This window comes from Myxocyprinus asiaticus, chromosome 3 (assembly GCF_019703515.2).
Source record: "Myxocyprinus asiaticus isolate MX2 ecotype Aquarium Trade chromosome 3, UBuf_Myxa_2, whole genome shotgun sequence".
NCBI lineage: Eukaryota > Metazoa > Chordata > Actinopteri > Cypriniformes > Catostomidae > Myxocyprinus > Myxocyprinus asiaticus.
In genome coordinates, this window is record NC_059346.1 from 54,238,529 (window position 1) to 54,310,617 (window position 72,089).

General features: G+C 38.7%; 3 protein-coding genes across 8 annotated transcripts in view; 2 read left to right on the forward strand and 1 right to left on the reverse strand.

Moving 5' to 3' along the window:
* Positions 1 to 11,924, forward strand: part of LOC127428711 (splicing regulatory glutamine/lysine-rich protein 1-like) — a 36,097-nt gene extending 24,173 nt beyond the window's left edge. For both annotated transcript variants that reach the window (XM_051677265.1, XM_051677266.1), the window contains 6 exons: positions 336 to 450; positions 568 to 678; positions 764 to 895; positions 3,524 to 3,595; positions 3,682 to 3,796; positions 10,268 to 11,924. In XM_051677265.1, coding sequence (XP_051533225.1) covers positions 336 to 450; positions 568 to 678; positions 764 to 895; positions 3,524 to 3,595; positions 3,682 to 3,796; positions 10,268 to 10,402 — 680 coding nt within the window. In that variant the 3' untranslated portion in view covers positions 10,403 to 11,924. The remainder of the gene's footprint in view (positions 1 to 335; positions 451 to 567; positions 679 to 763; positions 896 to 3,523; positions 3,596 to 3,681; positions 3,797 to 10,267) is intronic.
* Positions 11,925 to 19,879: 7,955 nt separating this feature from the next.
* LOC127428674 (interleukin-31 receptor subunit alpha-like) lies at positions 19,880 to 44,589 on the reverse strand. Of its 5 annotated transcripts, XM_051677186.1 has the most exons (16): positions 42,570 to 43,396; positions 42,407 to 42,448; positions 39,339 to 39,395; positions 37,772 to 37,883; positions 37,431 to 37,606; positions 36,957 to 37,099; positions 35,541 to 35,676; positions 33,852 to 33,949; positions 33,205 to 33,415; positions 32,470 to 32,649; positions 32,101 to 32,229; positions 26,005 to 26,151; positions 25,045 to 25,188; positions 24,751 to 24,844; positions 24,568 to 24,649; positions 19,880 to 21,875 (listed from the first exon to the last, which is right to left on the reverse strand). In XM_051677186.1, the coding sequence occupies exons 1-16, from the start codon at positions 42,604 to 42,606 to the stop codon at positions 21,408 to 21,410; spliced, it is 2,256 nt and encodes a 751-aa protein (XP_051533146.1). In that variant the 5' UTR covers positions 42,607 to 43,396; the 3' UTR covers positions 19,880 to 21,407. The 5 variants fall into 5 exon arrangements, with proteins under 5 accessions (XP_051533146.1, XP_051533165.1, XP_051533174.1 ...); XM_051677205.1 differs by lacking the exons at positions 42,407 to 42,448; positions 42,570 to 43,396 and adding an exon at positions 44,479 to 44,573; XM_051677214.1 differs by lacking the exons at positions 42,407 to 42,448; positions 42,570 to 43,396 and adding an exon at positions 44,479 to 44,559 and having other exon boundaries at positions 37,772 to 37,849.
* Positions 44,590 to 63,776: 19,187 nt separating this feature from the next.
* Positions 63,777 to 72,089, forward strand: part of LOC127428713 (B box and SPRY domain-containing protein-like) — a 13,513-nt gene continuing 5,200 nt past the window's right edge. The window contains exons 1-5 of the mRNA XM_051677269.1: positions 63,777 to 64,499; positions 66,499 to 66,597; positions 67,116 to 67,346; positions 71,081 to 71,106; positions 71,217 to 71,341. Coding sequence (XP_051533229.1) covers positions 64,104 to 64,499; positions 66,499 to 66,597; positions 67,116 to 67,346; positions 71,081 to 71,106; positions 71,217 to 71,341 — 877 coding nt within the window. The 5' untranslated portion in view covers positions 63,777 to 64,103. The remainder of the gene's footprint in view (positions 64,500 to 66,498; positions 66,598 to 67,115; positions 67,347 to 71,080; positions 71,107 to 71,216; positions 71,342 to 72,089) is intronic.

The following is a 72,089-nucleotide window of genomic DNA, read 5'->3' on the forward strand; positions in this document are numbered from 1 at the left end:
AGGCCCTGCAGAGTTTATACTCCTTCACCAGCTGAGGAAGTTCAACCATTGTGCAATATCGAATTTATTCATATTTATATTTATTTAACATATCCTACCTCTTCTACCATTACATTCCCTTGCACATAACTGTATATCTGTATGTAGCATATTTGTACATAAATTATTCTGTCCTGTTCATTATTTCTCTATATATTTTTATTTAGTGTATTATATTTTATTTTTATTATCTATGTCTCGTTTTTGTATCCTCTTTTCACTGGAAGCTTCCTTGTGTGTTAGCAAACTTGGCAGTAAAGCTCATTCTGATTCTGAAAATTTTGGGTTGTTTCTAGTTGATGTTAAGCAACGCTCATCCAGCAGATCCAGGCATTCAAGAAGATCCCGATCTCACTCTCGCTCTCGCTCCCGGTCTCACTCACGAAGAAAGCGTCCCAGATCCAGACACAGGTAGATCTTACACATCCTTAAACCTTCTTATGTTTGTATGTTTAGAAATAATCTCCAGTTTGTTTCAGTTTGATAATTTATGTAAAACATTACCGATTTCGTCCAATACTATTGAAGGGGCCGGCCATCCCAAAGATCACGGCAGAGGACGAGCGACTCTCTTGGGTCACACGGGAGACGCTCACGCTCCAGAGACAGGAAACACAGCCGCAGTCGATCTCACTCCAGGTGAACCTGCGCAACCACACTGGCCTCTTTACACTCAGTATGTTGTGTGCTGATACAGGACATTTCAGCTCTCTTCTCTACACAGGGACAAGAGGAATGAGAAGGAGGGCAAGGTAAGGAAGGACAATGACTGGGATGAAAAGAGGCCGAGGGACAAAAAAGGAAGGACGCCTCTAAAAGGCTACAGCAACTCCAGACACTCCCGCAGTATAAGCAGGTCAGAAGAGAGTGTTCTCATTAAACCTGCAGTACACTTTTAAATGTAACTTTTCTAAATATAACCTAAACTGAAAAAAGGGATTGTCTCTTTCTTAAATAATCAATAACCATTAATTTAACCAGCAAACCCTGATTTTCTACTATTGCTACTTAGTGGTCTGTGGTATTAGGGGGAGGGGCATTCTCATTCTAGTGAGCATTTGATTGGACAAAAAATAGTATGCACCCCTGAGCTGAAGATGTGAAACATGTGAAAAACATTGACCAATGGAACTACACAAAATTCACACTTTAAAAAATATATTCAAGATGTTTTATCTGAAAACCAGTCTTAATACTCTTAGGTAAATGTATCTTATTTTAAGTATATTTTTACTGGAAAACAAGAGAAAGATACTGATTAAGAATATTATTTTTTACACTGTAGTCTTGTAACACTCATACAGTGTTAAAAAAAACCTTTTTGTTTGTGAGTGCGTTTAGATTAAAACTTGAGACTTTGGAAAAAATATGACTTTCTATTAACTTTACTGAAATGTAGAAATATAAAAGTAGTGGAAATATAACTTATTACTAGGGCTAGGAGAATTAACGTGTTAATTTCTGTGATTAATAGTCTACTGTTTAATGCTAAATACTTAAAAAAAAAAAAAAATAACAATGCAGTATCAGTTTTTTGCACTTCCTGAAACTAAATTTTTGCCCCCACTTCTTGTGGTGAAAATTGGCATATATATATATTCTGATGAGCCAAAACATTATGACCACTTACAGGTGAAGTGTATAACATTAATTATCTCCTAACAAGGCCACATGTCAAGGTCTGGGTAGATTAGATGGTAAGCGAACAATCAGTTCTTGTCACAACACACAGTGCATCGCACCCTGCTGAGAATGGGGCTGCACAGCCGCAGGCCAGTCAGAGTGCCCATGATGACCCCTGTCCACTGTCGAAAGCACCTACAATGGGCACGCAAGCATTAGAACTGGACCTTGAAGCAGTGGAAAAGGTCACCTGGTCCGATGAGTCCCGTTTTCTTTTACATCACATGGACGGCCGTGTACGTGTGCACCATTTACCTGGGGAAATGATGGCACCAGAATGCACTATGGAAAGATGACAAGCCGGAGGAGGGGGTGTGATGCTCTGGGCAATGTTCTGCTAGGAAACCCTGGGTCCGGCCATTCATTTGGACGTCAATTTGACACGTTCCACCTACCTAAACATCGTTGCAGACCAGGTACACCCCTTCATGGCAATGGTATTCTTTAATGTGCCATGCACACATTGTTCAGAAATGGTTTGAGGAACACGATGATCAGGGTGTTGCCCTGACCTCCAAATTCCCCAGATCTCAATCCGATTGAGCATTTGTGGGGTGTGCTGGACCAGCAAGTCCGATCCATGTCAGCTCCCTCTCGCAACTCTTAGGACTTGAAGGATCTGCTGCTAATGTCTTGGTGCCAGATACCACAGGACACCTTCAGGGGTCTTGTAGAGTCCATTCCTCGGCGGGTTGGTGCTGTTTTGGTGGCACGCGGAGGACCAACAGCGTATTAGGCAGGTGGTCGTAATGTTTTGGCTCATCGGTGTACATTTCCAGGAGGTACACACTCGACTCGACTGCACATACTTGAAAAGAAACTGATTGTGTAGAGCAGTGCACGCTTATTCATTATGCGTGACACATGTCCCGGGTATAATAAAAACAGGAGTGGATTTATTGTACAGAGAATGGAGAATTCACCTGCAAGTGGTGAGCCAGGTGTGGGAGAGATACGGGCAAGCTGCCGTGTTCCTTTGCATTGGCCGAAAATGCTCGCTCACTGTCATATGAACCATTATCAAAAGCGAAACCGCACGAGAGAGACTCAGCATGTGCCCAATAGAAACTGAACGTTAGACAGTGAAAATAATCTTTTAAAGATTTTAAATTTCAGCAAATTAAACTTAAGCTTTCAATTTGTTTTATATCTGTATGTGTAGTGTCTTATAATGCATTGCCAATGTGCATTTAAGATTGTCTTGCCAATAAAGCTTGATATAAATTGAATCTGCACATTTGATCCTATTATTTAAAAAAATGTCCACTGGAAAACAGCAGAAGATTTTTCCCAACTTTTAATTACAGCATTTCCACTGATTTTATGGCATTTAAATATATACTTTTGTCAAATATTCATACCTGTAGAAATGTCTCTAATTGAATGAATATTTGAAATAATTCAAATTAATGATGACTAACGAATTTCTTGCAAGTTCTTTGAGACAAAGTATAAAATAAATATATTTATGATAATATTTGAATGTTTGTTTTATTGTACAATGTACCATTATTAAATGTGATTAATCACAGAAATCTGTGCGATTTAATTAGTTTTTTTTTTTTTTTTAAAGTATTCGATTCACAGCCCTACTGTTTACATTTATATTTATGAATTTGGCAGACTTTTTTTCCAAAGCGACTTACAGTGCATTCAAGGTATACTTTTGATCAGTTTGTGTATTCTGGGAATCAAACCCATGATCTTGGCATGCTCTATCATTTGAACTACAGGAAAGTTACTAACTATAACTTTTTTGAATTTATAAATAAATTAATAATACATTTTCTTTCTCTCTTAGAGGACATAAAAGAAGAAGCAAATCTCGATCCAGGTCGCCAAGGCGGCGAGCCAGGTCACCATCACCAAAAAGGTTCACTTATTGTGACTATGTTTGTGTCTTTGTCATGATTGCATTTACAGGCTTATTCGAATCTCTTAACTTTGTATATTTTACAGAGGGAAGAAGGAAAGAAAGAGGGATAAAGAGAGGAACAGTAGCAGGGAAAGGAGGGAGAGTCCAGCATCCAGGAGAAAAAGCAGGGATTCTGATCACAAAGCAAAACACTTTCAGGTAAATGCAACATCCAAAAACAAACCATTTACTTGCAAACATTGTCTTGGGGGTTCATTACCCAGCGCAAAGTAAAATCCTAAAAAACTGATTCAAGATTGGATGAGAAAGCCAAAAATGAATAAATAAATACATTATCTCTATATTTTTCAGCCTTTTTAATTATATTCTGTATCTTTATTTATTTTTGCTGTGAAATGGTGTAAAAGAACAGTGATGTCAACCAAACGGCAATTGTTGCCAAGCACATAAAAAAATGTAAGAACTAAATCATTGTAAAAATAATGAAGGCATGTTTTCTACAATGTTTTTCACTAAATGAACAATAGGAAGAATGATATTTAATCGTTTTTATTTATACACACCAGTATAACAATGCATAGTTATAAACAGCAATATTTGCCTACATATAAACCAATGAGCCAAAACATTATGACCACTAACAGGTGAAGTGAATAATGTTGATCATCTCCTAACAAGGCCACAAGTCAAGGTTTGGGTAGATTAGATGGTTGGCGAACAATCAGTTCTTGTAGTCAACGTGTTGAATGCAGGAGAAATGGGCAGGAGTGAAGACCTGAGCGACAGTGACAAGGACCAAATTGTAATGACCAGATGACTGGTTCAAGGCTTGTGGGTTGCTCCTGGTCAGCAGTGGTGAGTAACCACTGACAGTGGTCCGAGGAGGGACAAACCACAAACCAGCAACAGGGTCCAAACCGACAGAAGGTCTACTGTGGCACAAGTCACAGAAACTTTTAATGATGGTTACAGGAGGAATGTGTCACACACAACACACAGTGCATCGCACCCTGCTGCTTATAGGGCTGCGTACCCCTTATGACCCCTGTCCATCCTTGAAACCACCTACAAATGGCACACAAGCATCGGAACGGGACCTTGGAGCAGTGGAAGAAGTTCACCTGGTCTGATGAGTCCCATTTTCTTTAACATCATGTGGACGACCGTGTATGTGTGCCCCGTTTACTTGGGGAATTGAGGGCACCTGGATGCACTGTGGGAAGATGACAAGCCAGTGGAGGGAGTGTGATGCTCTGGGAAATGTTCTGCTAGGAAACCCTGGGTCCAGCCATTCATGTGGACGTCAATTTGACACGTGCCACCTACCTAAACATCGTTGCAGGCCAGGTACACCCCTTCTTAGCAATGGTATTCCCTGATGGCAGTGGCCTCTTTCAACAGGATAATGCGCAATGCCACACTGCACACATTGTTGGGGAATGGTTTGAGGAACATAATAAAGAGTTCAAAGTGTTGCCCTGACCTAAATTCCCCAGATCTCAATCCGATTGAGGATCTGTGGGATGTGCTGGACCAACAAGTATGATTCACAATGGCTCCACCACGTAACTTACAGGAATTGAAGGATCTGCTGCTAATTTCTTAGTGCCAGATACCACAGGACACATTCAGGGGTCTTGTAGAGTCCATGCCTCGGCGGGTCGGCTCTGTTTTGGCGGCACGCGGACGACCAACAGCATATTATGCAGGTGGTCATAATGTTTTGGTTCATCAGTGTATTGTTACTAAAACATTTTAAGAAATGTAAAATGCCACATAGGACATTTTTGAGTGATTTCAGCAATTCACTGAAATTGACAGTTTGAACTTAAGTTAATCGAACCTTCCAACTCTCATTTTTGTTTTTGCTACCAAATGTTTTGAAGTACTGAAGAAATCAGAGATGCTGTTGCAATATCTTTGTCTCAAAACACTCATACTCATGAGCTGTGTGACAAGGAATGATCACAAAACTAGTCTGATAACTTTGGGAAACTTAATGACCAACTAAAAAGCACATTACACAATGTTTATAATGTCTCTTAAATTTTTATTGCTGAAAAATCATCGCAAATATATTATGAATATTTACTATATTGCCTTGTTCTAGACTGACATTTGTCTTGAAAGCCAGGTAAAAGAGTTGCAGTAGTAAAGCTGATTTGAAGTGTCCCCAATACAAGTTTACTTGCGTTTATATAACACCAACTACAAGTGTATATGTTGCTTTCACTTTGAAATTGCAACGCATCAAAATTGTCAGGGTTACAAGAAACAACCAAATGAAAGTCATTTTATTCATATTGTGGTTTTCATGAACCTACGCAATTACTTGGTACAGCTAATCTCTGGAGGCATAAAGCCTTGACGGTTAAAGCAGCAGATTGGTTAACAGATAGTTGTAGGTTTGTTTACGGGACAAACGTCAGCGTAAATAAGTCTTCTTCAAGCTACTAATGTTAATTCCTTATGGATTCATGTTTGCATTGATGATTCTGTAGAGCATCAACAATTTTATTAAAATGGTATATGAAAATAAATGTTAAATGTTGTTTGAAGATCGTATTGTTCCCCATGCACCTCAAAGAGCACACCATAAATGGTCAAATAAGTTGAAATAATTTGCACATGCACCTGAGTCATATATTTGTGCTGCTCTAGTTTTTCTAGATGAGAAACGGATGATAACAGCTGATCCTTGTAAAGATTGACATTTTACGATCTTGCTGATGTCTGATTTGATTACCGTCAACATATTTCAACCGTAAGGCTGATGTATTTCCCCAAAATATGACATATTTTAAGCAAAGTGTGAAAACATTTTGCAGGGTTTTTCTAGGATGTTTTGTTCACCATCTTCAGTTAACACACTGCTGAGATGGTTACTAAGCAGGGATGTAAAAATGCATCGATAATTTCTTATCCAGTATACAGTTCTTGACATCTTGAATACTTCAAAAACTACCAAAACCAGATCTCTAATCTGCTTCTGGTGTGGATGTGTTTGATGAAGCAGAGAGAGCAGATGCAAAAATTGCAAATTTAATCAACTTTACGGTTAAAATAATACAAGTTTTAACAGATGGAATAATGTAAATATAATATTTATAATATAATAAATATGAAGCTTATAATTAGAAGCTTTACCCCGTTCACTTCCATTGAACAGTGCATCCGGAAAGTATTCACAGCGCTTCACTTTTTCCACATTTTGTTATGTTACAGCCTTATTCCAAAATGGATTAAATTAATTATTTTCCTCAAAATTCTACAAACAATACCCCATAATGACAACGTGAAAGAAGTTTGTTTGAAATCTTTACAAATTTATTAAAAATAAAAAATGAAAAAAATCACATGTACATAAGTATTCACAGCCTTAGCCATGACACTCAAAATTGAGCTCAGGTGCAACCTGTTTCCACTGATCAACCTTGAGCTGTTTCTACAACTTGATTGGAGTCCACCTGTGGTACATTCAGTTGATTGGACATGATTAGGGAAGGCATACACCTGTCTATATAAGGTCCCACAGTTAACAGTGCATGTCAGAGCACAAACCAAGCCATAAAGTCCAAGGAATTGTCTGTAGACCTCCGAGACAGGATTGTATCGAGGCACAGATCTGGGGAAGGGTACAGAAAAATTTCTGCAGCACTGAAGGTCCCAATGAGCACAGTGGCCTCCATCATCCGTAAATGGAAGAAGTTTGGAACCACCATGACTCTTCCTAGAGCTGGCCGCCTGGCCAAACTGAGTGATCGGGGGAGAAGGGCCTTAGTCAGGGAGGTGACCAAGAACCCAATGGTCACTCTGACAGAGATCCAGCATTTCTCTGTGGAGAGAGGAGAACCTTCCAGAAGAACAACCATCTCTGCAGCACTCCACCAATCAGGCCTGTATGGTAGAGTGGCCAGACAGAAGCCACTCCTCAGTAAAAGGCACATGACAGCCCACCTGGAGTTTGCCAGAAGGCACCTGAAGGACTCTCAGACCATGAGAAACAAAGATTGAACTCTATGGCCTGAATGGCAAGTGTCATGTCTGGAGGAAACCAGGCACCGCTCATCACCTGGCCAATACCATCCCTACAGTGAAGCATGGTGGTGGCAGCATCATGCTGTGGGGATGTTTTTCAGCGGCAGGAACTGGAAGACTAGTCAGGATTGAGGGAAAGATGAATGCAGCAATATACAGAGACATCCTTGATGAAAACCTGCTCCAGAGCGCTCTGGACCTCAGACTGGGGTGAAGGTTCATCTTCCAACAGGACAACGACCCTAAGCACACAGCCAAGATAACAAAGGAGTGGCTACGGGACAACTCTGTGAATGTCCTTGAGTGGCCCAGCCAGAGCCCAGACTTGAACCCGATTGAACATCTCTGGAGAGATCTGAAAATGGCTGTGCACCGACGCTCCCCAACCAACCTGATGGAGCTTGAGAGGTCCTGCAAAGAAGAATGGGAGAAACTTCCCAAAAATAGGTGTGCCAAGCTTGTAGCATCATACTCAAAAAGACTTGAGGCTGTAATTGGTGCCAAAGGTGCTTCAACAAAGTATTGAGCAAAGGCTGTGAATACTTATGTACATGATTTTTTTTTTTTTTTTTCATTTTTTATTTTTAATAAATTTGCAAAGATTTCAAACAAACTTCTTTCACATTGTCATTATGGGGTATTGTTTGTAGAATTTTGAGGAAAATAATGAATTTAATCCATTTTGGAATAAGGCTGTAACATAACAAAATGTTGAAAAAGTGAAGTGCTGTGAATACTTTCCGGATGCACTGTAAATGCCTCACTGTAACCTCGATTTTTGCTTTTTTTTTAAAGAAAAAGAGGGACAAGTCTAAATTATTTTTTTCTGGTAATCAGTATTATGCCACAAATGCTGTCGTTGAGCTTAACTTATAATGAACCCAGAATATTTATTGCGTTCAGTGTCGACAGACAGATTGCATGTCACTGGAATCTTATCACATGACATTTAGTCAGGACACTAGATACAATTTTGATAAAAGACACAGTAATTGAGGCAAAATCATGAGCTGCAAATTTGGACCTTTCTTTGCAAAGACAGACATTACGTACTTCATGTGAATGGTCCGGTCAGCTGCAAACAGGGAATTCATTCCATTCAGAAGGGATCGTCCCTGTGCCCTATTCTAGAGGTCTGCAACCCGACCCAGGCCCGACAGGACCCGAGAATCCATCGGGTTCGGTTTTTCAAGTAGGGGGTCGGGTTTGGGATTGTAATTAAGGAAAAAATAAACAGGCCTAGCGCTCTTCTGCACTCACTCATAGTCGCACAAACGGATGAGTTAAGTCATTGACTGTTGCATCGTGTCTCACTTTTTCGTCAGCGTTTCGTGCAGTACGGGCACATTTTTAGACACCGTGTCAAGTTAAAAAGAACTTCAAGTTTCAAAAACACATGTTGAGGGGGCCTGGGTAGCTCAGTGGTAAAAGACGCTGGCTACCACCCCTGTAGTTCGCTAGTTCGAATCCCAGGGCATGCTGAGTGACTCCAGCCAGGTCTCCTAAGCAGCCAAATTGGCCCGGTTGCTAGGGAGGGTAGAGTCACAAGGGGTAACCTCCTCATGGTCACCATAATGTGGTTCGTTCTCGGTGGGGCGCGTGGTGAGTTGAGCGCGGATGCCGCGGTGGATGGCGTGAAGCCTCCACATGCGCTATATCTCCGTGGCAACTCACTCAACAAGCCATGTGATAAGATGCGCGGGTTGATGGTCTCAGACACGGAGGCAACTGGGATTCATCCTCCGCCACCCGGATTGAGGCGAATCACTACGCCACCACGAGGACTTAAAAGCGCACTGGGAATTGGGCATTCCAAATTGGGGTGAAAAAGGGGGAAAAAATCCAAAAACAAACAAAAAAAACGCATGTTAAGACACCTGCATTGTTTCATTCTTTGCGCTGCTTCTAGATTGTTTTTAGAGCAGATGTCACAAAGATTCAACGTTCTGAACAAGTTCAGGCTGCGAAGAGGTGACTGTTACACTGTTTAACATTATTCCAGATTGTTCTGCACCAAGCAAAGGTTTAGCGCTGATAAACGGTAAGGCAATGTGTTTCAACACTGTTACGAATGTTGCCTACAATGCTTACATTAAATACAGCCTATTGCAACAGTACTTGCTAGGAGAAACAATTATAAAGACAGTGTGCGATTTCGGGTTCGGGTTGGGTTGGGGCTTAAAATCTAAAGGTATTGTTCAGGCCGGGTAGGGTCAGGCCACATGGTCTCGGGCTGGGTCGGGTTCTGGTTTCATTTTAAGACCCTTGCAGACCTCTACCCTATTCTCTGTGAGAGCTTTGGAGGGCTGAAAGATGTGGGGCTCAAAAATATAATTTATTCAGAACTCACTTTTTCAGTCATTTTTATTGGAAATTCTGCTTGAAGCAATCTTACAGCATGGCTATCATGACTGTTCTCCCTTCTAAGTGCACTTCGGAGGCTGATTTATCCCGTTTGGAACATAGGGAGGGTCAACCTGAAATTGGTTTAACTTTGTACGCTGCATTACAACTTCTGGCCGGGGGGTAATGCTGTAATTGATGCTTCACTCTATTCAGTTCAGTGCATTGAGGAACGTTGATGTGGGTCATGTGAAAGGGCATTTACTTATTTGTGTTTTGAACTTGCAGGTGGACTATGAGCATGACCGTTATTTGGAGGGGTCTGGTTCTGATGCTAGTGATGACAAATCTCCCCAAGTATATCACAACGGAAGTTACAGGAGTGCGTACGCTGAAGAGGATGAACTCTCGGCTGCTGAGTGATCAACATGCATATGCCAAGCCATGAAGAGTGATTTGTAACGGTTGTGTCTGGAGAGCACATCCTGTGTCATACTGTAAAAGCTGACACTCCAAGAAGTGCTTTCGCTTGCGTCCATCGGTGTGTGATTATATGCTTCTGAGAACTTAGAAAACATTTTCTACCGCTGTGAATATTCTGCCTGTCATATGATATTCATATGGATGAAAATGTAAAGTTTGGGATAGATTCTATATTGTGGTGAAAGCTGCGGTATATTGAATGGTTGAGATTCTTGTATTGAGGCCGCTTTTTTTAATTGTTTTCTTTTGCATGTAACTGTGTTAACACGTGTGTGGAAAGATGTGCTATTTTTGTGTGCTCTGTCTTTTTTTTTTATTATTCATCTTACTTAAACAGCCATTATTACTTGGACAAATCTCTTGAAGAAATGTCTGGTTCATATTTTACCTTTGAAGTAAAAGAAAAAATAAGAAATTTTTTGCCTAAAGAAAATTAAGCCCATTTAAAATTAAGCCTCAGGAAAGAAAATTGTTATTGTTACATTATTTTTATGATAATTAAACATTTATCCTCCAAATTCTCATTATTGAAATGTGAAAAAATCTCATTCTCATCACTATAATACAGTAATGAAAATCATCCTGTGCTGATTTTTTTAGCATTATAAAAATCAGCAATTTCCGTATCAAAAATACTACTCTTTTTACTTTACAAATTTGCTTTACAATTTAAATATAACTATTTGTATTTATTTTATCTTTTATCATTATTGGTCCAAAAAATGTTTTCATTTCTTAATGCAATTATTTTTTTATTTTTTTATTTTTTGTGACATATTTCTTGATAGTTTTTTTGAGATCCACCCGTTCTATCTGGTCAGGTAACTTCTCTGCAATTTCTGTTTACTAAAGAAAAAAAGGTGATTATTAGTAGGATGTGTGTAGAACACTCCTGGTGAGCTGAACTGTGCATGTTTAAAGTGCCTCGACATATTGTGTGGCAACTGAATATTTAAAAACAGTTTAAATCAAGTCAAAAAGGGATATTTATCTAGTGCATAATCTAAACAACATTATAGCAAAGTTGTGTAAAATGCATTGTTTTATCTTTATTTTTTAAACAGTATTTTGCTAGAACCAGTGAAAACAGAGACCTGCAGTAAAATCTTCATACAAGTATTGTTAGGTGGCATATATTCAAATGTGTTAATGGATTTTCTAAGAAGCCTTGGTGAGCACAGTAAAGTTATTAATGGTTACTGCTGTCCCATTTACAATAATGACAATTAAAAGCTTTACGCTTCTGAATATTATTTATTTTTTATATCAAGTCCTTTTATGTTATTCTTTTGTGAGTGGGTTTATGTAAGTATATATACTTGTTAGTGGCAGGAACTAATATGAATAAGATGGAAGTAACTGTTGATTTGTAAGCATTGTGGTTGTGCATCTGTTTAGATAAATGTGTATAAAACAGATTTTCCCTAACATAAATTTACATTAAAGAGGATATACTTCTGAATTTTTCAGTACTGTGGCATACGTTTTTTTCTAAATGTTAAAAAAATGTGCATCAACAAGACAGTGATTGTCCCTCTATTAAAAGGTCTCCTCAAGTCAATATTAGGGTGAATGATCTTTAACTAAACTAAAAATAAGATTCAATAAATACAGTGGCTCCAAAAAGTATTTAAACACCTTAGGCAAACTTAAATGTACTAAAATGATTGCATTACTGTAGATAAATCAAACCAAGTGGCTCCTGCAAACAAATGATGCTTGGCGTTTTCACTTTTCATAGCTGTTTGTGCAATTACTTAACTAACTGGTACCAAGATAACTTGTGGTTTTATGCAGGTATCCTAACAGAGTAACCACAGGTGTAGTTCATTACATTAACTATTGACATGTTCCAATAACGTTTGACAACCAGAAAGTGTCCAAATACTTCAGTTTGAACAGTATATCTCTTGTTTAATCATTTATGACCTAAAAAAAAACCCAACAAAAAAAAAAAAAAACTTTTAAAACCTAACAAACTTTATTTATTTGTTTTTCTTTAAAAACATGTTTTATCTAATGCAATGACATTCATCAATTTTAAAAGTATTCGCACTCTTGGGGTTGACACAATGCAATTTTGCACATTGAAAATGTTATATTGTAAAAATATATTTATTATAACACCTTACAGGACAAAAAAAAAATAGAAGTATAAAAATGTAGAATGGTTGAGGAACAGCAGGGTCTTTGTAATTAATGTTGGGGTTTGTGTCTGTCATGAGCATTAGTGGTTCAGTGTTAAAGTTCTCGACTGCCATGTGAGAAACCCAGGTCCTATTCTCAGCCAGTGTAAGTGGCTTGTTCCATTGTTTATGGATGGTGTGGTGTAGTGGCTACAGCTCACGGCAAGTAAGCAGTTAAGCCATCAACACTGTGCCCTTGAGCAAGGAACCTATGGTAGCTCTAGTCCAGAAGGATTGTCCCTGTAATAGATGTTCTGTAACTACCTTTGAATATTCTAGATCAGGGGTCGGCAACCTTTTTGACATGGAGTGCCATTTTTTATTTTCCTGGTCAGTGGCTATTCAGCCCTTTTCAGTGAATCGCATCTGCAAAATCCTAAAACATTATTTCCAGGTTTAATTTATATTTTGAATCATTTATATTTTGCCATGTGTGTTTTTTGAATCCCACGATGTGGGTTTATGTTTTCTCTTTTAATCGTTTAATGTAGTTTTGAGAGTGACTGAGAGTGTACCTGTTACGCCAACTCTCTGTTCCCATGTCTATCTGTCAGTGGATCACCAGCTTTCTGACGGACAGGCAGCAGCTAGTGAGACAGGGGAAATTCACTTCCAGCACCTGTACAATCAGCATTGGTGCCCCCCAGGGATGTGTGCTCTCCCCACTACTCTTCTCCCTGTATACAAATGACTGCACCGCCAAGGACCCTTCTTTCAAGCTCCTGAAGTTTGCAGATGACACCACTGTCATCGGCCTCATCCAAGATGCCGATGAGTCTGCATACAGAAGGGAGGTTAAACAGCTGGCTGTCTGGTGCAGTTAAAACAACTTCGAGCTGAACACGCTCAAAACAGTGGAGATGATTGTGGACTTTAGGAGGAACACCCTGACATTGACCCCCCTCACCATTCTAAACAGCACTGTGGCAGCAGTGGAGTCATTCAGGTTCCTGGGTACCAGCAGAGGTTGTACTTCCTTTGCCAGTTGAGGAAGTTTAACCTGCCACAAGTGCTGCTGATACAGTTCTACTCAGCAGTCATTGAGTCTGTCCTCTGCACTTCTATAACTGTCTGGTTTGGTGCAGCTACGAAATCGGATATCAGAAGACTACAAAGGACAGTTCAGAATGCTGAGAGGATTATTGGTTGCCCCCTGCCCCCCCCTTCAAGAACTGTACACTTCCAGAGTGAGGAAAAAGGCTGGAAAAATCACTCTGGACCCCACTCACCCTGCCCATTACCTTTTTGAACTGTTGCCTTCTGGTCGGTGCTACAGAGCTCTGAGCACCAGAACAGTCAGGCAGAGGAACAGTTTTTTCCCTCAGGCTATCCATCTCATGAACAGTTAAAACTGCCCCATTGAGCAGTAATTATATTTATCCAACATACCACACCTATTCTGCCATTACATTCCCTTGCTTCTGTATATAACAGATTTGTATTTGTATATTGTACATATGTATATATATATATATATATATATATATATATATATATTATCCTATTGTGTATTTCCATATATACTTTATTTTCTATTCACTTTTATTTTTAATCTATATTTTTATTATCTCTGTCTTGTTGTTGTATTGTTTGTGCACTGGAAACTTCAGTCACCAAGACAAATTCCTTGTATGTGTTAGCATACTTGGCAATAAAGCTCATTCTGGTGTTTTCCTTATTACATGATGTGTTGTTCTGAAAGCAAAAAGAAACAAATGAAACACGGACTGTAGGCTGTCATCTGCGCAGACTGACTGGAGCAAAGCAGGTGTGTTTACTCGTGCGATTAACTGAACGTGAAGCGCTGCCGGCTCATGATGCGCGAATGGCTTGCATGCGCAGCATGAGTCTCGTCACATTTTACCTTTTTGTTTAGCCTCCCACGCTGCATGATCATGAGAAGGATTACATCAAAATGTAGATTGGAATGCAGGTAAGGAATTTATATAAATAAAATAGTCTACTTCTCTCTCACTATTACTGGCATGCCAGTGCTGGCACGCATGCCATAAGTTGCCGTCCCCTGTTCTAGATGATTACTTTCTACCTTCATGTATTTTAAGGTTCAAAACAAGTTAAACTTCATTGACAGCATCTCAGGCATGCCTTTGATTACCACAGAAAATAATTTAGACTCATTCCTCAGTTTGTAAAAACATGCACAAAAGTTTGAGCCTGTACACAAGCATCTCCCATCAAGTTTTGGATCTTTACTCACCCAGACACTTTTAGGGCAGAAAAAGAATACTAAGAAAATCAGTACAAATACGGTTTGGTTCCAACCTCTTCTGGACTAAACCTAACCCTAATGATGCATTCCAGAGCTTTTGAAGATTTTCCACTTGTGTCTGAAGTGAACAACTGTCAAAATTCCATTCCAGGAGCCAGTTTATGGCAGGGCCCTCTCTAACTGTCAAGGCAAAGAAAGTGGCTCCATTTTGATTGGATCGTAGTGTACCAACACAAACAAATGCCAAGTGATAAAGCTGTTCAGATAATGACCAGACACCTCTTACAAGGCAGGAAGAAAGTGCCCAGATTGGTCCATGAGGAGTTTCTTATCGCCAAAATCCTTTGAGTCCAGAGAGAAACTAACAGAATATGCAACATCAAAGACAATAACAGTAACACCACAGTTCTGACTCTCTGGCCACAAGCCAGGAGACTCTAACAGATAAAACAAAGTTCTGTGTCTCCGACCTGAAAGAGAGAGAGACATTAACAGAAACAACCAAAGTTTCTGGGTCTTCAGTCTAGAGAGACAGCAACAGATAAAACAAGTATCAAGTCTCACTCCAGGAGAAAACAGCAATGGCAATACCATACCAGGGAGATAACTACACAGTGATGGGCAGTAGCAACAAATAGCGAAGCTGTTAGCTCAACTACATTTCAGAATAGCGAGGTGGTAGCTTATCTAATTTTTAAATCAAGTAGCTTTTCATTACGAAGCTATATTTTTGACTAGGTAGCTGCATAGCATTCACAAAATCTACACCGCTACATCATGCCTTATACCCGGTGTTTACTATCACTAGTTTTGAACCGGCTTGTTTGTGTCGGTTCTTTACAATGAATTGGTCACACATGATAGGAAAGCAGTCTGAATCAGTTCACTATCCAGTTTGAATGACTCAGAAAGCTTGCGCGCTGCTGAATCATTTGTCTGGCTCTCACTTGCCAACATGCTCACAGAATATTTTAAAACATGGAAAATAAAGATAACGTTGGTTGCAGTGGATCTACAGTCAATGGAAACCAAATCTGCAAATGTGCCCTACCATTTTAAGTTCTTTTTACTGTCTCTGACTACTGTCATATTTCTCCCCCAGTGGCATTCGCAACCTGGTCATAGAATTATATTACAATAACTATATTTCTGCAAAATATAATTATATAAAATATAATACAACATTTTTATGTGTGTCTGTTGTACTTAACACAGCAGTTTCCTGGTGGAATGAACACTAGAGGCACTAAAACAATGACTTTTATCCCCTTTCACTGAAATCACGAGTAAAACGGCAGATTATCAGTTCATAAACACTTTTCGCTCTGTTCCTCACATGATGCTATCTTATGACATATAAACACTTTTACTATAGCGCATTTTAACATTTGCATTACATAACTAACTACATTTATAAGCTTGTTTAAGTGTGATCAAATTGCACAGTAGCTCAATTGATAGAGTGTTGCACATCTGAAACAAGGACCGGGGTACGAGTCCTGAAGAGAACGCAAGTCGACACATGCCAAAAGTGTCATAGAAGCACCACAAAATGAAGTGGTTGCTTCAGAAATTGTTTTTCATGCCACATTTGCTTTTTATGATACTATCGGTTACGTTTAGGGTCAAGGGTAGGGAGGTAGGTTTTGTTGATTTCAATCTCAATAGAACATTAACCGTAAAAATATGTTCAGGAGAACATTTCTCTCACTTTTAGTGCCACACAGTGGGCGTTTCACTTCTGAACTGCCCTGGAACGTGCAATGAACCACAATATTTTATTTCGCAAAAATGTTGCCACAGTCACACAATGTTCGTTGCATGGGAGAAGGCCCTCACAAATTGCGCTGTCAGAGCACCCAGCCCCTTGAGACATAGAGAAAGATTAAAAAAAATAAAGTAATAAGCTATGTTAGTAATGTTGTTGGTTTTGTGAATTTTTTTCTGAGGTTTGCTACTAAACCTTGCTGTTGAGCAGATGGATAAATGGATAAATGGATGGATAAATAAAATTCATAATTAATATTTACTCAATCCTTTATTTTTATAATCAGTATTATTATCATTATCATTATCATTATCCAGCAGCCATATCACCCTGTAGCTCAAGACTGGTTGCCTACTGAAACTAAGCAGGGCTGAGCCTGGTCAGTACCTGGATGGGAGTCCTCCTGGGAAAACTAAGGTTGCTGCTGGAAGAGGTATTAGGGAGTCCAGCAGGGGGTGCTCACATTGTGGACTGTGTAGGTCCTAATGATCTGTGGTCATTAAAAATCCCAGGACACTTCTCAGAAAGAGTAGGGGTGTAACCCTGGTGTCCTGGCCAAATTCCCCCCATTGGCCCATCAGTCATGGCTTCCTGATAATCCCCATACATTAATTGGCTGTATCACTCTACTCTCTCCTCTCCACCAATAGCTGGTGTGTGGTGGGTGTTCTGGTGCACTATGGCTGCCGTCGCATCATCCAGGTGGATGCTGCACACTGGTGGTGGTTGAGGAGAGTACCCTGTTCACTGTGTAAAGTGCTTTGAGTGTAGTGTTAGAAAAGTGCAATATTCATTCATATTATAATTAATAACTGCCAAACAACAATAATAATAATTTATATCATAATAATATCAACAATAATTTAGCAAATAGGGAGTAGAAATTCACAGATATGATTTAAATATGAAGGCAAGTGTAGAAGTAAATGACATTTCATTACAAAATCCCTTTGTTTATATTTATATATCTGCAAGGTGAATTATCATTTTTGACTTCCTAACTGTCCGATCTGTAGCAGGCGTTTAAAATAAAGTTTAGGACAAAAACCGTCAGTGTTTCTCGCTTCGTGCTCATAGTTTTGAATGAATACATCACATTCAGTTGGGTGGTCACATACGGTCTAGTCGCACAAATATTTTAACTATATTTATAACTATATCCTAAGCTCAAATCAGATATGAAATTCGGCCTCTGCAGATGGTTAGAACTCCACACAGCCACCGTGTAATTAAGTAATGTTTAAATTAATTGCGTATATGTAATTAAGTAAAAGTACAAGTATTCTGTTTAAATTGCACACTAGTAAAGTACAAATCATACTTAAGTATATTTACTCAACTACTTTACACCCCTGGAAGAAGGTCTTAATAAAGTTCAACACGAGTGCAGCTTGTAAACAACTTCAGCAGTTAAAGACATTTTTCAACCAAAAGAGTATCAAAACACTTAGCCTACATGAAAACATATAAAAAATTACCAAGGCATTACCATGTTTTTTGGACATGTACCATTACCTGGGAGCACCATGTTATTACAATGGTATATGAAAATGGTAATCATATAGCGAAGTACCATGGTATTTTTTTTATTACCTTGAAGCACCATGTAAATACAATAGTATATGAATATGGTAATCATACATCAAATTACCAAGGAAGTAACATGGCATTCTTTGAGGTATTTTGAAATACATCTACCATATTTATGTACCATTCTGTATTTGCATGGTGCTTCAAAGTACCATGGTATTACCATCTTATACCATCAGAAATCACATTGTTATTGCCCAGATGTTCTCATACATACAAGGAATTTGGCCTCTAATCAGAAACTTCCAGTACATACAGAAATACAACAGCTTGACACAGAAACACAGGATAAGATGAATAGTATACTGTATGTACACAGAGTTTTTATACAGGAATGTGCAAAGGAAATTATGTTTAAAAGGTTATGGGTTTGTAGAGGTAGTACAAATCAGAAAATAAAACGTAAAAGTGATTTTTCATATTGAACACATTTGTTTGTAGAAGTAGTATTATTAATATGAAAGTTAAAATGTAAAAATAGTGATTTTACATTTTGAACACATGGTTTTGTATTGACAGCATGTCTAAATATGAATTTACATGTTTGTTTTTTTACGTGCACATACGTATTGCACCATACAGTATACTTGTAATATACTGTACCATGGCTTTGATAAACGTCATGTGAATACGTCTTTTAGATGATTTGTCTATGCAGGATGGTCTGTGCATCTGCGGTTGAAAAAAAAAATGAAATAGCTTAAATGTAGCAAGCTACTTTTGGCATGTAGCTTGTAGTGTAACTTGCTACTTTTTCTGAAGTGTAGCTTTTAGCTTAGCTTAACAAATTTTTCTGTTGAGTAGTTGGTAGCTTAGCTACATTTTTTGAGTAGCTTGCCCAACATTGTAACTACATTAATACCAGCGATAAGGTTAAGCTCTGGCGATCAACACCTCTCCAAGTTTCCTGCTTTGAAGTTTCCTGTCTGTTCCAGAAAAAGGAACTTCTTCGCTGACATAAGGGCTTCATCTGCGTGATTCAGATTGCAAAGACCCTCTAGGTGCTCCAGGAGATCAGCATTCCTCAGCAATTCGTGTTAAACACTGTTGAAATGGAATCCAGCTCCTTTTATCACTGTAACGTGTCCCCGAAGCACCAGTGAAGACGTCACTATCACTGAATTCCTCACTTAATCAAGCGGAACGAAAACATTACTACCCAAACCTCTTTCCAGAGACCTTGGCATTGCTGTAAACTACCAGCTTCTTATCTAATGTTTTTTAGATTGCATTACCTGTGTATCAAGACTTTTAATTATTTGCTTAATTAAAGATAAGGTCTAAAGTCTAAGACCTTATTAGTTTACAGAGAAACAGCAGTATTATCTTTCCATAAGATAATAGCCATCCTCTGCCATTGCTACATCCAGTTCAACCACTTGCATCTTCCTATCCTTTGCACTATCCTGTGCTTATTAATACAATTTAGTAGTTGTTAAGTTTACGCTTAAAAAGTTAAAGTCTCCGTATACATAAGTCAGGCATAAGAGGTATCACCTGAAATCTTAGAATCTAAACTTCTGCATAACCATCACTTCTGCATTTATGCGAATTAAAAAAAAAATTAAAAAAAAAAGGCCTCAAAACACTCGAGTTGAAAATTAGCTTTTTATTTTTATTTGGGTGGTTCTCTGAGAAATGAGACCAATTTTTTGCAATTTGTCCAATGAATGGTGAGGTTTTAAATTTGAGTGTGAAAAATTGTGTGCGGCAGCCCAAAAATGTACATAAATAAATGAACATTTCTAGTTAAAAACATAATTGGTACGTCAGACCTTTGTTTTGTTGGACAAGAAAAACTAGCTTCATACCATGTGACCCACATTTGGTTTTCTACTAGTGCAACAATTTACGCATGGAGCCACACTGAGAGCCCCATATCGCTGGGATTTAACCATATAGGGCCTTAAATAGACAGATACTAAAAGGAAAGTTTGTTTTTAACCAGAATTTCAAAGGACATTAAGTTATGAGCACTCCAACTTTGGAAAAACAACAACAAAAAAAGTCATCTCTGGTGTTTGCTGCCAAAAAGCTATTTTTTTGTTTTATCTGACCATAGAACCAGGTCGCATTTGAAGTTCCAGTAGTGTCTAGCAAACTGAAAACGCTTGAGTTTGTTGTTGGATGAGAGCAGAGGCTTTTTTCTTGAAACCCTCCCAAACAACTTGTGGTGATGGAGGTGACATCTGATTGTAGTTTTGGAGACTTTCTGAACCCAAGACTCAACTAATTTCTGCAATTCTCAAGCTGTGATCCTTAGAGAATTTTTGGCCACTTGAACCATCCTCCTCACCATGCATGGAGACAATATAGACGCACACACTTTTCCAGGCTGATTTTTAACATCTTCAGTTGATTGGAACATCTTAGTTATTGCCCTGATGGTGGAAATAGGCATTTTCAATGCATTAGCTATGTTCTTATAGCCACTTCCCATTTTGTGAAGCTCAACAAAATTTTGCCGCACATCAGAACTATATTCTTTAGTCTATATCCATTGTGATTGATGATTAAGAGAATTTGGCTGTGTGTTACCTCATATTTATATGTGAAAAAGGAAGTCATGGCTGAACAGTTTCATATTTCTAGACACCCAGGTGTACTAAAATATGAATGGGAACATAATTCAGATATATTTTACTCATAAGAATTTCTAGGGGTGCCAATAATTGTGGCAAACGTGTTTTGGAGAAAAATATTTAATTATGAGATCTAAAAAATTTAGATTTTTGTGAACATTTTGAATTAAAAATCAAAAGAATAAACAATCAAGATATATTTTTCACAGTCTTCTATGCTCATATTTCCCAAAGGTGGCAATATTTATGGCCACAACTGTATGTGTTAACCGAAGACTAGTTTGCTAAAAACTAGTCTTATTACTATCTATTTATTGTCTGTGGTAATCAACAACATGCCATAGATACTGTCCATAGAGCTCAACTGATTATGAACATGGAACAATCCTTGAAATCTGGAGTATGTGACAGATGTAAAATTCAGCAGTCCTTAGTGCACACTTAGTGCTCTTAAGTATGATCAGAGCTGTCTGTACCATTTCATGATCCTGATGAGTTACTATTTCCTGAAAAACAGGACTGATATACGTAGTCCTGCCCTGGATGTGCAGGAACAAATTCTTAGTTCCCTGTTTGGACAAATGGACCCTTAATTCCAGCAAATTCTTCCATTTTCCTGCTGGAAGAACTCCATAGGGGTGTAATCGCTCATGAAAACCATATCAGGCTTCCCAAAAGCTGCAGGTACAAAGTTTGTACCACTAATGTTGGAGATGATATCTCCAGTGTCTTTGCTCTCTGGACTTGTGATTTCATTGTCAATAAAAGCACTCAAAGTGGAGTCTTTCTCATTGAGGTCCATAGGAAAGATCTCTGTGGAAACAGACGTTTTGTTTGGGGCAAGTGTTGGGGTGTCAGGGGGAATGGTCTCCTCCAGAATGGGTGTGTTGGCCTCATCTTCACTGAGGATGAGGAGGGTAGGCTTCACAGCAGCCGGGGATGTTGGTGGGCAGCTGAGAGGAGACACTTCCTTCTTGCTTTCAATGACACACACTGTACTGGTGTCACATCCCTCGCTCTCAACTAACTTCTGTCTGTTCAGAGGCTCCAGGATATCCTGCAGAGGAAAGACAAAGTTAGGTCAGTTCATTCATTTGGGCATCTTTTCAGTACTCATTCTCAGCATGCAGCAAAAATAAAAATATAAGTTGTTACAAAAAAGTATGATTTTTTTTTGGAGTTCAAGTCTTAAAAAAACATGTAGAACCATGGTGCCAAGTCGAATAAAAGGGTAGTACCTTGGTACCAAATCCAAAGAAACATGCTAATACCATGGTACCAAGTCCAAAAAAAATACAAAAAACAAAACCATGGTACAAGGAAAAAAAAAAACCATGGTAGTACCACAGTACCAAGTAAAAAAAAAAAAAAAAAAAAAGGTAAAATCATGGTACCAAGTCCAAAGAAACATGCTAATACCATGGTTCAAAGTCCAAAAAAACAATAATACCATGGTACCAAGTCCAAAAAACATGGTAGTACCTAGTGACAAGTCCAAAAAACATGGTAGTACCATGGGTATCAAGTCCAAAAACATGGTAGTACCATGGGTATCAAGTCCAAAAACATGGTAGTACCATGGCACCAATTACCCCAAAAAACATGGTAGTACCATGGTATCAAGTCCAAAAAACATGGTAGTACCATGGGTATCAAGTCCAAAAACATGGTAGTACCATGGGTATCAAGTCCAAAAACATGGTAGTACCATGGGTACCAAGTCCAAAAAACATGGTAGTACCATGGCACCAATTACCCCAAAAAACATGGTAATACCATGGTATCAAGTCCCAAAAAATATGGTAATACCATGGAATAATAATTTGTTACATTTATATAGCACTTTTCTAGACACTCAAAACGCTTTATGCTTTAGTATAGGGGGAATATTCTCAACCACCACCAGTGTGCAGCATCCACCTGGCGATGGCAGACATAGTGCGCCAGAACGGCCCCACCACACACCAGCTTTTGGTGGAGGGAGAGTACAGTGATGTAGCAAATTCATATGTATCCACCTTTTTCCTGACTTCTCCATGGTCGGCGCCATTACGGCACGCCACATCCACTTGGATGTTCCGCACTTCCACTTATTTGTTGTTATTGTATGCTAGAGCTAGATAAACGTTACTGGTGATGCTGATGTGTGTGCTGTTAGAGGATGTTATACAAATACAGGTGGCTTAAAAAATTACTGGAAAATGAATGTCAAAATAATAAACCCACCCAAAAGCTGTTAATGCCTGAAACTTGAGTCACACCAAATGCTATAAGCAGAGGTTGCATTAACATGATTTTAAAACACTGATGGATAATTCCAATTGATCCATCCCTCAAATCTGCTGATTTTTAAATGAAACCTAGGGAGACCATATGTCCTCTTTTCACATACATGTCCTCTTTTCTGGACCTTAAAAAGCATCCGGTCGGATTCAGATTCCCAGATTTGTCCGTGCTTTCTATCATCATCATCATCATACATTGTGTGTGCAACAAGAAACCCGATGAATGTGAATTCTCTCTCTGCGCGCTGAATGTCTGTGTGTCTCTCTCTCTTTTACACACACACACACACACACAGGGCATGTGCAGAAAGCGTGAGAGTCCAGTGTAGTAACTTTACCATGTAAATGTGTGTGATTGTGTACTTATTTATTCAGCGATTGCCGCCGAAAGCGTCCATACACAGATTTTTGTGAGAAAGGGATTTACATTAAGTAAACGGAGTGTTCCATCGTTTTTAACTGTCGTAAGTGATTATTTCAATGCTTGGTAATGTGAATAAGGTGCGAACTGGAAGTCTGTAGCATCCGTGTTGGGAGTACGCGCTAAGCATAATGGGTAATTTCGCCGCCCGTGAAAATCGTGGATAGGGGATTATTAGGAAGCCATGATGAATAGAGGCCAATGGGCAGATTTGGCCAGTATACTAGGGTTACACCCCTACTTTTTTACGAGAAGTGCCCTGGGATTTTTAATGACCACAGAGAGTAAGGACCTTGGTTTTATGTCTCATTCGAAAGACGGTGCTTTTTCGGCACCATACTGGGGCATTAGGACCCACACAGACTGCAGGGTGAGCCCCCCTACTGGCCTCACTAACACCTCTTCCAGCAGCAAATGTAGTTTTCCCCAGGAGGTCTTCCGTCCAGGTTCTAGCCAGGCTCAACCCTGTTTAGCTTTAGTGGGTAACCAGGCAAGAGCTGCAGGGTGATATGCTGCTGGCTGTATGGTAGTACCATGGTACCAAGTAAAAAAACAAAACAAGGTAGCACTATGGTACCAAGTCCTAAAAAAAACTGGTAGTGCCATGGTATTAAATCCAAAAAGCATGGTAGTACTATGGTACCAAGTCCAAAAAAACAACAACATGGTAGTACCATGGTGCCAAGTGCAAAAAAACATGGTAGTACTATGGTACAAAGTCCCCCAATAAAAACATGGTAGTATCATTGTACCAAGTCCAAAAAAAACATGATAGTACTATGTTACCAAGTCCAAAATAATATTTAAAAAATCATGGTAGTACCATGGTCATTTTTGGTAATTTTTTTCTAAGTGTGGTATTCTTTAAGTACCATTGTATATATATCAAAGTACCCTGGTATTACCATCTAAAACCACCGCTGTACCAGGATACTGCCACAGTATTTTTGTAAGGGTCTTTTGGGTAATGGAAAACTCCTTTTCTATTACAATGATAAACCAATAAGTATTATTTCAGTGTTTTATTCCTGTCTGATGCTTACCAGTTCATGGCCAATGTTGATTTTCTGAACTGCATTACTGTGCCCAGGGTTTGGTATACTCGGCCAGAGCAGCTTTTTGGCTCTGAACAAAATAATGTATAATATGCATAAAGTGTCAAAACATGCAGTCATATTTGTTAAATTCAGCCATTCTTTCAGACAGAAAAATGCATAGATCTTTACCTGTGCAGAAATCGACAACTGAGGTGTACAGCCAGCAAAAGGATGACTATTGCCACGATGACTGCAGCTATAATGATGTTTAAAGCTGTGAATGCTGTAGGAGTGAGGCAAATGCTGTCAATAAATATGTGACTATTTAAATCCAAGTAATGAAAATACAAACACATAGACACGCATTGTCACACTTATGTCATTTAATGCTTATTATCAACAGTTTTAAGGCATATAACCAGCTGATTTTAAATAGCAAAACAATGCGAGATACTATCAGCCAGCAAAAAAGTTTGAGCTTACCCGGCGGGTTAGTAACAAATGGTTTGGGATCGCTGCGCTCACCTTCCCCAGCCGCTGTAAATGCCGACAGCTGAATTTGGTATGCACTGTTGCTTTTTAGCTTCAGCAACTCATAGCTGTTTAGACTGGGATCCACTATGATGACTTTCAGAATGATGTACAATAATAAATAAAATTAAAACAATATTGAGTAAGAAAGGGTGTTGCTCAGATTCCCATGAATGCAGTTGTCACATTTAGACACATTTATATAACTTACATTATAAAAACCTTGTTATAATTATTATTATTAAAAAGGTTTTCAATTTCATCAACAAAAAAATTATATATATATATATATATATATATATATATATATATATATATATATATATATATATAAAAATGAAATATGTATTCTCTTAATGCATGAACTTGACTATCAAACCAAGTTTGGTGCAATGTCCCAAATATCATCAAATAATTAAAAGAAATTACCTACATAGCACAAGTAAAGGCATGCACAGACTATTAGCTGACTACAAACTTTCCTTATTTTATCAGATTTATTTTAGTGTTAGCTATCTGACCATGTTGACAAAAACACAAGACACAAATTCAAGGGACAAGAAATTAGACCAAAATATCAACTTATGATTTAAAATATTCCACTGTTGTAGCATTTATTGTATACCATTCATGTAATTTCACTAAGCGTTACCCCTCTTTTAAGCAGCTGAACATTCCTGAGTTTTTCATGGTACAGTTGAGAAAGTGAATCATATAAAATCAAAAATATGAACAGTAATATATGTCTCATTTTAATGCTAAACATCTATTTGTTACAAAACATATTTGTACAAGCTTTTTGAGACTATATTTCTTAGCATAAACTGTTACATCTGACATGTTTTGCCCTAGTTCTTAAGAAATACTGATTTGCAGTTGTGTAACCAAAGTATTAAATAAGGCTGAATTTACATGTTTCAGTGTTGTATTCTGTGTATGAGATGTTGTAGCCTAGTAAGAATCCACGCAGGTCCTCCGCTGACACAGGGTTCCACGTGATCACTGAGGAATGCTGTGTAATATTCAAAATGCTCACATTACCAGGAGCACTGATAGGACCTGAAAGGAAAAATAGGTAGCCTGTAATCTATATTCGTCTCTGTCAACTACTGCTAAAGCTACAACAAAGAAAATAATAAAGATTTTAGCTTTTATACTAGTGGAGTTATCAAGTTTCTGGGAGTTTGAAAATGAAGCAGTTTTAACCTTTTCATAAGTAGGGTCTAAATTCCACTGCAGTGCCCCCTGGAGTGAGTTATTTTTGCATGTGACACTGCACATCCAGTAGAGAGGGGCAGAGTGTAGATAAGTACTTTTTATTTGATTTTATTTACATTTTTGATTTCTTGTCATAAAAAAATAAAATACTGTATATAATATAGTAAACATGTGAACAAATGGGTTATGTCTGCTGTACTGTATTTGTTTTATTTATTTCATTTTTATAGCTGTAAAAAACAAATTAACAAATAATATCAGCAGTCTGGTTTGCCTATATGCACTGTTTGACTTCTCAGACATTGTGTGTGTGTGTGGGTGTGGGTGTGTGTGTGTGTGTGTGTGTGTGTGTGTGAGAGACAGACTTGGCTGCATGCATCGGATAATCACACTCGATCAGCATGTTTTCACTGTGAGTATACGAGTTTTAAACTGATATCGTGGTGCTTTTCTGATAGTTTGGCTGTCTGTTTCAGAAAACAAACGTGTTATATGCCTGAAAAGATTGTTTGAGTTGCTGTTTGTGTGAATGAAAACCGCATCTGCACCTAATAAGTAGCCGTAGCTGTGTGCATGGGAAGATTGCGTTTTTAGATGTGATGGCTATGCATATACAGTATAAGCTGTGAACTGTTATAGTGGCACTTTGGTGACAATTAATAAAATACATTATGTGCTTGAAAAGACTCTGAGTAGCTGTTTGACGAATGACAACCGCTACTAATGTAAACAAATGGCAGCATGCATCGGAGGAAGATCACGTTTGATGTATTGACTGTGCATATAACAGCTGTAAACTCATTATCGTGGTACTTTGGTGACGAGTTGGATGTATGTATTTAAAATAATCTTATTCTGTGGTTTAAAAGACTGTATAAGTAACTATTTGAGTGAATATAAATAACAGACGCTTGACCAGTGCTGCCTGTGTCGGCGCAATAGACAATTTGAATCTGGCAGCTTGCAATGTAACTGGCTGTTGCGGAAACACATGTGTGATGCTACTCTGTGGGCCCCATTATTAAGGGTTAAGATTCCTTCTGCAGCCTCATCCGAAACTCAGACCGGTCATTCCATCACCCTCATCCTCTGTCCACGATCGACTTCTGCCGAAATTGACTCTATCACTGGAACTCCAGACCATCGGCTCAGCACAATCAAAGACTTTCTATGAACCAAGCCAAAGGAAATCCAAGCAACGTGCAAGTACAAACCTCCAGACTTTCTCTAAAAGCTGGCATTTTATTATATAATTTGGGTAACTCGATCTCAAATCGAGGTGTATTAAATTACGTTTTGATGGTTCATTCAAGGCATGGTCTATAGGGGGGCCTGGGTAGCTCAGCAAGTAAAGATGCTGACTACTACACCTGGAGTCACAAGTTCAAATCCAAGGGTTGCTGAGTGACTCCAGTCAGGCTTCCTAAGCAACCAACTGGCCAGTTGCTAGGGTGGGTAGAGTTACATTGGGTTACATTAGTCTGCATTTGCTTCTTCCCTCTCACTCGCGGCACGCGCAGGAAAATGTCCTCTCGCTAGACAAGCAAACTCAGCAAAGTAGTTATGAAATCACTTCGGTGGTGCGGGAATTGGATTTCCAAACGTTTGAAAGTCCCTATGGATGTTTTCACATTTGAGTCTTCTTTACATCTGTGCATGCTTGTACGTTATTTTTCCGCTGAGCAGCCTTTTTCAAGCGCAGGATAGACGCCTCAGGTGAGTCAAGTTCACTGGACCATGTTGTCAAAAAATTTATGCTTTTGAGTAAGTAGCCTAGAAAATTACTGTTTTAAGCCAATGCCTTAAATCTATGCCATTTAAAAAAAAATGCTGATTAGGGATGAAGGCTATTTTCAACGAGGTGCCGATTGCTTAACGAGTTAAACTATCTTTTATTCTGTGTGCACGTCATGTTTAGAATACATTAGGTTTGTTTTATTTTAGGCTACATCACAGGCCTATTTTTTCTATCCTATAGCTATTTCTTTTTTTACATCGTATCTGTTATTGGTTAACGTTCTTTACCGAACAGCTGTCATATTAGATCAATGGATAATGCACGACTGCACGTCGTGAAATACGCACAACTTTTCAGCGCATTTTTTTTCTCTCTCATAGATTTGGCTTAGTCTACCTGTTAATTATTTTCAACAATGTCCTGACTGTTTTAATATGTTATGTAACTTTTATTTGGTGATTTCCATTTAGAACAGGCTTTTAGGGTTGCTCTATTGGTCCTGCACTATTCAATTGTTTTCAGTAAATATGTCTGTTAAATATTTGCTAACGTTGATTCAGTGAATGTGTGTCATGTTCTATATTTAATGTTCAATGATCATAATGCAAGACGAGCACGTCGCAGATAAATGCCCCTTTTCAGTGGAATTTAGCATCGGATTTGGAATAGATTAAGTATTTTAAATGGGTCGCATAAACACATTTTTTTTTTTTTTTACTGTTTTATGAACATTGGTTTCTTTTTAGACTAGTCAACTTCAAAATTTTCATTTAAACATCAGTGAAATTATTCCTTCCGCACATCCCTAATGATTATAATTATCGGTCACTTAAAATCTGTTCAGTGCTTAGCTACATGCTTATTAACAGTGTTTTCACTATATTTGAGATTTTAAGATATCGCTGGACAAATAGGTTGATCAGACATAAACAGTCATTCTTTTAATATTCCTACTCCTTATACATTCATTACAGATTTAAAACAAGATAAGTTAAAAATCAAGACCATCTGCATCCATTTTATTACATGTAGGCCTAAAGTTTATTGCAAAACTATGAAAGTCTAAGGCTTTGTTCACACTGCAGGGAAAATAAGATTTGATCTCAAATCCGATTTTTTAGACTGACTGTTTAAACTGCAAGTTATATGTGCCCAGATCTAGTTCTTTTCTGTTTAGACTGCTGTCTCTTTTTCTAGCACATCCACATTTGTATGCACACAAACTTGCATAGGTTGTGTAGATATTGTCTTTCATGAGGGCAGTATTCAAATATGAACACATTCGTCACAGACAATGGCATAAAAAATGTGAAAGATGGCATGTTTGTTGCTGCTAGAGCTGATATGATGCCATCTTAGTTGGGGCCCCCTTCCCGTATTGAAACGCTCTAACTGCTCAAATGTCCCATATTCGCGCAAGACATTCAGTACCTTATTGCGTTGTGGTGGCTTGCAACCAGTATGAGGTAGCGTACTTTAAAGGCTCCAATATACTCACAGCAAAGTTCGCTCAGAGGCAAAAAGAAGTTCGAAACAGCTGAGCAATAGCATACTGTTTGCAAACATTCAGACACCAGCATATCTCACTTTTGGCAGATGTATGAATTGCTTTTTACAGATGACAAATGAATGAAGCAGCATACCAAACAATAGAGTAAATGGACACTTAAGAGTGTTTGAGTAGATTTGATTCCTTTTGGTGACTTATCCAAAAAAAAAAAAAAAAAACGAATGACATGTTTTTTGAAAATGTATATACAGTACATTAACGATCGTACAGATGTAGGTAAGTTTGCAACAGCTCGCTAATAACTCTGCATGCTGGCGTGTTCATGTTGACTGATCTTAACTGACTGAACAATGTAACCAGTCATCTACCAATGATGTCTGTGTGTGTGTGTGTGGGGGGGGTGTTTAGGGATGAGGTATTCTATAAACTTGTGCTAGATGGATGTCTTTTGCGCAACATTTCTGTGGTAATATTAGCATCTCCCACTGAACGCATTTAAATGTGCTCCTACCTTAACTGTCAACAAGGGAGAATGGGGGCCCCCTGGAAGTTGGGGGCCCTGAGCTTAAGCCCAGGTAGACCCCTGCATTAATTAGTTGCGCTGCTATTTTTTGATTATTAGGATTACACCTTCTCGTTACCCTCGTGATTTCCTCTCCTATTTTCTTTGTGAATTTTGTCTGGTGTTGGTTCGTTCCTCTTGTTCCTCTGTGTGTTCTGAATCCCATTCTGTCAGGATGCAGCTTGGCTCTCCTGATCGGGTTTTTCCCTAATTTTGCTCTTGTATTTTTGTTTTCTTAATTTATCCATAACTAAAAAATTATACGTGGAAAAGAGATTTTCGACTGTCTGGGTGTGTTTGGTTCGTAAATGGATCGATTCTTCATCTTGTTAATGATATGATGCATTGAGCACTGCTGCAGATCTTATTAAAACCCTCTGGGGTTTGAGGGTGTTTTGGGCCCTGGAGAAGTTTTGAAATGCCTTGACATTTGTGCTTTTTTCAGTTGCTTAAAAACATATTAATGTCTAAAATCTGATAACACTGTATTCAGCACAAACTGGGCTACAATTTTTTGAGAAAATAACATTTATGCGTGGTTTTTGAAAAAACAAAAATTGTAAGTCACTGAAATAAGGCCAAATAACACATACTAAACATTTGTTCACAAGACTTTTGAGGACTGGATCTTGTAGCCTAGAGTTTTTGCTACAAAAATGATGTGAAAACCATCCTGATCACTCATTCATACAAAACAATATAGTCATTTAACTTTTGTAAGACACTTTTAGTGTTAGAAAGGCCATATGCGAGGAGGCGTGGATGATCATGAATGTTGATGTGATTCACACCTGAGGAGACAAAGACCCCTCCCCTGAGAGAGAATGAATGTAAGGAGACTTAATGATTGGATGTATTGTTTGTAGCTTATTCACAAAATCAAGTTTAAGTTAAAAGAAGTAATCTGACTATACATTTTCTTTACATAAAGACTTTACTTAAAGACTGTAGACCTACACTACCATTTAAAAGTTCTAGATCTGTAAGATTTTTTAATGTTTTTAAAAGAAGTCTCTTCTGCTCACCAAGGCTGCATTTATTTGATCCAATATACAGCAAAAGAGTGATATTGTGAAATATTTTTACAATGTAAAATAACTTTCCTATCTGAATATATTGTAAAATGCAATTTATTCCCGTGATCAAAGCTGAATTTTCAGCATCATTACTGCTGTCTTCAGTGTCACATGATCATTCAGAAATCATTCTAATATGCAGATTTTATAATATGGGCATATTTACAGCACATTTTACACATTTACACCCAAACAGATATTTGCAAGCACAAGCTTCGTTGATGATAATGAGGCAGCATAAACACTAGTTAAAATATAATCTAAACATTCATATTATTTTTATATCCTATTACATATCATATTTATATCATACAGCATACAATTTAAATACCTGCTTTCGACGAAACAACATTTAAATGTAACTAAACTTGCCTATTAGGACATATTTCAAATTTCAATACTCTGAATACTGGCTGGCAAGTCTGCTCTTAGATTTACCAGCAATATGTCTCATTTGTGATCAGATTTTTTAAAAGATTCGGCCAGACATGCAGTCCACCAACAACATTAGAGCGACAGCAGTGGGAACGCCCACTAGCGACATCAAGCAATTATGTGGCTCTATGCAATTATGTCACTGTATGTGTGAATGGGGGTTTAGGGTGCTTACACACTAGAAAAAGCTCCAACGTAGCCTTTGACGCATGGGAATGCCAAAGGTCACATGATGGTTGTATGACGGAGCTTCGCTATCGGAAACCCTTGGGTTTTCCCCCTCTGTCCTTCCGACGCACCATCTCCATTGAGATCAATGCATTTGCAGCATTCTCTGATGCAGCTTAAACTCTGGTGTGCAGGTGACCTAATGGCTGTCAGTCAGCCAAGTAGCCAGCATGAACCAGCATAGAACTCTCTAAGATGGTCATTTCAGCATGTAGTCAGTTTAATGAATATGTGCACTCACTTCCTTCAAGAAGGTAAGCTTGAGCTGTGCTGTAGGTCTTCTCACTGTTGTTCACATTCTTCATGTTGCAGGTATCTGGGTCTGGTCTGATATGCAGGAAGAAGTAGTATCTCACATAGGGCTGAAAAACTGTATACAATGAAAGAAAAGTAATATGTTTATGCCACACATTTTAGCAAATCACTGCTGAATTCTTAAAGGAACAGTTCACCCCAAAATATTGCTGTGAATAAATAAAACTGTATGTCAGCCATATCTACATTACAGCTAAAATACATATGGACATTTCATATATATTATGCTAAAAGCAAAGCAAAATATAGTATTATAGCAAACAATTATTTTGGGAAGAATATAAAGGAACATTACTGCTCTCAGATATCTCAGTTATTTTTCTGTTTGTCTGCTTCATGTAGAATGATCGGAAAGCTGGTCTCTGTCCTTTGGCCCACCACTCTACAGAGTAACACACACTGGAGATGGAGCTGCTCCATGACAAATTGAAACTGCTATTGCTGGTTATGCTGACACTGAATGGGCCAAACCAATCTAAAAAACAAACAATATACAGTAGTTTCAATAGCAACTTAGCAAATTCCATTGCCCTTGAAATAATTAGAACCTCGTTGAATTCCAAAGTGCTACAGATCCAAAGTTGATGTACACCTGACAGCCAGAAGTATGTGGACTAATTAATGGATTTGACAAAGCCCCAAGACAAATCTTCATGCTACATCCTACAGTTACATTCTAGAGAATTGTGTGCTTCTAACTTTTGGTGACTGTGAGCCAGACCCAATTGTCCAACATCAGTGCCTGACCTCATTGATGCTATTGTGTCTGAGTGGGATCAAATCCCCAAAGCCATGCTCCAACAGCTAGTGGAAAGCCTTTTCAGAAGAGTGGAAGCTGCTAGGGAGGACCAACACCCTATTAATGCCAATGGTTTTAAAATATAAACGTTCAACAAGCACACAGGTGTCCATACACTGTACATTTGGCCATAAAGTGTATATGTGTAAGCATCTGATATGAGTGTACAGGGTAACCCAAAGTACTCCTGGGTCTGCAAGTAGTATGCAACTAGGTATGAAAGAAACATACCCCTCCAAACATCCATGTGCTCTATGGCTATACGTGCAGCAGGGGACGATCCAGCACTGTTGAGGGCCCTGACACTGATGTTGTAGGTGGAGTACGACAGTACCAGTGTGAGTGATAGATCTTTGGTGGTGTAACTGTCCTGATTGCTGCGTTCCCCGGACACTTTCCGTACAGTCACAATATAGACATTCACAGCATCACTGTTTGCAAACTGGAGGAAAAAGAATCACTCTAGTTAAAAAAAAAAAAACTGTAGAACACACAAGTATGGGCTGATGATGTGCGGTGTGACAAAACTCATCTAAAACTCTTAAAGCATCTTAAACTATTTTATTATTATTATTATAATACGTTAAAATTATTATATATGCAGTTTTTATAACCTCATATTAACTAAAAGACTAAATGTAATGTTTGTGCTTCTAAAAAAATTGTCACATCGCAGGACCAATTAAAATGAACTAGTGAAAATAAAAAGGTGATTAAAAAATGGTGAAAAACTTAAAGAAATGGTGACAAGTTACAGGACATAAGTTTACCATTACTTATAAATTTACAAAACTTTGAACCCATAATCTTTAAAAAAAGCTCATGGACATGTTGTGTGTCAACTACCCTCGGATGACGTGAAATTATATTGTCAGTACCTCCCATTTCACGATGACTCTTCTCTGCCCTGCTGATAGGAAATGATCTTGCACATGGTCTTGAATCCCATAGCGAATGGATGGTGCATCTGTGAGTTCTGAGGAGATCATTTTGAAAATACAGTGTTCAATTAAACATAACATGTGCAGTGTGTAACTCCTAGCAGCCAAACCCTGAAAGACCAAGAGGTCATGGTTGGTTAGGCTGGTAAGCTAGCCCCTGCTGTTAGATGCCGTAGCTACACCATCTATATCAGAAATAATTTTCTTTTGTGATGACCATTCAAAAGTAGTCAAGTATTCTAATCAGGGATGTTGATTTAAAACATTTGTTCAGTGCGATTAATTATAATTAATAATTTTAAATAATTACAAACTGTATATTCCTACCATCGGAGCAATTCAAGCTTAAAGTACCACCTGTTTTCAGCAGGGGGCAGTAAGCAAAATTCCAGCTTTATTGGCAACACGCAGCTGTACAGACAACAAACCACACTCAGGTTTGCTTGACACTAGCAACAGCACATGTCAGATGAGAACGTGTTCTTGCGTTCAAACACAGCAGGATGAAGCACAACCTAAAACAATCTAAAAACGCTGTGTTTATGACACAACACAACCAAAGTGCGATGCTCCAAAAGTGTCTGTCTGAAGCACATGTAATGCATTATATTTATAATTATTTATTAATTATATAGTGAATTATTGTTATTTAGGGGTCTTTTTTTTTTAGCAAATATATATATATATACAGTATGTGATTAATTAGATTAATGAATCAGCATATCAATTAATTAATTTAATTATCTATTGACAGCCCTAATTCTAACTAAATTAATTATTGCAAGTGTAATGGGAGCCAGCTGGTACGTGATAGCTGTGCAGTATGTGTAAACTGGTTCGAATACCGCTCGGAGCAGGTCGAGCAGGACCGGTTACAGTGGTGCCGTGACCTGGATGGGAGTGAGGTTTAGGGGGGTGAGAGTAACGGGGGCAAGCTGGTGCATAAAAGCTGTGCAGTATGTGTTAACCTCACTACCCTCGCCTCAAGAGGAGCACTAGCGCCTGACGCTAGAGGCTATAGCCTTTAGCCCCCTCCCATGCCGGCCCTCCCACTCGGAGCATGTCAAGCAGGACTGGTTACACAAGCAACATATACTGTAAATTGTTAATATTTCATTATATTATAGTAGATGTTTTAACAGTGACTTTTTTTAGCACTCATAAAAGTGTATAATTGACTTATATTTGGTAGTTTATAGTGAATGGTTTCGGACTGTGCTCATTCTTGTGATGCCATCAGTCAATGAGTGTTGTCATGACATTATTTTTATGTGACTCCAGAGTAATTGTCATTGTCGGCTCAGGTGATTGGCAAAAATAAAAAACGAGCCCATCAGCAAACATTGGATTACAAAATCGTAAACTCCTGGGTGGTGCAGGTGCCAGTTGAGCAACTGCCATTGAAATTAATGGGAATTACTCTTTCCATGTATTATAGAGCTGCTTGGTCAAAACAATGGCATATGTGTTTGAAACTTCATTATTATAAAGTCATTATTTTTGCAATTCTGTTTGGTGCTACAGAATTTACACACTACACCTTTATAGCAAAAGTGCACATATGTACAATAACTAATACAGTAACTTTTATTTAGCAACTTTGGAACCCCCCGGTCCTCAACTTACCCTGTGGGACAGTGATGACCTCACTGAGAGGACACTGTGGGCACTCTGAGGTGGTAACGCACCATATTTGCATCTCATAAGACAGAGAAGACGTCAGATTCCTTACAACACATTCCCTGTTATTTTTAGACATTTGCTACAGTGGAAAGGGGAACAAAATTAAGAGGAAAATGCAAATAGGTGTAAGCAAGAGTACATTTGCTTCACTGTTGTCAACTGGGCTCCTGTAGCATTTTGAACACATTTTGATGGTCATAGACTTGACCAGTTAATGTCAGTATGTGCTTAACCAAACTACACTCTTGTTGTTTCACACTGTGGCAGCCCACAACACCACCACTCCATTCTGTATCAAAAAATCCACTCTCCACTAAATTGCACAGCACTCATCTAGTGTGCTACAAAACTGATCCTGCTATATTGTGCACTGTATAGTGTTTCCTACAGAAATTCTGTTTTTACATTTTAAATTGGAAACATTTTAATATTTTTCATTGATTAAAAAAATAAAATAAAAAATAAACAAGTGAACAACAACTGTAATGACTGATTTACGTTTCACAAAACTCAAAGTTTTCTAATTTCTAGTCCGACAGGACTAAAATTAAAGACTTGTGGTTCTGTAAGTGAGTCAGATGTTAACTTAGTAACCTCTCGAATTCAGTGAGTTCATCCAGTAAAGGATTCATCAGACTGATTCCATTTGATAACTCGTGAGTTGCTAAGTCGTTTGGAGCAATACATATTCAAAGAACCGGCTTGTGGCCCCTTCTGGGTAGTCAGTCTTCAACCTTTGGCTTACAAGCTCCAGGACCTCATGTATAAATGCTGCACATGTTCAAAATGATCAAAAAGCAAATACTATATTTCCCACTCCCTCTCAGGATTTATATTCAATAATTTTGAAGTGAAAATGTGTGCTCCGTCACACACTCTCTGGACTACGCAAACACATTTTTACTGATGTGTGCGACTCCAGTGGCCAGGTACAATAACTGAATTAGGGATGCATGATATATCGGCCGCCTATATATTATTGGCTGATAACCGGAAAAATCTAAAAATTAACGTGCCGATAATGGAATTATTTGCAATATATGGATGACACAGTGTGTTTTGTATGGTAAGGAAAAACAATACACCCTAATAAAGGTAAAAAATATAAATAAAAAAAAATGCCAATGAAAATAATTTCCAGGGGGTTAATATTTAATTTCTGACACTGCTCTATGACTTTTAATAAAACTTATACAGTTTAACATTACACTGCATCACGATGGTTTGCAATGGCCTACAACTGTTTTTAGTGAATAAATAAAGCAAGGAGGCCAAATGATCATACTGTATCCTTACTGTAAATCAAGTGCATTCTGAGATACTCCAGAGAAACTGCAGGGTGTTGTTAATTACATTTACCTCATTCCACCAGGTAGTGTTGAACTCTCTAAACACTACAGAGAATTGTTTGATATATCTGCTCTCATCTCCCCAGTCCGCCTCAACAAACAGATGTCCTGATCTTCTTTTGAAAGCTACTTTTGAAGGAGGACCGCACAATGCTGAGTTAAAAGAAAAAACAGAATTGCACATCTCAATGTAGAATCACATAGGTTAATCCTATACCTGAATTTCTGTGTTGTAGGGACTGACAGCCTCAGTCACCATTCAGTTTCAGAGGATGTAAAATGACAGTGTATGGTGACTGAGGTAACTAACATTTTGCCCAACATCTACCTTTGTGTTCCACAGATGAAAGAAAGTCAAACAGGTTGGAAATCACATAAAGGAGTGAATGATAACGGAATTGTCATTTTTTGGAGAACTATCCCTTTAAGATAATTGTATTTACAGTTTTTTGGCAGTTTATAAGTGTAATGTTGATGAACATACCCATCTGTGATGGAGTACCACTGAACTCTTTGTAGGTGCAGCTCTTATGATCCTTACTTGTCGCAGTAACGTGAGCTGTCATATTGTATCTACTTATCACATAGAATCCATCTGAGGTCACAATCGAGTTCTTGATTCTCGACTTCTGATTTACCGTCATACATTTCCAGCTCCTCCTACACAAACAAAACAGTGTGGATTGTCTGAAATAATTCTAAATTCTTTTCATTCTCTTAATTTTTTAACTTGATATTAAATAGTATTAACAATAAAAAAGCTTAAGAAAGCTTAACGACAGACTGTGATCTGAATTAATTTGGAAATCATCAGTGTTCACTCACTGATGTGTGTAGAGTGTGTATGACATTGAATTGTCTCTTCCATGTTTCCACTCACAGATGTACTCACGATTAGTTCTCCTATATTTTATAAAGCATGTAAAATCACGGACTCCTGAGAAATGAAATAATCACAGAAATTTAAAAAACTATGTACTGAAAAAAAAAAAAAAAAAAAAAAAAACTGTAAACCTTAAATTGTAAGGCAATGAGTCTGAGAATAATTGAGGGTACAACGTGGCTAATGGCACCCCTTTTTTTTTTTTTTTTTTTTTTTGGTCTCAAAGTGTATTAAAGATTGAAACAAATTAAGTATTTTCATTGAATATTGATGTAGCAACATAATGTGCAAACAGAAAAAAAATACCAGATAGTTGTTTCATTAAATTCATTAAAAAAAGGTGTCGAGGAGGGCTTTTACCCCACACTTCGGGGTTATAGTGATATAGTGTAAATAGGGCAATTGTTATTGGGCAAAATTTGCCAACTTATACAAATACTTGAGATAGCAAGATGCTTTTTATAAGTAACAAATTAAGATGATGCTTTTTCAATATAACTACTTCAGAAAAGTGTTAACCATTTCCTGTTAATTTCAATCACATTTGGCCTTTTTATAACATTACAAGTATTCTAGAGTAAGTATTACTAAGTAATTTTAGAGAAATCCACTTTAGCTTCATAAAGTTGCTACATTTTAAAAGTTATTAAATGTTACATAAAATTCAACCTTTAGACAATGCATAGTGACATTGTGACAAACAAGTGTTTAGGAAAGTGCTGTGGTAGTTTCTGTTGCTATTTAGTGTGCTGGGAGAAAAAAAAAATCAAAAGTTCATTTTTCCCTGGGGGGTCTTTAGCCCCAATACCCTATGAATTTGGTCTAGCCCAGTCCTAAAGAAGACAAATATTTGGACACTAAAAGGAATATTACGGGTTCAATACTAGTTAAGCACAATCGACAGTATTTGTAACATAATATTGATTACTACAGTTAATTTTGACTCACCCATCCTTTTCTTTAAAAATAAAAAGCAAAAATCAGGGTTACAATGAGGCACTTACAATAGAAGTAAATGAGGCCAATCCATAAACATTAAAATACTCACTATTTCAAAAGTATGGTGTGACGAGGAGGAGGGCGTGGCCGGGCCGTGAATCAGCTCATCAGCGGGAGAGCGAGATAAAGGAGAGCCGGAGGCGCCGATTCGAGAGAGACACGCAGCATGCGTGTCTGTGTCCTTATGTTTTACGTTGTTTTAAGTTCATTTATATCATTAAACTTTATGTTTACTGTTCAGCTGGTTCCCGCCTCCTCCTTGCCCACCTTTAACTAACAGTTACATCTTAAATATGTATTCTTAATATTACATCATAACTTTCATTTGTTAGAATTTTTCAAAATCCTAAAAATGACTGTTTACTTCCAGGTTTACATGAAACATTCAAGATTTTCAATGTGGTCTCAAACTTTTAGGCACTTATTTAAAATATAAATGATGAAACCTTTATGAATACATCAATCTACGGAGTAAACAAAAACATCTTTTGCGAAATGGTAATTTCTTACCTTCTGTGTTGTTACATTTTGTTTTTAACAAGCCCAAGTCCTTCAAGTCACAATTCCCTGTAAAATAACAATGAAAAGTTGCTTGAAGGGGGTTTCTTCATGATTGCAGAGAATGACAGAGGCTCAGGACCCAAGTGCAGAGTTTAAAAATAAAGGAATATATTAATACAAAAAACAAAGGCAAAAACCAACACAAACTCTCACAAGGGGGAAAAACAAACAATCCACCCTGTAGGGGAAGACAGCACAACGTGAAGACAGCTTGCGACCCGGGCGCGCAGTGCAAAGCACGCGCAACGCGCATCCGTGGTCACGAGATACAGAGATTATTGATGCGAGTGCATGCCACCAAGATGACAAGCGCAATGCACTCACGCCAATACAGGACAAGACATGGAACATGAGTGTTTGGATCCCGACACTAAAACTGAACCAGACAAAAGGGTCAGCATCCAGACACCATGCTCCAGACATGAAACAAGACTGACCGAAAACACAAGACAGACATGAGACGATAATGCCACGGCGTCCTTGGCTGGGGGCACTGGCAGTGATAGAAGAACTGCTTTCATGGCTATGAGCGCAGGCAGTGGCTGGGGAATGGCCTCCATGGCCAGGAGCGCTGGCAGCGACTGGGGAACAGGAGCCCTTCTCCTCCTCCTCTTCCGGGTGGCCGGGAGCACTGCTGTGGGAGCTGCTGTCATGACCGAGGACACTAGCACTGGGAAGGCCGAGGCTTCAGGCGCTGGCTCTGGGATGGACGAGCTTCAGACGCCGGCTCTGGGACGGACAAAGCTTTGAGAACTGGCTTGTTGGCCGTGGCAGGCGTAGGCGCTGGCTCGTTGGCTGTGGCAGGTGTGGGCGCTGGCTCGTTGGCCGTGGCAGGCGTGGGCACTGGCAGCAGCAGGGGAATGGCCTCCATGGCTATTGTCAGCAACTGAGGAGTAGGTGCCCTTCTTCTCCTCTTGTGGGCGATGAGGAGTTCTACTGTTGTGACAGCCTCTGCCTCCTGGCAGTCAGCAACAGGAACGACCACCGCCTCCAGACGGTCAACAGTGGTGGGCTCGACCGATGGGCTGGGCTTCCCTCTCCGCTTCCTCCTTTGAGGTGCGGGGGCAATGGCCAAGGCATCCACCTCTGTGTGGGGAGTGCCCTCGTCCTCGGGTTGGGATGAGGATGGGAAGTCTCCCGAGGCACCGGCTGTGATAACTTCCTCACATTTAAGGGCTTGCCTGACTTCTTCGAGAGAGTATTCATCCTCACCCCGTTCTGGGACACAAGATCTAATAGGTTCATTCAGACCTGCCCAGAAAAGATCAATTAGGCAGGTCTGATTGTATCCCAGACCCAAGGACAATGACAAAAACTGGGCATATCTCCACACGGACTTGTCCTTCTGCCTTACCCCGTCAGCCTCTTGACATGCTCTGCATGCTAGTGAGCAGAAGAACCAGTTGAAGAAAAAATAAAACACTCTGCTGGGTCCATCTTGGTCAGTTCATAATGTCACAGTTGCAGAGAATGATAGAGGCTCAGGACCCAAGCGCAGAGTTTAAAATAAAGGAATTTATGAACGACGTAGGCATACCCACGTGACAATGCTTTCAAAACAGATGTGGGAAAAATGGAGGTGCATCATCTCGCTCTCCAAATAAACGCCCTGTCAAGTCGCGGTGCAGAACTCCTCCGTCGCACAAGAAAAACTCAGCAACGGAGGAGATTGGTAAATATTGTGATGTTCCGTGCTGCAGTCACTGATTTTTGACGTCATTGTGTGTCGCATTAAGACCATTTGAAATCTGATTTGAGCAGCCAGACCATCTGCACTGAGACGCATCTGAAAAAATCTGATTTAAATTGCATTTGAAACCACCTCCTGATGTGGTTTGAATCAGATTTGGAAAAATTTGATTTCATGTGGTTTTTTGCTGTCCAGACTATCAAAACTCATCTGGATACAATCTGGATATGCAAAAAATCGGATTTTTAGTGGCAGTCTGAACATAGCCTAATAAACTAATAATGGGCAAACAAGGAGGTGGGATATGTTGTAAGACAGAGACACACGGCAATACGGAAACAAAACAAAGCCACATGCTCTCACAAGATAACAAAACACCCAAATGGCATGAGCGTACATGGGCAAGACAATAAGGCAATATACGCCCATGCCAACCGACATCCACGGTCACGAGAGACAGACATAGATTATTGAAAAGGGAGTGCATGCCACCAAGATGACAAGCGCAATGCACTCACGCCAATACAGGACAAGACATGAAACATGAGTTTCCAGAAGCCGACACCAAAACCAAAACCGAACCAGACAGAAGGGTCAGGATCCAGACACCATGCTCCAGACATGAAACAAGACCGTCCAAAAACACAAGACAGACATGGGATGATGCCACGGTCCCATCAGACAAAAACCCAGACTGACAGAGTAACAGGACTGTGACAGTTTTATTTTATCTCCTGAACGATGACTTTCTGAAGCAAATGTTTATAGGCTGACAATTCTCAAGAGTCATCATCACACACTAATCAGCCACTTTTATAAATAAAGGTTCCAGTTAAAGCCCAAAAAAGTTTTACATCCTGCAACTGTGGAGTCCAAAAGTCAGAGAACACAAGTAAAACTGCTTCAATTTTGATTTCTTTTCTAATTTAATATAAAAAGTTTTAATAGAAACAATAGAATCAGCATAACATGAGTGAAAATTGAATGAATTTCTTTGTTTTTGGTACAGTATGTCTCCCTTTTGTTTTAAGGGCAGCATGCACTTAAACCTGATGATCCATGTTATCCAGCATGATTTAAAGAAGTTCCAAAGAGCATATTTTGTGCTTCAAAAAAAAAAAAAAACATCTCTCAAACTTTCATTCGAATAGTGACCCAGAAGTAGGCTAGTGCAGAATCTTATTCTTAATATTACATAATAACATTCATTTGTTAAAATCCTAAAAATGACTCTTTATTTCCAGGTTTAAATGAAACATTCAAGATTATCAGTGTGGTCTCAAACTTTTAGACACGCATAGCAGTCAACGATACAAATTATACTGACCTGTTACCACTCTAGGTGTAGTTGTGAAGAGACACACAAAACCTGAAATATGAATAAACCTATTGAAATAACCCAACACCATAGCAATTATATCAATGGAAGGTATAACGTGTTATGTGTCTATGTAAATACTGAGGCAATAAAAGACAGCTAAAGCACATACCAAGAGTGAAATATAAGGCAGCCGAACACTTGCGCATTGTCGCCTCTTCTGAGCTCGTGCAGCCCACAAACTGACAGAGAAGACTGAGGGGTATTCCCTTTTCTCATGAAACTACTGCTCTGTTGTTTCGACATAAGTATTACCTCTAATAAGCTCCCTTGCTACACATCAAATGTGAACACTTACTGTATTGTCACGTGCAGCATTGGGGCATTATAATGCATATATAATGTCCAAAAATGCTACCAAGGGCACACGGCCAATGAATCAACACATCAATTCCACATTCAGCCGTGTTTGTTTTTGTTTCAGAGGTAGCATAAATTTGGTCACGCTTTCATCGCATTAAGGAGATTAAAAACGATTGATATTTTATACACTGGTAGACTATTATTTGTTTAAAAAAAAAATCTTGCTATCTTTGTCCTTTGTGTGTTGTTCAATATAAGTTAGATTTTAAACCGGCTAAATATAAATTTTCAAGAGTAGCGCCATATTTGATTTTTGACGGGAATGAAAACAAGGCTGTGACCCTCAGACTTTAAGAATATAAAACTCCACAAAACATGAGTTGTGAACATTAGGTGTGCCCTAGAGCCTTTGAACAGCTTTATAAAGTGTTTGGCATTGAAGGTACTATAACTTTATTCCCTTAGCCTCAATTTCATTCGCTTTTAAAAATTAAGCGTGGCCCTACTCTAAATAAGATCTATTGAAATGCAATTAGAAACACAGGCAATGTTCAGAAAGAAATACTAGTGTGCATACTGAGCAATATATAGGATTATTCACTGCCAACTGTCCATAATAAGATGGAAATTTAAGATGTCTTTATAAACGTCATTCTGGTTCTGTTCACTCCATCTCCCTCCAAAAAGTCTTACTGTATTCCACTAGATGGCAGAAAGTATCCTACTAGAAAAAAAATATTTTTTCCTCAATCACCTTCCATCACAAAATGCAGATCTGAAATGTAGTGGTGTTAGAGCAACAAAATACACTCACAGTTGCATTCCCGAGAATGAGAACTTTCATTTGATGTATGATATGTCTATTTACATGCTATTTGAAAGACTTTTATATTCATATTAATATTTCTACCACATTACCTCTAAGCGGCGCTGGTTTGCGAAGCAAATGTTTTCAGGCCTTAATTTGTTATTTTATGTAACATTAATGCAGAAGTGAAGTTTATATCTGAAAAGATCAGTTTCTAAGATTTCAAAAGATACAACATATGCCTGACTTATGTATTCAGTGTGTTACAAACCGGCTCTAAGGCTGTAACAAAAAGGGAGACCACACATGGATAGAATAGCAATGAGATGTAATGCGAGTCAATATAAGTGATAATCAGTCGTGTCTGCAAGTGCGTGTAGCAAATGTAGTGCAGCATGTCTGAATGTGTAACAGCAAATAAATAAACAAACACAAAGCAAAAACTGGGCACTAGAACGAAGCTCTCAGATCGATTCCATGACACAGCCCTATGCCCGCGAGGACGCCGTCGCAAACCAAGAACTAGCCCGCCACCTCGTGAACATATCTGAGGATATTTTAAGCTCCCACCACAAGCATCAAGTGTGTCAGCCACAGCCCTCACAGCCCGAACTATACTTGAAACAACCACACGCACAAAAATACACTCACACATACAATGTTGGAGCGCCCATAGCCTCTTTCTTGATTACTGAATAAGTTTTCGCCATCAAGATAAACTGCACAACCTTCCAGACCAAACACCACTCGGTTCATTAATCACTGAAAGGTTGCTGGCGCATTTCGTAACCCAAAACTCATAAAAGGAGTACGAATATTAGCCTGACGATGTTATGAATGTGGTTACTTCTTGTGCTCGTGCAGTTAACGGCACTTGCCAGTAACCTATTAGGAGATCTAATTTACTCACATATTTCACCGATCCAACCTGGTCAACACAATCCTCCATACGAGGAAGTGGAAATGCATCGGGCTTTGTGATTTTTTTCAACTTTCGACTATCGGTACAAAACCTATATGTACCGTCTGATATTTTACCAACAGACATGGCGACGCCCAGCTTGAAAACGAAGGTTTGGCTATGCCATTGTCAAGCATGTACTCTACCTCATACTCCAGCACTTGCCATTTATCAAAAGGAACCCGATAAAAACGCTGACGGATTGGCTGCGCATCACCAACATCCATGTCATGTTGTATTAGATGTGTACATGATGGTGTATCTCCAAACAAAATGGGAAACTCTAACACTAATCTCGTTAATTCTGACCTATGTGGACAAATGAACAAACAAAACATCCAAATTCTGGAGAGTCTCAGAATTTTTTAAGCGCAGCAGCAACACACTGTCTCGCCAGAGACTCGGACACAGTGACAGCAACAGAAACTGGACTTTCTCAGACCTTTTCTAATCAGCCAATCATGTGGAAGCAGAGCAGTGCATAAATTCATGCAGATACGGGTCAGGAGCTTCAGTTAATGTTCACATCAACCATCAGAATGGGGAAAAAATTTGATCTCAGTGATTTGGACCATGGCATGGTTGTTAGTGCCAGATGGTCTGGTTTGAATATTTCTGTAACTGCTGATCTCCTGGGATTTTCATGCGCAACAGTCTGTCGAATTTACTCCGAATGGTGCCAAAAACAAAAAACATCCAGTGAGGGGCATTTCTGTGGACAGAAATGCCTTGTTGATGAGAGAGGTCAACAGAGAATGGCCAGACTGGTTCGAACTGACAAAGTGTACAGTAACTCAGATAACCACTCTGTACAATTGTGGTGAGAAGAATAGCATCTGAGCAGAGCGCTATTCTGAGATGCGAGTTGGCACTGTTCTGGCGGCACGAGGGGGACCTACACAATATTAGGCAGGTGGTTTTAATGTTGTGGCTGATCAGTGTATATATGTATATGTATATGTATATATATATATATATATATATATATATATATATATATATATATATATATATACATACATACACACACACACACACACACACACAGGCGGCCAAAAGTGGCATTCAACTGATCACAAAGTATAGTCAGGACATTACTGATGTAAAAAACAGCACCATCACTATTTGAATAAAGTAATTTTTGATCAAATCTAGACAGCCCCCATTTCCAGCAGCCATCACTCCAACCCCTTATCCTTGAGTAATCATGCTACATTGCTAATTTGGTACTAGAAAATCACTTGCCATAATATCAAACACAGTTGAAAGCTATTTGGTTCATTAAATGAAGCTTAACATTGTCTTTGTGTTTGTTTTTGTGTTGCCACAGTATGCAATAGACTGGCATGTTTTAAGGTCAATATTTAGTCAAAAATGGCAAAAAAGAAACAGCTTCTCTAGAAACTCATCAATCAATCATTGTTTTGAGGAATGAAGGCTATACAATGCTTGAAATTTCCAAAAAAAAACTGAAGATTTCATACAAAAGGTGTACACTACAGTCTTCAAAGACAAAGGACAACTGGCTCTAACAAGGACAGAAAGAGATGTGGAAGGCCAGATATACAACTAAACAAGAGGATAAGTACATCAGAGTCTCTAGTTTGAGAAACAGACGCCTCACATGTCCTCAGCTGACAGCTTCATTGAATTCTACCCGCTCAACACCAGTTTCATGTACAACAGTAAAGAGGAGACGCAGGGGTTCAGGCCTTATGGGAAGAATTGCAAAGAAAAAGCCACTTTTGAAACAGAAAAACAAAAAGAAAAGGTTAGAGTGGGCAAAGAAACACAGACATTGGACCACAGATAATTGGAAAAGAGTATTATGAATCTTAACCCCATTGAGCTTTTGTGGGATCAGCTAGACTCTAAGGTGTGCGAGAAGTGCCCGACAAGACAGCCACATCAATTGCAAGTGCTACAGGAAGTGTGGGGTGAAATGTCACCTGAGTATCTGGACAAACTAACAGCTGTAATAGTAATTTTTCACGTTATTAATGTCCTGACTATACATTGTGATCAGTTGAATTCCACTTTGGTGAATAAAAGTTCACATTTCTTTCCATAAGAGCAAAATCTTTACATTATTACAATCTTTTGGCCCCCAGTGTGTTTGTGTATATATATATATATATATATACATATATATGTATATATATGTATGTATATCTTAACAAGTGAATATGAAATAATTTAAGTCAACCCTTTTACACAGCTTCAAGTATGAATGGACATAAACGTACTAAAACTCTTAGTAAAATGTGGGCCCACACACACACACACACTCAAACACTCACTCACACCCCCTGATGCAGGTCTGTGTCATTGCTCGTGTGCGTTGTGGCCTTAGAAACAGAAACTGGCCCCTTCACTCGAATGAGCAAACTAAAACAAAGTTAGAGGTACCTGACTGCCTCGCGTGAAAAATAGCTGCTCTCCTTTTGAGACAGTCCGCGGTCCATAAGGCACTCACGAACCAGTCCGGTTCCGGCGTGCGATTGCTTAGCGAATTTCACTCTCTCCCTCTTTGCCATAGGAACCGCGAACCGTGCGGGGGCTTGTGGCGCTATCTGTTCTCTCTGCTCGTGCCTCTGCGTCTCACGGAGCTAAATAAACAGAGCAATATACCAAACGCTGATTTTGCACAGCGATCCATTTTCACAGCTCACAAACTGTCCACTGATGAGCAGTTAATGTTCGCAATGAAGTTTTGTCACTCGGACACCGGAGAAGAGAAATAAACTTGTTTGTATATATCTGACAAATACACAAACGTTCACTCTAACACAAACAAAATATAAACACTCCTATAGCTAAATTAAATGATATAACTTGCTGGTTGAGCAGTTAATTCACCCATTTTTCATAATGAAGCATTCAGTATCTCTTTCCGATCTGCCACTCTCAATGCTTTCGATGGACTGATCTTCTAAATTCCAATAACAATCCACATACTAGTGTGAGGGCGAGTCTTAAACAATTAACATCCAATTAAATAAAAACAAGCAAACTTGATTGCAAAAACCACGATTGTGAGGTATCTCTTTCCACCCTTGGACAGCATCAGGGTGTTGTCTTCAGAAACAGGTTAATCGCCAAAACAGACATCTTTGGGTCCAACTCCATGTCAGTTTGGAACACATGAGCGATCACTGTACCAGGTGAAACAGAGATGTCTTTGAATGTTTCATTGTGCACTAACAGCTATTCAACTCCAAAGCTGAAGATGGTAATACCACTGAGGGAATGAACAGTCCAGCTGGAAGCTGATAATCAGACGGATTTTCCACAATTAATATTTCCTTTGTCAGAGGTTTGTGACTCTCCACTTCACAGGCCACATACAGCTCACTTCTAGAAGGAACAGTGAGATATCCTGGGCCCATCCACTTCACTTTCCCCTCAGGCAAGTCAATGGTGTTCTTAATACTTATTGGCTGAGACAAACAAAATTATTTTTGGTGGGTCTGAATTCTGAGGGTGTGAGCTGCTTTAGAGGAATCTGGGCCCTTGCTAAGGACAGCAAGACGTTGGAAAAAGCTGGCATTTGTGCCAATTATCACTGGAACCTGTTGTGGACCTGGTGGTTTGGGACAGACCAGATCAAGGATGGATATGGTCTCTTCAACCCCAGTGAGTGAAGCAGGAGAAGAAACGTCAACAACGATGTATCCCTTGTAGGGATAACTGGAGGAACTGAGACCCCAAATATATAGACCAGTGAGAGGATGCATGTGCACATCAGATAGATGTCTGGCATACCATGTATCAAATACAATGGTGACTTGGGATCTACTGTCTAGTAGCGCTTGGCATATATACCTGTTAATCTTCACTGAGACAGTTGATGCTGGACCCATTAATCACTTGGGCAGATTGTGTGACTAGAGGACAGTGGTCTGACTTGTTTTTTGAGAAACAAGCTTGATCACCATCATGAATACTATTGTTATTCACATCATCTCTCCCACCTTTAGCCTTTCTTAGGGAGCAGACTGGCTTTTGGATCACTTGGGCAGAGTTTTCCAGAGCATGGCACCTTGTGGCGATATGGCCATCTTCTTTACATCAGTAGCAAAAGTAATTGGATTTGTTCTTGACTGTTATATTTCTCACAGGAAAAGGAGCAGGCTTGTTTGGTGGTTTTGCATGGTAAACTGGCTGATTCTGGCTCATGCTCATGACAGCCAGCTGTTGTTGCAAGTCTTATACTTGTTTCTTTAGTGCTTGTACATCTGAATGCTTGTGTGCCTCAACACTTTTCTTATTTGTCTTTGACTCCAGCATTACTGATGAAGCAGATACAGTGGTTGGAGCTTTGTTCAAATGGGCACACAGTTCCTTGATGTCAGCTTTTAGCTCTTTCACTACTGCCAGACTGAGCTTTTCTTCCTCTTGAAATGTCTTTACAGTGGTGTTAATCCTCTTTCTGGTGGCCTCACTCTCTTCAGCTTTGCAAATGTAATTTAGGAGAGCAAGAAATGTAGGTTGTTGCTCTTTCCTTTCTCTCAGCCTCAGTTTTAGGAGCATTAAGTCAGACTCCACCGCGCCTCTTATCAGCTGTTCCACTCTGGCTCTGTCCACCATCTGTGGAGACAACCCACCTCTTTGCACCACCTTGGTAAGAGATTTTTCCATTCTACACAGAAACTCTGACAGTGCATCACCAGGGCTTTGTTGAAGACGGAAGGGAAAATACAAATCTTCTCCAGATTCAGAGGTTCCAAAGATCATTTCCAAAGCCTCAATGTACTGGAGTGCACCTGCATCTGGACTGGAGAATCACACAGCCTTTACAATTTCCAGAGCAGGGCCTTTTAAACTTTCCACTATTCTCCGTCTCTTTTCTTTGTCTGAACTCTCATACTCAGTAATCAGCAACCGGGCCTGTTCAATCCAGTTCTCCATGGTTTCTTCCCCAGATGGAGTGGGAACAGTGGCGTAAAAGGTACCGTAAATGAATCGGGTTCTTGGGGTGAGAAAGGAGAAATCAGGAACGGTGAACTTCAACTCGAATGGTATGTTTATTTACTAATCAGAACAAAAACACTCTCATGCCACACAGGCTAAGCGGATGTGTGGGTGGGGCTTTCTCTTTCTCTACTGGCATCTGGCTTGCTTTTCACTCCATCTCCACTCTTACTGCAATTACAAACAGCTGTTAGAGACAATCATTGACAGGTGATGATCCTTACAATTCTCATCTCCTGATCTTGCTCTCCATTCACAAGCTGGCACTCGACCATGCCCCCAGTACCACATACCCCAATGCCTGACTCAGGCCAGGGAGCCATCCGGCCTGCCCAGTACTCCCCCCCCCAATCCTAGAGAGAAAGTCCACAACAGCCATCTGTGCCCCCAGCCTATGGATCACCTCGAACTTAAACGGCTGAAGAGCCAGATACCAACAGTTGATCTGCACATTGGTGTCCTTAATGCGATGGAGCCACTTGAGCGGGGTGTGGTCTGAACAGAGGGCGAAAGCCTGTCCCAGGAGGTAATACCGAAGGGTGAGGGCCGCCCACTTGATGGCCAGACACTCCTTCTCAATGGTGCTGTACCTCGCCTCTCTCGCCGAGAACTTCTGACCGATGTACAGCACCGGGCACTCCTCCCCCTCGACCTGCTGGGACAACATGGCTCCCAACCCTCTGTTCGACGAAGCGGTCTATAAAACAAAAAGAGACAGAAATCAGGAGCATGTAACAACAGCCCGCCACAAAGTGCAAACCTGCATAAAAGTCTGTTGGCACAGCTCCTTCCACTGGACCAGGTCTGGATCTCCCTTTTTAATGAGATCAGTTAGTGGGCTGGTGACGTCCAAATAATTAGGCACAAACCTTCTATAGTAGCCAGCCATCCCCATGAACTGTCTCAGCTCCTTTTTGGTCTTGGGTCTTGGGCAGGCCACAATCGCTGTGGTCTTATCAATTTGGGGATGCACCTCCCTTTGACCCAAGTGGAACTTTCGTTAGACCCCACACTCTTAGAGAGTAACTTACCTTTCCTGATTCATTTCAAATGCTTAACCTGCAGCTCAAAGTCTTGTGCCATTTTCTCAGCATCTAATTTTTGCGCATGTTTAAGCTGCAAATCAGTTTCGCGTTGCTTATACAAATGATCCATTTTCAAATCTCAAATTCACGTCCTGTTACATTTCAAGGATTTCTTTATTTTGTTCAAACGATAAACCTGAAAAAGGCCCACTGATTTCTTTAACTCCACAATACTTCTTTTAGGGGCAGAAATTGAAAATACTTTATTTTCGCTCTGCCAATTTCTCAAAATATACTTCAGTTCATTCTTTTTCAAATGTCTGTCTAACTCACTAATCTCATAATGTTCCGCAATTTCCAACAATTGTTGTTCTGCAAACAAGTTCAATAACTCCTCCGATGGAGTTGTAACAAAATCTTCCATGGATGCCGTAATAAAATTATTTGGCGACAACGAACCAATCAAACAATTTGCTATTTTTAAACCACTCAAAATAACAGGTAAGCAAATAATTTTATTGTTAATACAAGAGAGATTTATTCAAAATCTCCCCTTTCTAATCTACATACCACCCCACTAAACTATCTCTATGCCTAGTCTTCATGCAACTCCCCAGAGCTAAGCATCTTTAAACACCAACATACCGCTGTCATTGGATCGAACAGGACAATTCAACCCGCAAACCACGGTGGTGTGCTCAATCCAGGAGTCTGCACAAAAATAAACCAAAATAACAAATCAACGCAAAGCGTTGCTAATTCCTAACAGGGAAGTGAATAAAATCTCAACCTGTAATTCACCAAAAACAAACTTACCCACAAAACCAGAAGATGAAATTTCCTCAAGAAAAATCCATAAACTAATATAAATGCAAAACTAACCAAACGCATAACCGCGCTTGTCTCCCAAACAAATTTTACAGATAAGTGATAATCAGTTGTGTCTGCAAGTGCGTGGGGCAAATGTAGTGCAGCATGTTGGTTCCACGACACACCTCCATGCCTGCAAGGACGCCGTTGCCAACCAAGAACCAGCCCGCTGCTTCGTGATCATATCCAAAGATATTTAAAGCTCCCACTCACAAGCATCAGGTGTGTCAGCCATGACCCTCACAGCCTGAACTATACCTGAAACAACCACACGCACAAACACACACACACAGTAGTGATGGGTCATTCATGAACTATTCGTTCATTTTGAACGAATCTTTTATGTGACTCAGAAGAACAAGTAGTCTCAGAGAGTGATTCGTTCATTTTGTGTTGGACGCGCATGCGCATTGCGCAAACTCCGTTCGTTTGTTACTTGAAAACCGCATTGGCGCTGTACAGGAAACAGAAATTATTAGTTCACCTCTCGAGTCTTTTGGTCCGAGTCGTTCGTTCTTTTGCCACATGACAGTCATATATGCTATGCAGTGACAAAAGAACGAACGACTCGGACAAGAAGATTCCAGAGGTGAACTAATCATTTGTTTCTCATAATTTGTCCTTGGCTGCATTATCATTTTTTCCCTTATTGGGACTATAATCAAAGTTTGCGTAAGTAGATGTGTTGGGGGGATTTGGCTATTGAAAATGTAACATTCTAATTTAATTCTGCTTAAATGAATGAAATGACTTGAATGAAGATTCGTTCATTTTGCTGTCAGTAAAGTCAGTAAAATGATACGATCTTCCCATCACTAACACACAGGCACCAGCAAGGCTGGGCCATCACAAGTGACTAACATTTTAAGCATATACTTTTTTCACGACATAGTGCCCCCATACACTGCATAATATTCCAGATCAATGATATCACTGCGTGCAGTGTCTAAAGTTTGAATTTGTGGTAGCTTAATATGATCTAATATTTAATAATTGTTTTAATGTTCAAGTTTATGTAGCTAATGAAAATTCCTGAAATTATCATATTTATTTATTGAGAAAATAGTTATTTATCATTACATTGTTTTTCTTAAGTCATAACAAATACATTTGTTATGAAAAATGTTCAAAATGCATTGAATGATCCAGTTATAATGGAGATTAATTTGTTTATAGAATACTTTTATATTAATGTTATAAAATGCCAAATGTGATTGAAATTAACAGAAAATGGGTAACCCTTTTCTGTGGTTATTTTGAATAAATATTATGTTCATTTGTTTCTCAAAAAAGCATCTTGCTGTCTCAAAAGTATTTGTATATATTGACAAATATTGTCCTATATCTATTGTCCCGATACTTACCCGATATCAATGTGGGGGCCTTTTACTCCAAGTGTGGGGTAAAAGGCTCCCTAGCCACTTTTTTTAAATTTTATTTTATATTATTTTATTATTTTTTATGCATTTTAATCAAAACAACATTCTGTTATAATGTTTTTTTTTTTTTTTTTCACACAAATTATGTTGCTCCATCAATATTCAATAATATACACTACCGGTCAAAAGTTTTGAAACACTTACTCATTCTTTATCATATTTTATTTTCTTCACATTTTAGAATAATAGTAAAGTCATCACAACTATGGAATAACATAAATGGAACTATGGGAATTATGTTGTGAATAAACAAAATCCAAAATAAATCAAAACTGTGTTATATTTGAGCATCTTCAAAGTAGTCACCCTTTGCCAAGAATTTTCAGAAATGTACTCTTGACATTTTCTCAACCAACTTCTTGAGGTATCACCCTGGGATGCTTTTTAAACAGTATTGAAGGAGTTCTCATCTATGTTGGGCACTTATTGGTTGCTTTTCTTTATTATTTGGTCCAAGTCATCAATTTCAAAAACGTGTTTTTTTTTTTTTTAATTAAATTTTAGATTTATAATGAAATAAATTAATATGGTGGCACAATTATATTTTTGTCTACAAAACTAATTTCAAACATTTAAACATACGCCTTCAGATCAAAAGATTTTTAAGATCATGAGAAACATTTCGGTCAAGTGTTTCAAAACTTTTTGTAGTGTATGTGTGTGTGTGTATATATATATATATGTATATATATATATATATATATATATATATATATATACATACAGGGTTGGGGAGTACCGGAATACATGTAACAAGATTACGTATTTAAAATACAAAATATAAGTGACTGTATTCCACTACAGTTACAATTTAAATCATTGGTAATTAGAATAAAGTTACATTCAAAAAGTATTTTGATTACTGAAGAGATTACTTTGCATTTTATTGTCATTTGTTTCATTTAATATTTAGTCCTTTCAGATGGAAAACATTTATACATATGAATGATGTGATCCAAAGTGCATTTGAACAGCGGTGAAACACTTTGTTATGATGTGTTACATTCATACGAGCAGATAGAGAAGTAAGTTTGAAGTAAGTTTGGAGCAGAAGAAATAGAAATAAACCTTGAGTAAATTGTCAGCTTTACGCTAAACTAAAATGCTATTTCTAGCCATTTTACATGCACATGTTACCAGGCACGATCATAATTTTTTTTTTTTATCAAGAAAATTCCTGCTGGATCATAATTTTTTCTTTGATATTAGAGCAAAAATCGTATTCTTGATGATAATTTTTATATCCTTTTCCTGTAAAAATATCTAAAAATCCTTAAAACAAGATCAATTTTATTTATCTTGTTTTAGAAACAACACTGCATGAGATATTTAGGTTTTTCAGAGAATGTATTTTTAACATGTGTATTTTGTCTTACTGAGTTTTTATAGTCAAAACAAGTGAAAAAATCTACCAGTGCTGAAGAAGTAATCCAAAGTATTTAGAATACGTTACTGACCTTGAGTAATCTAACGGAACATGTTACAAATTACATTTTACAGCATGTATTCTGTAATCTGTAGTGGAATACATCTCAAAAGTAACCCTCACAACCCTGTATATATATATATATATATATATATATATATATATATATATATATATATATATATATATGTATATATTTAAATTTTGATACACTTTGCGATCAGACAAAACACATTTACCTAACTGTTCCTAATTTTCCTCACATTTAGCCCAATTGTAACTTCAATCCACCTTATTCCATTATTCTTTGGAAGAGGCTCATTGCCTTACAATTTAAGGTTTTCTGTTTTTGTTTTTGTTTTTAGTAATATGCTACTATGCTATAGATTGCAAGTATAATTGCCTATAAAAAAACTTGCACAGAAAAACAGTTTCACTTCTGCAATCTCAGAATAGATGCATGATGTTGAATTTTTGTTGAGGCTTTTCTTGAAAACATTAAATCATTAGCTCTTATAAAGGGTTATTTATAGACATACAGTATTAGTTAATATTGCTATGAAGAATAAAACTTATGGAGGAATCTTTAACTAGTAAGTACATTATTTTCCCTATTATATCTCATACAAAATGATTACATAAATAAATAGAGTGTAAATACAGAATAAAGTGGTCTAAGTGCTTAAATTAATAAGCCCAGTTTACAAAGAAAGTCTTGTATGTAGAGATGAGCCTGAACTCAAATGTAACAATTTTATGAGACAGGCTTAAAATAAATAAATTATATATGCACTGTATATTTAAAGTATTATAGGTAGTGATATAAACAACCTGTGAATTACTATGTGATATTGATCTCATGGCAAAATAGAGTTGTTATTTACTACTGTATGTTCACAGTTGAAATGCAGCATAACAAGGGCAAAAATGTGTGGTGGGAACTTGCATTTCTCTTTTTAAAGCAAACAAGCACTTTTCTTAGATTACACTAAAGCCTTTGAGACTGTCAACAAATGAGTGCATGGTTTCACATGACACGTCTCAGAAAGCTTAAACGAAAACAAGTCACTTCGCTTCTTTGCTTCTGTAGGACTTTCAAGGAAATGCATTTTCGATTTGAATTCTTGAGGTTAGTACTGGAAATCCTAATGCTGAATATGAGAGATTTCAAGTCTATAAATAATAGAAGACCATTCACAAACAAATCCATAATAGTTCCACTTAAATCAAGTATTTGGCAGTTGTACAGTATCAGTGTACATGAGAACGTGGTATGGGAACTGCGAGATGTTTGATATATCTCTCATCCTCTCGCTTACACACACAGGAAGAGACATGTTCACACTTAGAGACTTTAATGTTAGGAGGCCCAACTTAGGAAACACATTGCAGTGTACAGCTTGTGACTCCATCATAATATCTACAAAAAAAATTACTTTATTTATAATATAAATCAACACACAGAGGACATTCAGGCAAAACTTAAAGGGATTGCTTTCCTAAATATGAAAATTATGTCGTCATTTACTCACTCTCATGTTGTTCCAAACCCGTATGTCTTTCTTTATTCCGTGGATCACAAAAGGAGATTGTAAGGGGGTTCAGTGGAAAGGAGGAGGCGAGAACCGGCTTGACAACTTAAATAATAATTTAATGAACAACTTAACCAAGAACACACAAACATAACCACACACAGGGCAGCTGCCTGTAATTCTCTCTCTCTAACTGTTGTCCCCGGCCGCATTTATCCCTCGCGCACCCCATCAGGCTGATTGGGGACCGGGCGTGCGTCATTCCAGCTCCTCGGCCTTGCACCCTGACTGCCGGCAGGACATCACCGCCTTCCTCGAACTGGGAGGAGACAGGAGGGGAAAAACAACAAAAAACAACAAAACAGGCGAGGGAAAGGCCAACACGGAGCGACAGAGAGAGTGAGAGAGAGGAGAGAGAGAAAAAGAAACTCACTCACCGGTTCTCTGATGCGCCATCGCGTGGTCCTCGATCACTCCTCTACCGTCTCAGGCAGACGGCAGCCGCTCCTCCCCGGGCGGACTGGAGTCAGACCTCCGACCCCCAGTGGACAGAACGCCCCTCCGTGTTCCCGCCGTCCCATGGGGACACTCCTCCACCCCTGGCAGCGGCCCTACCACTCCAGGCGGTCGGGGAGTCGCTTCCCTCGCGGACGGCGGTCTTCTCTGGACCCCTCTGCGTTTCTAGGGGACGGCAGGGCACTCCTCCACCCCTGGCAGCGGCTCCATCGCTCCAGGCAGTCGGGGAGCCCAGTCCCCACTCGCCTCGCGGACAGCGCCGTTCCCCGCATCCGGGTGGTCGGGCTACTCCGTCCCCCGGCGGATGGCAGCGGCGCTCCGCTGGGTGGACGGCAGTGTCGAGGACTCTGCGACGGGCATCCCTCCTCCCTCCCGGGTTTCGGCACCAGTGTAAGGGGGTTCAGTGGAAAGGAGGAGGCGAGAACCGGCTTGACAACTTAAATAATAATTTAATGAACAACTTAACCAAGAACACACAAAAATAACAACACACAGGGCAGCTGCCTGTAATTCTCTCTCTCTCTCTAACTGTCGTCCCTGGCCGCATTTATCCCTCGCGCGCCCCATCAGGCTGATTGGGGACCGGGCGTGCGTCATTCCAGCCCGGCCCCGCCCTCCTCGGCTCTACAGAGATGTTAGGCAGAATGTTCAATCTCAGTCACCATTCACTTTCATTGTATGGAAAAGAGCAGCGTCAACATTATACAAAAATTTCTTTGTAGAAATGTGTAAATTTTTACAAATTTGTTTGTGCTCTACTTTAGAAAGTAAAGTAAAATAGATTTGGAATGACATTAGTAACTACTGACAACATTTTCCTTTTTAGGTATACCCTTTCCTGTGTTTTCAAAATTTCAGTAGTCTGTGCAGTTTGAGACCTTAACGTCTATCATCTGAATGTTGTATTTGTTTACTGTACCGTAGGAAGACTCGAATTCCAAAACTTTTCCTTCATTAAACTAAGTCAAGGTCAAACTCTAATAGATAGTGTTTCTACTTAGTTAGCTTCTGGTTGCAGATGAAACATGTTGTTGTGACTGCATGAATGGCATCAACCACACGGTGATCAGTGGACTTGATAAAATTGTGGAAACCAAGAACTTCCTTTCATTTTGTTTACATTGCACATCTCATTCTAAACAATAGAGAAGAAATGAACAAGTTTTAATATTATAATTACTATGTTAATATATAGTAAAAAATTTGGCTAATGGCTTTGGTTAAACTTCAAAATGTGAGTCAGTTTGTCTGGTTGACAAAATATATATAGAGCAGTCAAAGGGCATTTACAGGAAATTGGTAATATATTGAGATTTGGTGTGCGGCAGTTTTCATCACTCATCTGTTTTATTACCTGACAAATGGAAGACGGCAATCTAGATCCTTGATTAAGATAAGAGTGTGTGGGCTGTTTTGCTCTGTGTGATGTTTGATTGAACTCATAAGATCCTATTTTTGTTAAAGGTAGGGCTGAATCATCCTGGAATCATAATGTTTTCAGTGATACTCAAAAATTATATTGATAGTGAAATGAGATTGCTAGTGGAATAAATGTTCATGTTACTACATAGACTTGCCGTACAATCAGAATGCTTATGGTACTTAAACATTAATTCAACAAAGATCACTTCTGCTTATATATTTATGGATAAATGTAGATTCAGACCTGTAGATTAGCTTTAATCTTTGTTTAAAAAAATAAAATAAAAAAAATAATAATTTTAAACAACTACAAAAACAACAACAACAACAACAACAAAAAAACAACAACAACAACAACATAAAAAACACAACACAGACAGACACAAGATTTTATATTATATATCACTGTACTGTTAAAATTCAGATTTTTTAAAAGTGTTTTATACATTTGTCTAAAAAAATGTTTGACTTTTAATTCCATCATTTTGGGATGGAACAGTACGGAAACCCTGAACCGCAATGTGAAAAAAAAAAAAAACATTTCACTACGTGAAATTTTGTTCTTTTTTTAGGTGTCTGTGCCTTCCTGAGTCTATGTTCTACTATTTATTTTTCTCAAAAAATAAATAAAAAAATGTCTCTCTCTCAAAAAATAATAATAATAATAATAATAATAATAATTTTCTCTCCAAAAAATAAAAACAAATTTTCTCCCAAAACTTTTTTTTCTCTCACCCCAATTTTGTTTTCTGCTCAAGAGGCAACACAGGAAACATTTTGTTGTTGTTGTTGTTTTTTTGCTTGCTAGCTAACAATTAGCATGCAGTACCAGCCTCGGCCACCAGGTGCCACTATCAGTAATCGTGAAATCTTGTGGATGGCGAAAACTCATTACGTCATCGCATAGGTGAAAATTCTCAACACAAATAATCGAATACAAACTTGAAATGTCCAGAAGAGCAGGTTTATTGGCACTTTTAAAAAATATCTCAGAGATCTGCATGGCAAAGTCATAAGAATAAAGGAACACACACACACATAATGCTCCCAGAACTGTGTGACGCTCTGTCGTTCCCGGACACGAGCAGTTCTTTAGTGCAGTGGTTCTAGTGGTTCAGCTGGTTTTGCTTTGGGACCCAGATTTCACACTGGACATCAAATGCAAAAGTACCAAACCTGAATTTAATGGATCCTGCATGCATGGGTCACATTTTCTTTTAACTTGCATAGTTTTGTTCATGATTTTCAAGCATAAATGTGACATTATTTTTGTTATTGATGTCAAAAAAAGAAATTCTCTCCCCCCTTTTAAAAACTGATGAGCTTATTTATTTATATGAGCCATTATATTTATTATCCAGTTTATTTCCTAATATTAAACATCATTCTAACAGAACAAAGGCTATTACATGGAAAACGTTATTCATAATTTGTTGACCGGTCTTGGCGGTCCTAAAGCCCTTACTTGACCTTAGATATACAGTGCAATGACATATGAGCACAGGTTACTGTTACTGCTGTATAATCGTGAAACATTTTTGTAAGGGTGAAGACAAGTAATTTGAAAAGAAAAACAACAATTTTATTTTGGCGCATAACACAGTGTTGCTCTGTCCCACCTCACTGCTGTTTATAATGTCGGCGCTGCCTGTTTGAGAGGTTTGACTTCCTCCATAGCGATTTAAACTAGAAAATTCTCACTAGAATCCATTCCAGAGATACAGTACATTAGAGCAGATCATTGGCGCGAGTTGTTTGTACACTCACATGCAAAACAAGCTTTAATCGCACAGCGAAAATATAGTGTTGCAGGTTTTCCTTACAAACCTGGACCAAAACGGGTCAGTTGTTGCTACACACTCTCACGGTGAAATCATAAGGATTCATACAACTTTTCCAAATTTGGCAAATTCGTATGATTTCGTACAACTTCCACTACAGCCAATGATGTCCCTGGACATCGTTCCCATCTAATATGTGACAAGTACTTGCTTCTGTCACATACAACAGCTTCCTATCATGTTTACACACTCTACTGATCGGTTAGGTTTAGATAAGGGGTTTGGGTAAGGGCATAAAATTAATAAGCATGTCCGCTGACTTCTGCATTAGACATCTGGGAATTTGTACATGATAAAATCGAACAAATTCATACGAACAAACTCGTACGAAATCATACGAAATAGCCAACTCGTAAAATATGTACGAATTTTCATGAGACTGGGTTGTACGTCTTTGATCGTTGTGCCTCAACTCACTGTTAAGTTTCAAATAACTTTAATATTTATTAACGCATCTCGAGACACCTGCGTTCTGTTTCATCATTTGTTGCGCTGCATCAAGCTTTTTCAGTGCTGGTGTCACAAATCGACATTCTGATGAAGTTCAGGTTGCAAAGAGGACTTAATGTGATTGTTTCACATGATTCCAGATTGTTTTTCACCTGGTAAAGTTTCAGCGCTTGATAAATGGTGAGCTAACATCCCCCCCCCCCTCTTTTGCTCTGGTTTGCAGACAGTAATTACACAAGTTAAATTTTACATTTACATTTATGCATTTAGCTGATGCTTTTTATCCAAAGCGACTTACAGTGCACTTATTACAGGGACAATCCCCCTGGAGAAACCTGGAGTTAATTGCCTTGCTCAAGGACACAATGGTGTGGGGATCGAACCAGCAACCTTCTGATTACCACCTATGTGCTTTAGCCCACTACACATTTAAATGCTGAATCATTTAAAAATCAAAGCATCCCGAAGCTGATCCACCAAACAAAACATGCATTTAAGATGCGATTTTCCTCCCCCGACTTCTTGTGAGGTGGCTTTTGGAGTTGTTGCGTTTTAAATCAACAGCTTCTTTTATGGGATGTTTGACCACATGCTGCTGGAACACAATATGGAAAATGAGAATGTGACCTGGAAGTGTTTAATGGGCACACCATCCTGGTAGCATATATCTAAAAGCAACCCACATTATTATACGATTATTAAGATCTACCAATTTGCTTTGCAAACTCTATGCAGGCTTTGGATTTTCACCTGTATTTCATGATCTCATTATGTCGAGCTTCGATTGTGATGAAGTTCCAATAGAAATAAGTCTGCATGACTTTACTTTTATTAAAAGTTAAAGAAATTATAACATTACTTACAACAAGATTAAGTAAAAGTACACACATCACAACAAAAGGACAGGTTAATGTCTTCAAAAAACCAGAAAGAACTCCTGTTGTCACACTTCACAACGAATGCCTGAGGTTTATTCATTTAATTGTGGGATCTCACGTATTAGTAGACTCTCAAACATTATATACAGTGTTTCTTTCCTTGATTAAGATTTGCAAAACATTCATTTTGTATTTTACAACAATAAAAATAAACAGATCAAGTACCACAGCTGTCATCTATCACCTTAAGCACAAGATTTCATGCTTACTGATAGTGGCACCTGGTGGCCGAGGCTGGTACCGCATGCTAATTGTTAGCTAGCAAGCAAAAAAAAAAAAAAAAAATAAAAATCTCCTGTGTTGCCTCTTGAGGAGAAAAATAAAATGGTTAGAGAAAAAAAAAATCTGGGGGAGAAAAAATATATATATTTTTAAAGAAAAAAAGGTTTTTGAAGAGAAAAAAAAATTGTGAGAGAGAATTTTTTTTTTTTTTTTTTTTTTTAGTTTTTTGAGAGAAAAAAAAAAAATTTGGTTTGAGAAAAAAATTTTTTTTTAGAACATAGGCTCAAGAAGGCACAGACAGTGCGGTTCAGGGCTTCCGTAGTACAGATCATTTCAATCAAACAATCTAATCTTATTGATGCGCGCCATCTAGTGGAATAATTGTACTAACTGCATGTAGCTTCAATAGAAAATGGAGCAAAGAATATAGATTACAGTCATAGAAAGCAATTAAATAAATAAATATATGTACATTGTTCTTGGACATTTGTAATGTTCAGTGTCACAGTACATTATTACAGCCTTTGATATATATATATATATATATATATATATATCAAAGTATATAATATATTTGTATATAATGTTTGGTTCAAATGTCAAACAAATCAGAGTGACTTAAGTTTGATCATTTAGATGATGTCATGTTATGCTATAGTCCTGTTATGTTACCTGCTACCTATTACCCATTATTGTCCTTTCAGAAAACACAGAAATCAGGATAGCAGGTGTAATATTATTGCATAATTATTATTTATTATAAAATCATCTGCATTCTGGGTAAATAATTTATGTCAATAGATGTTACTAATATGTACAGAGGGCTGCATATTAGGATAGATTTTGAATTATACGTAACTACATAACTATTTGATATTTACATACAACACATACAATTATTTTTTCAGTTAAATAAAATATATTTAAATACATATGGTTTCAGAACTAAACATTTTCTAATTGTTGAATAATTACTATACATGCAGTTTTTATCTAATTTTAACTGAAACTGCAGTGTAACGTGTGTAATTTCATTTGTCATTGGAATTTACTGCAAAAAAAACTTAGATGTGATTTAAAATGGTGAGAAACTTTTTACTGTAGCATACTTTACTGTTAAAATTATGGAAATTTTTTACAATAGTGTTTGACGTATAATTTAAATTCATCTGAAATATATGAATTCTTTTGCGTTTCAAGTGAATGCTGGAGAGAATAGCTGTTTTCTTTGGGTCTCAGCTGTTTGTGGAGACGAAGGTGAAGTATGAATTAGATAAGAACTGAATGTACCTGCCAACTGAACGATTGATTTAGCAGTGAAAATGCACTGCATGTACAAAGTGCAGCGAATGCTCTGGTGGCATGTGCAGCATGTTTACTAATTTATTGCTATTGCAGTGAATTAAAAGCTCAATTAAGCTCAATCGACAGCATTTGTGGCACAATATTGATTACCACAAAAAATAATTTTGACTCATCCCTCCTTTTCTTAAAACAAAGCAAGAATCTGGGTTCCAGTGAGGCACTTACAATGGAAGTGGATGGGGGCCAATCTGTAAACGTTAAAATACTCACGGTTTGAAAAGTACAGACATACGACATAAACAATATGTGTGTAAACATGATTTTAGTGCGATAAAATCACTTACTAACCTTTTCTGTGTAAAGTTATAGCCAATTTTACAACTTCGTTGCCATGACGACCTTAAAAACATCGATTTAAACAACGTTTTCAATTTAATTTTCAGCTCAAATAACACACGTTTTAACAGAGGAATGAATCTAAAATTATAAGCTTCACATTTCTATAGGCCCATTTCACTTCCATTGTAAGTGCCTCATTGTAACCCTGATATTTGCTTCTTCTTCTTTTCTTAAAGAAAAGGAGGAACTGGTGGGTGCTGAGTGACTCCAGCCAGGTCTCCTAAGCAACCAAATTGGCCCGGTTGCTAGGGAGGGTAGAGTCACATGGGGTAACCTCCTCATGGTCGCTATAATGTGGTTCTCGCTCTCGGTGGGGCGCGTGGTGAGTTGTGCGTGGATGCCGCGGAGAATAGCGTGAAGCCTCCACACGCGCTACGTCTCCGCAATAATGCGCTCAACAAGTCACGTGATAAGATGCGAGGATTGACTGTCTCAGATGCGGAGGCAACTGAGATTCGTCCTCCGCCACCCGGATTGAGGCGATTCACTACGCCACCACGAGGACTTAGCGTGCATTGGGAATTGGGCATTCCAGATTGGGAGAAAAAGGGGAGAAAAAAGAAAAGATAAAAAAAAGGAGGGACTAGTCTAAATAAATGTTTTTTGGTAATCAACATTATGCCACACATGCTGTCGATTGAGCTTAGCTTGTATTAAACCCAGATTTATTAGTGAAAATAAAACGTGCCACAGTGGTACCATGATATGGTCGTAGTTCCATGTAAATATGGTACATGAATAAACTGTAGTAATCATTCAGTACCATTTTGTATAGGCTACCAAAGTACCAAATATTATTATCACTGTACCATAGTAGTACCACAGTACATTTCTGTAAGTGTTGTGCTGCCATTTGACTCAATGCATCTAAGTTATTGTAGCATGGACAGTTACTCATTAACAATTCAGTGTCCTATTCCAGCCAATCCCAAGTTTTTGTGAGTCCTATACCAAGCTTTGCGTGATAATACTACTGAGACAATGCTGGCCACTGTCCACAAAACTAGACCAGCTTCACTCGGGAAAGACTTGCGCACTCCACACAACTAGTCCAACTTCCGTGTTATACACCTGCGGCAGGTAGACAGGGCTCTAAAACTGGATACACCTGCTCCACGGGTATTTTACAGTATATGTATCAGCGTATCAGGTGTATACACCCAGCGTGTTTTATTCTGCTTTAAAGAATCGAACATATCTTCATCAATCGGTGCCATGAGTGCGGAATATAGACTTTGTGAATTGGCATCGGTGTCCTTACACGTCTGTGAACCGGAGAATGACCCTAGACTGGACGAGCCTCGAAAACTGGACGATCGAATAAATGTATCTGAAGGCGGTGGGCTGTTTACCATCAGCAACGGCACAGTAAATGGAGAATCATCGACAAAACCCCTGCGCAAATTTGGCGAGACTACTGTAGGGGACTGTGCAGATTCCTCACCCGGCTTGTCGGCTCCAGGAGAATCGAAACTTTGTTCAAAACATGGATGCGAACAGGATTTGTATTGCAGTACAGAGGGAAAGCTGACCTGCTCACAGTGTGTGTCGGATGGATCTTGTCAGGGTCACACGGTGACAGAGCTGGTTACCCGGGCAACTGTAGTAAGGGTGAGAGACGATTAGAATAATTAATTATCATTATTAATTATAATAAAGCTTGAATTCTACTTCTGCTGCTACTACTACTACTTACAGACCTACTGCTAATAATAATAACTGGTATTATTTATGGCGGAATAATTTGGTGCAAACTCTTCTCCCTGTAAAAGAAGTTTCTACTGTTAGAACTGTCATGCATGTGAGTTTCACCCCTTTACTAGTATTGTGCAATCTGTGTATGTGTATTATACTCACGTGCTGAGGGCGTGGTCAGTTTCATTGCGTCACAAAGTTGGAGACGCCCATATAACTGAAAGGAATGGTTCACCCAAAAATGAAAATTCTCTCATCATTTACTCACCCTTATGCCATCCCAGATGTGTATGACTTTCTCTCTTATGCCGAACACTGAAGCTCTGTTGGTCCACATAATGCAAGTGAATGGTGACTAAAACGTTGAAGCTCAAAAAAGCATATAAAGGCAGCATAAAAGTAAGACTCCAAAAGACTCCAGTGGTTTTATCCATGTCTTCTGAAGGGATATTGATAGGTGTCGGTGTGAAACAATTCAATATTTAAGTCCCTTTTTTACCATAAATTCTCCTTCCTACCCAGTAGGCGGCGATAGGCACGAAGAATACGAATTGCCGAAACAAAAGAAGAAGAAAGTGAAAGTAGAGATTTATAATTTAAAAAAAATTAAATAATTAAATATCTGTTTCTCACCCACACCTATCATATCACTTTCAGAAGACATGGATCAAGCCGCTGGAGTCGTATGGATTAATTTTATGCTGCCTTTTTGTGATTTTTGGACCTTCAAAGTTCTGGTCACCATTCACTTGCATTATATGGAAGTACAGAGCTGAGATATTCTTCTAAAAATCTTTGTTTGTGTTCAGGAGAAGAGAAAAAGTCATACATATCTAGGATGGCATGAGGGTGAGTAAATGTTTAGATAATTTTCTTTTTTGAGTGAACTATTCCTTTAAGTTACCGGAGGGTTTCCAATCAAAACTAAGGGAACACTGGACTCTATATTAATTTATACAGAGGCCCCAAAAAGTATTTGGATTCTTGAGCCGCAATTAAAAATTTATGGTTTGTCATTGCATACAGAATATCAAACCAAAAAGAAAGTGCAGAAAGTACAGACACACTTTTCAAACAGAACTTTTATGTAAATTAAAAAATTATAGATATATTCAGTAATATTGAAAATTGAGACATAAAGCATTTGTACACCTGTATGGCACCTGGGTGAATTATGTTTCATTTAAAAAATGGGTAAGGAGAGGTCTAGGTAGCTCAGCGAGTATTGACACTAGTTTGAATCCAGGGCGTGCTGAGTGACTCCAGCCAGGTCTCCTAAGCAACCAAATTGGCCCGGTTGCAAGGGACGGTAGAGTCACATGGGGCAACCTCCTCGTGGTCGCTATAATGTGGTTTAATGCGTGGTGAGTTGTGCGTGGATGCCGCGGAGAATAGCGGATTGACGGTCTCTGACGTGGAGGCAACTGAGATTCGTCCTCCACCACCCGGATTGTGGCAAGTCACTATGCCACCACAAGGACTTAGAGCGCATTGGGAATTGGGCATTCCAAATTGGGGAGAAAAGGGGAGAAAATCCAAAAAAAATAACAAATGGGTAAGAAAAGTAAAGTTAGTTCTGAGAAAAGGCCTAGCATCATTTGTTTGCGGATGCCACTTTATATATATATATATATATATATATATATATATATATATATATATATTGTTATATTGTTATATAATACAGTGATATTCATTCATACATTTTTAAATGTTGCTTAAATGTTTCTTTTTGGGGCCACTGTATATGGCTTCACATGTTGACTGTGTTATGAAACATTTGGTCAAGGCTTTAAAACATTCCTGAGGCCTCTATACCATTAAATAACTGGTTCAATCCCTCTTACAGTACCTGCACTTGAAATCCTTTGTCCTTTCATAATCTGACATTACTGAGTATGTTTGTTTTAAAAAGAATCAGTTGGTGGATGTCTGTGAGAAAATGCAGCTGCAAGCTCTTCGGATTGAACGTTTCATTGACCGTACTCTAACAGCAAGGGAGAAAGCTGTACAGGTACCTAAGAATTTTGTTCATACAACAAGTCCTGGACAAGTGAGCTTTTCTTTTTGTCTGTGTTCAGATGTCCACCACTATAGTTATGACATGTTAATATGTAAGGGATAATGAACAGTCAGCCTGTCATCATCACATAATAAATCCCGATAGGATGATCAGGATCTTGACTCACCCTGAATCGGTTTATTTTTCTATAATGACCTAATGACTGTTCATTATCTTGCTTATTACACAGCTACTCACCAAACAAATAAATAAATGGATGTGGCATATTTATTTGAGTGGATATTATTTTTTTATGTTAGAAGAGGGCACAGAGTGATACGAGGGACATGAAACTAGCACAGCCGCTGTATGTAGGAAATCATTTGCCTGGGACAACGGTCGATCAATCAAGTGGTCATTATACAATGTTTTTGACTGCACAATGCCAAGATTGACTTGTCAGAATCAAGTAACCTAGGGAGCCATGTATTCATTTGTAATAATTGCCCTGTATGCTCTTTGATTGATAGACTGATGCAAACAGCGCGAGAGAGCGCGTGTTGGCTCAGGTAAACGTGGTGCGTGAGGCGCTGGAGGAGGAGGAGCAGCGTCTCCTGGAGGTCGTACAGAGAGAGGAGGAGCGTGTCGAGCAGTGCCTCCTCACTCAAAGAGCACACTGGACTCAGACGCTACAGAAACTCACACACACACGCATCAGACTCGTGCACACACTCACAAACTCCACAGACACCATGCTTGTGGTGAGTGAATAAAGAGCTGAGTTACACAATTATGCTTAAGTTAAAGTCAATTAAAAGTGAAAACGTTTTGTCTGGTAACCGGAAAATGTTTGGTAACATCTAAATTAACTAGTTTCATTCAAGTCAAAAACATTAAGTGAACTGAATAAACCTGAATACATTGAGTTTCACCAATGACAGTGATTTCTAAAGGTCAGAGCAGGTATAAATAGTTCATAAAGGTTCACTGAAAAAAGTGGTAACCTGTCTATTTTTTACCCAATCTAATGCATACAAATTACTTTAATGGTGTAACCTCACTTGTCATGTTGATTTAGTTAGATTAAATGATCAAGCCTCAAAAGGACACAAAAATATAATTCATAAGTCTAATAATTTATTGTATGCGACTCATGCTTTGTTCTGAAGTCATACAATAAGCTTTGCCAAGAAACAAATCAAAATCTAATGCCGGTTTCACATATCCTCCGTGAGCAGCGCGTTTTCGTTTCAGCGCCCATGTTAACAGATTAGACCCTTCACTTTGCAAACATGAGTCATGAGGTGACGCATCCCAGAAGCGTCCCAGATGCGGCAGTGAGCGGATAGTTTTGGCGTCGAGCCTATTTTTTGCCGCACGGCTCACGCTGAACTCAGCAGCTCTGTGTGTAGTAGAAAACTAAAATAATCAGGAGATTATTATAGAAAAGACGCAAAAGCAAATAAACAATATTTAAACCGAACCTACTATACACTTCAATGTATAGGTCTGCATACAAACACAAAATAACTAAATAAAGGAAAGAATGAATAAATAAATAAACTGCAGGAATTTTGCTTGTGATATATATATATATATATATATACAGAGACAGATTAGAAGAGACAGACCACTGGTATATTTTTAATTTTTAGTTTTTTTTATCCTTTTCTCCCAATTTGGAATGCCCAATTCCCACTACTTAGTAGGTCCTCGTGGTGGCGCGGTTACTCGCCTCAATCCGGGTGGTGGAGGACAAGTCTCAGTTGCCTCCGCTTCTGAGACTGTCAATCCGCGCATCTTATCACGTAGCTCGCTGTGCATGACACCACGTAGACTTACAGCACGGGAGGCTCATGCTACTCTCCGTGATCCATGCACAACTTACCACGTGCCCCATTGAGAGCGAGAACCAATAATCGCAACCACGAGGAAGTTGCCCCATGTGACTCAACCCTCCCTAGCAACCGGGCCAATTTGGTTGCTTAGGAGACATGGCTGGAGTCACTCAGCACACCCTGGATTAGAACTCACGACTCCAGGGGTGGTAGTCAGCGTCAATACTTGTTGAGCTACCCAGGCCCCACTGGACCACTGATATTAAAATTAATGGGTGAAATTGGAATGCCCACCTTACAGGTAAAAGAGCCAATCACCTTTTAGATAAAGGCATCGCCTGTCAATCAACTCAAGAACGCGCATGTGCATTAGCTGATCCAGCCTTATTTTTTTAAACCGGGGTACTCGGAAATCAAACTAAGAGAGATGGAAGAGCCTAAAGGCAGCCACAGTCACACCGTGTCCTAACCAGACACCAAACAACATGCGATAAAATGCATTTTTTCTGTCCTAACTAGCAGTGACAAGCGATGGTACATTCTGTCTATCGCTTGGTTTCTATTTGCAGTGTCCAAAATCATTCTCATAGAAGTATATTGAAACCAGCATCTCACTATTTGGCTAAAAACAACTTTATTTTGGCCAAGGGTGTCATACCTACCAACTGTTCTTGCTGAGGTCTCACTCTCTTCAGTCGGAGTTTTCTCACACACACGGTTGAGAATTGAGAAGATGTGACTGACATTCCCACTCTCTCCGCCTTTCTCTCCGGTTTACTTTCAGTAAGCAAAACCTCCAAAACACTTCAGTCTCCTGTACTCTCAGTCTTACTGTAGCATCTGGGTGTGTATGTGTGGCCTCCTCTATCTCTCTGTTTGATTTCTGATTACTTCGGTTCAAATAAATAAGGCTGGGCATAGAAATGCATTAATTCTTCAACTTAAAACTCTTCAGACACTTTTTGTAAGTTCTGTTCTCTGGTTTGTGTGCAGCTGTGTTTTCTGTTGTTAATATCACTGGTGGTCTGTTTGAAGCAAAACAAAGCGGTTTCACGTTTTAACGCCCCCTGTCGCGTGCGGGGGCTGCGCAAATTGCTGCTCTCAATTTTGGTTTGTTTCTCCCCAAACCTTATTGTATGCCTTCAGAACAAGACATGAGTCGCATACAATAATTTAATAATTCATAATTGTTTGACATTTGTGGAGTTAACAGAGTAGAATAAAGAATATTTAAATAAAGTACAAGTTCATCACAATAATACTTAAGAATAGTAGTGAAGTACAATTACTCAAGTATTTTACACACCTTGAAATAAATTAGAAAATGCAACGGGAAATTTTTTTATCAATTTCATGTATTTTTCTTAAAATGAATACTGTATGTTTCATGCTCATAATCCGTTAATAATATAACAACCTACACTCACCGGCCACTTTATAATGTACACATGTACATCTACTTATTCATGCGATTATCTAATCAGCCAATCGTGTGACAGCAGTGTAATGTATAAAATCATGCAGATATGAGTCAGGAGCTTCAGTTAATCTTCACATCAACCATCAGAATGGGGAAAAAATTTGATCTCAGTGATTTCGACCGTGACATGATTGTTGGTGCCAGATGGGCTGGTTTAAATATTTCTGTAACTGCTGATCTCCTGGGAGTTTTACGCACAACAGTCTCTAGAATTTACTCTGAATTGTGCGAAAAACAAAAAACATCCAGTGAGTGGCAGTTCGGCGGACGAAAACACCTTGTTGATGAGAGAGGTCAACAGAGAATGGCCAGACTGGTTCGAGCTGACAGAAAGGCTATGGTAACTCAGATAACCACTCTGTACAATTGTAGTGAGTAGATTAGCATCTCAGAACGCACAACATGTCAAACCTTGAGGCGGATGGGCTACAACAGCAGAAGACCACATTGGGTTCCACTTCTGTCAGCCAAGAACAGAAAACTGAGGCTGCAGTGGACCTACCATCTGTGTACCTCAGCAGAAATCCAAATTTGTCAGACCAGGCGATGTTTTTGCAATCATCTACTGTCAAGTTTTGGTGAGCCTGTGCCCACTGCAGCCTCAGTTTCCTGTTCTAAGCTGACAGAAGTGGTACCCGGAGGGGTCTCCTGCTGCTGTAGCCGATTCGCCTCAATGTTCAATGTGTTCAGAAATGCTTTTCTGCATAGCACTGTTGTAACGCGTGTTTATTTGGGTTACTGACACCTTCCTGTCAGCTTGGACCAATCTGGCCGTTTTCGCCCACAGAACTTCTGCTTGCTGGATATTTTTGCATTCTCTTTACACTAGAGACTGTTGTGTGTGAAAATCCCAGGAGATCAGCAGTTACAGAAATACTCAAACCAGCTCGTCTGGCACCAACATTCATGTCACGGTCTAAATCAATGAGATCATATTTTTCCCCATTCTGTTGGTTGATGTGAAATTATCTGAAGCTCCTGACTCATATCTGCATGATTTTATACATTACACTGCTGCCACACGATTGGCTGATTAGATAATCGCATGAATAAGTAGATGTACAGGTGTACCTAATAAAGTGGCCGGTGAGTGTAAATAATAATAATACTCTACTGACTAAATGGCAGTCATGTGGTATTGCACTAATTGTTGTATTTTTATTTTTGATTCTCACAGAACTCCAACCAGGAAATATTTGACAGGTACTTCTTGGAATTTACAATAAGTGGAACTCACTTGTAAGCAGCCATCATAAATGCAGAGACTGAACGGAGTCAGATATGATAATTGTTTGTGTACATGTATGTGTCAGGATTGAGGATGCTGATGGTATTGGTGAACCCAGAGACACTGAGCAGCTGAGTCTAAACAGAACCTGCAGTGACAGTAAACTCATGGTGGGTTTATGGGCCAGTGCCTTACTGCTTGGGCAATCTGGTAAGTGTACTCCAAGTTACATTTACACACAATCATGTCTACTTCGATGATCACCAAGCTTTCATATGGACTTTAATCCATTAACAATTCTAAGATGATGATACTATATATGAAAACAGTATCACATTCGAAATCGTGCTATTTTGTCAGTATATCAGCTCAGCTGTGATTACCTCACAGCCATGCTGATATATGGCCATAACAGTACTCTTGCTCATGTGATATTGCTTTATTATAAACTGCATAAGTATGTAATCAAATTGTTGAATGCATAGATTTATTAAGTATTTTTAAGCACGTTTCTCCGCCTTGCAGTCGGATCTTTTTAGCGTGCAAATTCTGATTTCCCTAAGGTACATTCATAATGACAGCAAAGAAAGCAACCAGACATTTTATTTTCAATGAGAGGTGGCACTTAGTGGCAACATGAGCATTGTGGGTGTGTCCGGTGATGCGATAAAGTTCTGCAGAGTTTCATTATATGCAAATGAGTAGCAATGCAATGCGGCATCTACCAATGAGAGTGAAGACAGGAGCTCAGATTATAGGTCTTCTGTGCTGTAATCAAGATTTGTCAAGATTTCCCTGTTTTATATTATTTCTCTCTGACACATACAGGGACATGCACTGATGAGCGAAAACATTATGACCGCTCACAGGTGAAGCAAATAACGTTGATCTCCTAACAAGGCCACTTGTCCATGTCTAGGTAGATTAGATGGTAAGCGAACAATCAGTTGTCATAGTC

Coding starts and splice junctions, on each gene's coding strand:
- LOC127428674 (XM_051677186.1), bottom strand. CDS start 42,606: ATGCGCAAGTGTTCGGCTGCCTTATATTTCACTCTTG. Junction 37,607..37,771: donor TACACACTCTACACACATCA/GTGAGTGAACAC, acceptor TTGTTTGTGTAG/GAGGAGCTGGAAATGTATGA. Junction 24,845..25,044: donor ATTTGTTACTAACCCGCCGG/GTAAGCTCAAAC, acceptor TCACTCCTACAG/CATTCACAGCTTTAAACATC.